Source organism: Chenopodium album, chromosome 3 (genome assembly GCF_948465745.1).
Source record: "Chenopodium album chromosome 3, dcCheAlbu1.1, whole genome shotgun sequence".
NCBI classification, from domain to species: domain Eukaryota; kingdom Viridiplantae; phylum Streptophyta; class Magnoliopsida; order Caryophyllales; family Amaranthaceae; genus Chenopodium; species Chenopodium album.
This window is the reverse complement of record NC_137836.1, coordinates 85,083,973-85,155,240: the sequence shown is the minus strand read 5'-3', so window position 1 is coordinate 85,155,240 and position 71,268 is coordinate 85,083,973. Positions and strand designations below refer to the sequence as shown.

The 71,268-nt window shown below is 38.3% G+C and overlaps 5 protein-coding genes across 5 annotated transcripts; 3 read left to right on the top strand and 2 right to left on the bottom strand.

Annotated features, from left to right (window-relative positions):
• The first annotated feature begins 26,216 nt into the window (after positions 1-26,216).
• Positions 26,217-32,151, top strand: LOC145621210 (J domain-containing protein spf31-like). The gene is made up of 9 exons (XM_081675955.1): positions 26,217-26,375; positions 27,320-27,410; positions 27,516-27,576; positions 27,968-28,045; positions 28,312-28,385; positions 30,932-31,042; positions 31,129-31,236; positions 31,570-31,608; positions 31,727-32,151. Exons 1-9 carry the CDS (start codon positions 26,287-26,289, stop codon positions 31,811-31,813), a joined length of 738 nt encoding a protein of 245 aa, XP_081532081.1. The 5' UTR covers positions 26,217-26,286; the 3' UTR covers positions 31,814-32,151.
• A 595-nt stretch (positions 32,152-32,746) lies between these two features.
• LOC145624708 (serine/threonine-protein phosphatase BSL3-like) lies at positions 32,747-48,640 on the bottom strand. Its single transcript, XM_081677800.1, has 21 exons — positions 47,831-48,640; positions 47,200-47,260; positions 46,971-47,049; positions 46,803-46,882; positions 46,613-46,707; positions 46,383-46,482; positions 40,635-40,704; positions 39,801-39,902; positions 39,599-39,680; positions 39,016-39,195; positions 38,523-38,796; positions 38,180-38,420; positions 37,556-37,726; positions 36,298-36,536; positions 35,452-35,536; positions 35,188-35,286; positions 34,894-35,093; positions 34,729-34,804; positions 33,727-33,862; positions 33,481-33,620; positions 32,747-33,392 (listed from the first exon to the last, which is right to left on the bottom strand). Exons 1-21 carry the CDS (start codon positions 48,273-48,275, stop codon positions 33,309-33,311), a joined length of 3,039 nt encoding a protein of 1,012 aa, XP_081533926.1. The 5' UTR covers positions 48,276-48,640; the 3' UTR covers positions 32,747-33,308.
• A 2,400-nt stretch (positions 48,641-51,040) lies between these two features.
• On the top strand, positions 51,041-57,305 carry LOC145624707 (T-complex protein 1 subunit zeta 1). The gene is made up of 15 exons (XM_081677799.1): positions 51,041-51,350; positions 51,441-51,504; positions 52,459-52,594; positions 53,149-53,300; positions 53,381-53,428; positions 53,530-53,622; positions 53,966-54,072; positions 54,948-55,062; positions 55,273-55,359; positions 55,845-56,049; positions 56,207-56,301; positions 56,442-56,510; positions 56,598-56,705; positions 56,791-56,909; positions 57,012-57,305. Exons 1-15 carry the CDS (start codon positions 51,217-51,219, stop codon positions 57,085-57,087), a joined length of 1,608 nt encoding a protein of 535 aa, XP_081533925.1. The 5' UTR covers positions 51,041-51,216; the 3' UTR covers positions 57,088-57,305.
• Positions 57,306-58,250: 945 nt separating this feature from the next.
• On the bottom strand, positions 58,251-64,244 carry LOC145624706 (GTPase LSG1-2-like). Its single transcript, XM_081677798.1, has 7 exons — positions 63,845-64,244; positions 61,945-62,046; positions 61,774-61,860; positions 60,268-60,361; positions 60,033-60,089; positions 59,841-59,920; positions 58,251-59,761 (listed from the first exon to the last, which is right to left on the bottom strand). Exons 1-7 carry the CDS (start codon positions 64,066-64,068, stop codon positions 58,609-58,611), a joined length of 1,797 nt encoding a protein of 598 aa, XP_081533924.1. The 5' UTR covers positions 64,069-64,244; the 3' UTR covers positions 58,251-58,608.
• Positions 64,245-65,367: 1,123 nt separating this feature from the next.
• On the top strand, positions 65,368-69,594 carry LOC145621202 (protein SUPPRESSOR OF PPI1 LOCUS 2, chloroplastic-like). The gene is made up of 11 exons (XM_081675943.1): positions 65,368-65,557; positions 65,702-65,768; positions 65,875-65,910; positions 66,012-66,156; positions 66,303-66,461; positions 66,578-66,648; positions 66,761-66,839; positions 67,236-67,351; positions 68,042-68,189; positions 68,777-68,846; positions 69,018-69,594. Exons 1-11 carry the CDS (start codon positions 65,524-65,526, stop codon positions 69,173-69,175), a joined length of 1,083 nt encoding a protein of 360 aa, XP_081532069.1. The 5' UTR covers positions 65,368-65,523; the 3' UTR covers positions 69,176-69,594.
• The last annotated feature ends 1,674 nt before the right edge of the window (positions 69,595-71,268 follow it).

Sequence of the window (71,268 nt, the reverse complement as noted above, 5' to 3'; positions counted from 1 at the left end):
AGACATTTATGACATCATTTAATGGTCATATATGGTTCCAAACGGCATTATATGACCCAAAGATGTATCCCCTAGGGTCTAAACACTTTTTGCCACTGGGCCCCGTAACCTCAAAAATTCCTTAAAAAGCATGGGTAATAGCATTCAATTTTGGAATTTTTTTACCTTTTTCGCCCAAAAAAAAATTACGGAGATGTTTACCATGGTCTCTAATATTCTCCTGGATTCTAATTTAGTGGGTGGAACCATCCAATTCTCCTTAATACGATCAATTTACCAATTCGCAACTTGCACTGATTTTGTGAACTCAAGCCTACCATGGACATTTATGACATTATACAATGGTCATATATGGTTCCAAACGACATTATATGATCCTAAGATTTATCGCCTAGGGTCTTAATACTTTTCGCCACCGGGCCCCGTAACCTCAAAAATTACTCAAAAAGCGTGGATAATAGCCTTCAATTTTGGAATTTTTTGACTTTTTTTTGGCCGGAAATAAGAATTGCCGAGTTGTTTACCATGGTACCTAATACCCTCTGGGAGTCCAATTGAGTGGATGGAACCATCCAATTTTCCTTAAAACGATCAATTTATTAATTCGCAACTTGCACCGATTTTGTGAACTCAAGCCTACCACGGACATTTATGACATCATTTAATGGTTATATATGGTTCCAAACGGCATTATATGACCCTAAGATGTATCCCCTAGAGTCTCAACACTTTTTGACACCGGGCCCCTGTAGGCATCGCTCGAAGTGCGCCTACGTTAAAGCATGTTGTGAATATGTTTGGCAGTCATAGGAAGTGGGAATTGACATATACGACTAGGGACAAGGAAAGTAGGGAGCCGCCAACAAGTTTCTAAGGAACCACTAAACCGTTCACGGATCATAAAAGACAACCACGATAAAGGGACAATAAAGGCAACAACGGTTGACCTTTGAAGGTTACACCCCATTCATAATCCATGAGATTACTAGCTCCATATGGTTCGGAACCACGAAAGGAGGATCGGGGATGATGGTATGAAGTGAGTCATGGAGTCAAATTCGCCCGTATTGGCCTCTACTTGATTCTTATAGTGAAAAGTGATTCCTGCGATCTCTAAGGCATGCAAACAAAGATTCAATTTGCTCCAAACTATCATTACGCTAAATTAGTTGAATATTAATGCAACACATAATTCTAAAATATTAGTGATCACTTGATTAAATAACAAGATTAAAAAGGAACCTAAACCGGTTGTTCAAATTATCTTATTAGGCGTTATTTTTTGGGGGTCTGCAGACTGGGGTTTAAATATGCAGATGGGGTTGTTGTTTTCTGCTGCTGGGTGGTGTAGCAGCAGCAGCAGGGGTAGGCATCATGCTAATGGCATCAGTGGTCGAGCTGCAATGGTTGTGTTGGCAGGTGCTACACAGGTTGTGGTCAAATTGGTGGAGATGAGTTAGGCTATAGCAGCTTGGATTTGGCTGTTGATCCAGGTTCAATTAGATGTGGGTTTTTGAAAGGTTCGGCTTTTCAGAGCCTTGTGGCCTTTCTTTTGAATTTCAGGTCTGCTGTTGAGCTCCGATTTACTGTCATGCTTGATGTGATGCTTGTTTTGATGTTGTGCTATGGTGGAAGCAATTATGCAGCCTGTGGCTCTTTTCTAAACATGTGTCCGTGTGATTTTGGTTCCTGAAGTCTCACTTAGTTTTCATAAATCAAACATGACCATAAACATTTTGTAATTTCTAACACATAAAACATCATATATTTCACAAAAAATCAGACATAAGAATCATAAACAAAAGGAAAAATTGTCTGCAATAATCCCACCTTTGGCCCGTCCGCCAAAAATAATCCCACATTTGGATTATTTTTAAATTATTTTTAAATAATCCGACCTTTATATCCACTTCGCTCCTATTGGTCCCTAGTGACCTGTAACCGGTTGAGTAGGTAATTTTTTTTAATTAAGTTTAATTACACACGTGTCATGACGTGATTGGTAAAAAAATAATTTTTAATTTTAATTTTGTTTTAAGAAATGATGAATAATAATTAACATTAATTAATTATTTTTAATTTTTTTACTTCAAAAAAAAACTAAAATCAACCCCATACCCTAGCCCCACTGCAACCTCATCCACCTCGCCGCCCCTACCACCAGACGAGGCCCAGAGCAGCCAGCTTTGCCGCGCCGTTCTCCTACTCGGAGCTGCTCTCCAACCCTCCCCTACCCTTTTACCCACCACAACCATTAATGAAATCAAGGTGTGTGTGAAGAGGAGGAGGGTCAAAATCGCCAAGTTGGAAGGGGATAAGGGTCGAAATCGGTGCGTGGGGAAGGGGAAGTAGCCGGAAAAGGGATTGGGGAAGGGAAGGGGTTGGGATCGGGACAGAGAAAGGATTTCGAGGGTTGGGGACTGGGTTTCGTGGCGGTGGGGAGGGAGGTTTCTGGGAGGGGGAGGGAGGGTGTCGCGCTGCGAGATAGCATCTAGGTGGTCGGGGCTGCGAGAGAGCTTCTTGGGCGGTCGTCGGTGCTATGGGACAACGAAATCCGGCAGCTAGGCGGGCGGGAACGACGGCGGTGAGGGTGGTTGTGGATGGTGGGGGTTTTGACTGGTCGGGGTTTTTGAAAATATTAATTAATTTTTTCTTGTTTTTTATTTAAAAAAAAAACTTTTTTTTATTTTTAATTTTAATTTGTTTGACCAATCGTAGGCCGACACGTGTTAGGGCGACTTGTGATTACAGGTTAGTTGACCGGTTGGGAACATTATGAGCGAAGTGGATATAAAGGTCGGATTATTTAAAAATAATCCAAAGGTGAGATTATTTTTGGTGGACGGGCCAAAGGTGGGATTATTCCGGGCAATTTTTCCGTTTGTTTATGATTCTTATGTCTGATTTTTTGTGAAATATATGATGTTTTATGTGTTAGAAATTACAAAATGTTGATGGTCATGTTTGATTAATGAAAACTAAGTGAGACTTCAGGAACCAAAATCACTCGGACACATGTTTAGAAACGAGCCACATGCTGCATAGTTGCTTCCACCATAGCACAACATCAAACAAGCATCACATCAAGCATGACAGTAAACCAGAGCTCAACTGCGGACCTAAAATTCAAAAGAAAGGCCACAAGGCTCTGAAAAGCCGAACCTTTCAAAAACCCACAGCTAATTGAACCTGGATCAACAGCCAAATCCAAGCTACTATAGTCTAACTCACCTCCACCAATTTGACCACAACCTGTGTAGCACCTGCCAACACAACCACTGCAGCTCAACCACTGACGCCATTAGCATGATGCCTACCCCTGCTGCTACTACACCACCCAGCAGCAGAAAACAACAACCCCATCTCCATATTTAAACCCCAGTCTGCAGACCCCCAAAAAATCACGCCTAATAAGATAATTTGGACAACCGGTTTAGGTTCCTTTTTAATCTTGTTATTTAATCAAGTGATCACTAATATTTTAGAATTATGTGTTGCATTAATATTCAACTAATTTAGCGTAATGATAGTTTGGAGCAAATTGAATCTATGTTTGCATGCCTTAGAGATCGCAGGAATCACTTTTCACTATAAGAATCAAGTAGAGGCCAATACGGGCGAATTTGACTCCATGACTCACTTCATACCATCATCCCCGATCCTCCTTTCGTGGTTCCGGACCATATGGAGTTAGTAATCTCATGGATTATGAAGGGAGTGTAACCTTCAAGGGTCAACCGTTGTTGCCTTTATTGTCCCTTTATCGTGATTGCCTTTTATGATCCGTAAACGGTTTACAAGTTCCTTAAAAACTTGTTGGCGGCTCCCTAATTTCCTAGTCCCTAGTCGTATATGTCAATTCCCAATTCCTATGACTGCCAAACATATTCACAACATGCTTTAACGTAGGCGCACTTCGAGCGACGCCTACAGAGGCCCGGTGTCAAAAAGTGTTGAGACCCTAGGGGATACATCTTAGGGTCATAAAATGCCGTTTGGAACCATATATAACCATTAAATGATGTCATAAATGTCCGTGGTAGGCTTGAGTTCACAAAATCGGTGCAAGTTGCGAATTAATAAATTGAGCGTTTTGAGGAAAATTGGATGGTTCCATCCACTCAATTGGACTCCCAGAGAGTATTAGGGACCATGGTAAACAACTCGGCAATTCTTATTTCCGGGCAAAAAAAAGTCAAAAAATTCCAAAATTGAAGGCTATTATCCACGCTTTTTGAATAATTTTTGAGGTTAGGGGCCCGGTGGCGAAATGTATTAAGACTCTAGGCGATACATCTTAAGATCATAGAATGTCTATTGGAACCATATATGACCATTGTATAATGTCATAAATGTCCATGGTAGGCTTGAGTTCAAAAAATCGGTGAAAATTGCGAATTGGTAAATTGATCGTATTAAGGAAAATTGGATGGTTCCACCCACTCAATTAGACTCCCGAAGAATATTAGAGACCATGGTAAACATCTCGGCAATTTTTATTTCCGGGCAAAAAAATGTCAAAAAATTCCAAAATTGAAGGCTATTATCCACGCTTTTTGAGGAATTTTTGATGTTACGGGGCCCGGTGGCAAAAAGTGTTGAGACTCTAGGGAATACATCTTAGGGTCATATAATGTCGTTTGGAACCAAATATGACCATTAAATGATGTCATAAATGTCCATTGTAGGCTTAAATTCAGCAAATCGATGCAAGTTGCGAATTGGTAAATTGACTGTTTTAAGGCAAATTGGATGGTTCCACCCACCTAATTGGACTACCGGAGGATATTAGTGACCATGTTAAACAACTCGACAATTTTTTTTTCGGGCTGAAAAAAGTCAAAAAATTTCAAAATTGAAGGCTATTATCCACGCTTTTTGAGGAATTTTTGAGGTTAAGGGGCCCGGTGGCGAAAAGTGTTAAGACCCTAGGGGATACATCTTAGGGTCATATAATGTCGTTAAGAACCATATATTACCATTAAATGATGTCATAAATGTCCATGGTAGGCTTGAGTTCACAAAATCGGTGCAAGTTGCGAATTGGTAAATTGACTGTTTTAAGGCAAATTGGATGGTTCCACCCACCTAATTGGACTCCCGGAGTGTATTAGGGACCATGGTAAACATCTCGGCAATTTTTTTTTCGGGCGAAAAAAAGTCATAAAATTCCAAAATTGAAGGCTATTATCCACGCTTTTTGAGGTTAAGGGCCCCGATGGCGAAAAGTGTTAAGACCCTAGGGGATACATCTTAGGGTCATATAATGCCGTTAAGAACCATATATGACCATTATATGATGTCTTAAATGTCCGTGGTAGGCTTGAGTTCACAAAATCGGTGAAAGTTGCGAAATTGTAAATTGATTGTTTTAAGGCAAATTGGATGGTTCCACCCACTCAATTGGACTTCCGGAACATCAAAAATTCAGTAGCAGCGTAGAACATCAAAAATGCAGCAGCAACAACAACACTTCCTCTGTTTTCAGGCTGTAATGGATAAAAAGCAATGACAAAAGGCAACTCCCAATTCTTTCACAAAAAGCCGCTAATAACTTTAAGTTGAAAAGTGATTTGCTTTCACATTTAAGAAAGTATGAAGCAGCCTAATTCTTCATTAAGAAAGTATGAAGAAGCCTGGTTTACACATACTTTCACAAATTTAACCAAGTTCAGCAGCCTAATTCTTTTATATTGAAAACTGAATTTTCTACGAGATGCCTTAGTTAAGGTTGAACTTAAGTTAGGGATTCCTCCCGACTCTCCAATGTTCTTGTATGGTGTTAATTTTACTGCTTCGCTTTGGTGAGAAGAATATCAAGGATAAATTCAAAGTATTTAAGAGTTTTGGATTAGTAAATTCTACATCCTACCTCAGATTCTGATTAAATCAAATTCTACATCCTAGCTTAGATTCTACACTACAACATCCTAGTAAATCAATCGCAAGAAGTACGAGAAAGAGAGAGTTCATACCTGAATTTGGAGAGAAACATTCAGGATGCAGCTCAGGGAGATTCTGGGCAGCAACAACACCGGACAACTTCAAAGTTCGGTATTCTGGCAGCTTCAGATTTCGGTATTTTGGGAAGCAACAACAATGGCAAGATTTGAGATGAGAGAGAGGGAGAACTGAGAATGAATGAGGTAGGGGGAGAGGCGCCGTGAGAGTAGAGAGTGTGAAAGTGGTAAAGTGAGTGAGAGTGAAAGGGTTTCAAAAGGTATTTCATGTAAATCTAACCATTGATTTTTTAATCTGTGGTTGAGATTGGTGATCCGTGTGTGTTTGTGGGAAAAAGAATCTAACCATTGATTTTTTAATCAATGGTTTAGAGTGGTGATTCGTGTGTGTTTGTGTGTTTTATATTCATCTATAAAAATATTATTCCCTCAATTCCTAAGTATTTTTTTGCCCCATTTGATCGGGATCAGTTCTCAAGACACGTATTAAAACATCTACTAGTATATCTTTATTTTCATACACGTAAAAATTATAAAAATTTTACGAGTATATTAATAAGATGTATAAATAACTTTGTACTAATACATATGAATATTTAACTATGAGATGGTTAGATGCTATGTCTTAATGTGTACATATGAATATATGATCGATTGAACTAATCAATATTACCTTGTTAATTAGTCATTACTGTTTTATTTCATTATATAAATCAAACTACTTTGTAATATTTTCATAATTTCATGAAAATATATAATGATAAACGAGTCATAATTATAAGTCTTGTTGACTAATCAAGTATCGAATTACCAAATTGCAAATTTCCTTTTCACAAGAACTCATCAAATCATGACTATGATACTACCCGTAGTATTTAAATGATTAAATAAGAAGCATATAATAACCTAGTTGTAAAACAATAATACATTAATACACTAACTCTTATAATCTACTTCGCAATAAACTAGTAAGATCAGTATGACTAAACTTGAAACAGAACATAATATGTATTTATAAAATCAATGAGAATATTGTTTATAGTATGATGCCTAAATATGAAATGATTCTCGACTTTATATAAAACTTGTTAACGCAAAAGGTTAGCAAGTACTATCAAATTTCAAACCAAAACCATTTAACTGCCCGAATCCAAACAACTCGATAAACAATTGATTTTTTGAAATCGAAAACCGACCTGAACCGTAATTTCGTAAACTTGAAATGGAACCGATCTGAATAACGTAAAACCGTAGAAGAATCGAACCAGTTATAAACTGAACCGAAAAAGAACCGAACCAGTTATAAACTGAACAAAAAAAGAACCGAACTAGTTATAAACTGAACCGAAAAATAACCGAACCAGTTATAAACTGAACCAAAAAAGAACCGGACCAGTTATAAACTGAACCGAAAAGAACCGAACCAGTTATAAAATGAACCAAAAAAGAACCAAACTGTTTCTAACCCAAAACCGTTTCCAACCCGAAACTGTTTGAACCAGGATAAAACCCGTTTACACCGTACCATTAACAAACCACAACCCGTCTGCACCGAACCGTTTACTACCCAAACTGTTTACCACCCGAACCGAATTAAAACCGCTCAAGAATAAACCGAAACCGAATCGAACCGATAACTATTTAAAACGACCCTAAGCCGACCCGCAAGACACTTAAACCGCTTTTTGAGGAATTTTTTAGGTTGTGGGGCCCGGTGGAAAAAAGTGTTGAGACAATAGGGAATACATCTTAGGGTCATATAATGTCGTTTGGAACCATATATGACCATTAAATGATGTCATAAATGTCCATGGTAGGCTTGAGTTCACAAAATCGGTGCAAGTTACGAATTGGTAAATTGACTGTTTCAAGGCAAATTGGATGGTTCCACCCATCTAATTGGACTCCGGGAGTGTATTAGGGACCATGGTAAACATCTCGGCAATTTTATTTTCCGGGCGAGAAAAAGTCAAAAAATTCCAAAATTGAAGGCTAATGTCCACGCTTTTTGAGAAATTTTTAAGGTTAAGGGGCCTAGTGGCGAAAAGTGTTAAGACCCTAGGGGATACATATTAGGGTCATATAATGCCGTTAAGAACCATATATGACCATTATATGATGTCTTAAATGTCCGTGGTAGGCTTGAGTTCACGAAATCGGTGAGAGTTGCGAATTGGTAAATTGACCGTTTCAAGGCAAATTGGATGGTTCCACCCACCTAATTGGAATCTCGGAGGGTATTAGGGACCATGGTAAACATCTCCGCAAATTTTTTTTCCGGGCATAAAAATGTCAAAAAAATTCCAAAATTGAAGGCTATTATCCACGCTTTTTGAGAAATTTTTGGGGTTAAGGGGCGCAGTGGCGAAAAGTGGTAAGACCTTAGGGGATACATCTTAGGGTTATATAATGCCGTTAAGTACCATATATGACCATTATATAATGTCTTAAATGTCCGTGGTAGGCTTGAATTCAACAAATCGGTGCAAGTTGCGAATTGGTAAATTGACTGTTTTAAGGCAAATTGGATGGTTCCACCCACTTAATTGGACTCACGGAGGGTATTAGGGACCTTGGTAAACACCTCAGCAAATTTTTTTTCCGGACGAAAAAAAGTCAAAAAATTCCAAAATTGAAGGCTATTATCTACGTTTTTTGAGAAATTTTTGGGGTTAAGGGGCGCAGTGGCGAAAAGTGGTAAGATCCTAGGGGATACATCTTAGGGTCGTATAATGCCGTTAAGAACCATGTATGACCATTATATGATGTCTTAAATGTCCATGGTAGGCTTGAGTTCACAAAATCGGTGCAAGTTGTGAATTAGTAAATTGATCGTTTTATGGCCAATTGGGTGGTTCCACCCACCTAATTGGACTCCCGGAGTTGTATTAGGAGTACTATGATTTTTGTTTAGATTATAGGTTAGAAATCATTATTAGGGTCCTCGTTAGGGTCAATATTGATTTTTGTTTATGATTCTTATGTCTGATTTTTTGTGAAATATATGATGTTTTATGTGTTAGAAATTACAAAATGTTGATAGTCATGTTTGTTTAATGAAAACTAAGTGAGACTTTAGGAACCAAAATCACTCAAACACATGTTTAGAAATGAACCACAGGCTGCATAATTGCTTCCACCATAGCACAACATCAAAACAAGCATCACATCAAGCATGACAGTAAACTGGAGCTCAATTGCAGACCTGAAATTCAAACGTGCCCACAAGGCTCTGAAAAGCCAAACCTTTCAAAAACCCACAGCTAATTGAACCTGAATCAAAAGCCAAATCCAAGTTGCTATAGTCTAACTCACCTCCACCAAGCTGGCCACAACCTGTGTAGCACCTGCTAACACAACCATTGCAGCTCAACCACTGATGCCATTAGAATGATGCCTACCCCTGCTGCTGCTACACCACCCAGCAGCAGAAAACAACAACCCCATCTGCAAATTTAAACCCCAATCTGCAGACCCCCCCCCCCCCCAAAAAAAAAAAAAACCACCTGCTGCAGGTCATTAGACCACAACCAAAACCACAGGCATCAGTTGAATCCACTGACTTGACCAGCAGCTCCCTGCATAGAGAAACCTACCCCCTTTGATCTTTTTGCCCAGCAGTATACCTCTAAAACAGAAGGAGCAAGCAAGGTCCAAACAAAGTATGGACCCAACTCTCTACATTTCATTATTCTTTTGAGCACCCAACTGTAATTGCCAGGTGCCTTATTGTTCCACCAGTCTTCTCCATGGAACTTTAGGGGATTGAGGTCTCATGTGATTATACAGGCATTTGATACTCCATTTGCAGATCCATTTGTTACATTTCTTTCACATCCCATAATAATTTGTTTTTAAAGTTCTAGTTTGTTTGAAATTGAGGATCAATTAATCTTGATTAACGTTCTTGTAAGCCTGAATTCTTAGGCATCATGGTTATCATAACTAATCACGATCATGGTTATTTTTAGATGATGATGCTTGCTGAGGATGCTGCTGCTGTTGATGATGATGATGATGATAATGATGTATGATGATGGTGATGTATGATGATGGTGATGTATGATGATGATGATTTTTTAAATGTTTTATGAGGATATATTTTTATGTTTTATGCGGAAAATGGATCAAATAATTTTCTGGGAAATTGGATCAAATTATTTTATGGAAATTGGAATAAGTTGCTTCTTACAACTTTACCTCTTTAACTTTGTCTCTCACTAAGTAATGGGCTTCTCACGTTGAAGTATTGAACACATAACTTTTTAATTTTTTTTAGAAATAAAATACGGTATGTTAATTGGAGTGTTTAATAATGTAATGATAAAGTTTCATAACCAATGGCACCAAGTAAGTTTAGAATGAGCACTTAAGTAAAATTGTTTTTGAATGTGTGTTTGTATATGTCATTAACAATTAATAGTTTTCTATTCATAAAGAAGTTTATTAGGCCCAAGTAGCTTGCCATTATAGTGCTTCAAAATGAATCAGGCCCATTTAGTGTTTATTAATGCTATAGCTATGATGTCTAAAATTCCTAAAATATAAGCTAATGTATTATGCACATTATATATTGTGGCATTTACATTTTACTACTTGACTACAATAAGAGGGTTAGACATGTGAGACACCCATAATGGGGGTGAAGACTTTGGCGAGCGGGTGGCGACAGTCATATTATAGTGTGTCGAATAGGCGAGCGGCAGTGCGAGGTCCGCACCGACAAGTTCGGGACCCCGTGAACGGCTGCCAAAGCCAACGACAAGGGACTAAGGGTTAGACATGTAAGACACCCTCTCGGGACTGAGGGACTGAGGCTAGTTGATCACAAGGGATCCTCGAGCACCTATCCTCGACATTTGCCCAATTCGAGTCTCCGTCATTCAACGAGTACCCGCACACCCAAAAGGATTCATCGACCAAAATGACTTAATTAAAGGGTTTGGAAAGTCCCGTTGTCCAACGTTAGCCCTCAAACGCCCTTACGGGGACATCGGTATCGCTCGAACCCCCCTCCCCACTCCCCCGAGAGGCCCAACAAGCAACATCGTACCACGAGTTGTGTCCTCCTTGGACGTGGGGTTTGAGCTTTCGCGTGGGGTTTGAGTTTTGGGCGTAGGGTTGATACATTAGGCGTGGGGTTTCTCCTAGGGCGTGGGGTTTCATGATGGGCGTGGGGTTCTTCCTTGGGCGTGGGGTTTGAGCTTCGGCGTGGGGTTTCTCCTAGGGCGTGGGGTTTCATCTTGGGCGTGGGGTTTAACCTAGGGCGTGGAGTTTCTTCATTGGGCGTGGGGTTTCTTTCTAGAGCATGGGATTATTCATTGGGCGTGGGGTTGATACAATAGGCGTGGGGTTTGAGTTTTGGGCGTAGGGTTGATACAGTACGCGTAGGGTTTCTCCTAGGGCGTGGGGTTATTCCTTGGGCGTGGGGTTTGAGATTCGGCCCACCGCCCGATGCCGTCCTACAGTACGGGTTTCGGCACGTGTCGTAGGCTAAGCTCGCGCGGTGGATACTGAGATTCAGCCCTATGTCACTTCGATTCGTCCCTCCCCCACCCTATTTCCTAAAAAAACCTATATTTTAGAAAACCAGGTTAGCGATGCATCTCGTATGCTAAAAAATGCTAAGTACGGGATTAAAAGGTGTCACGAATTAAAGCCTAAGTGTTGGGATGCTGGATGGTACAAGTGGGCAAGGGGCCGTGTGGCATGTGCATAAGACATGTGCACCCAAGGACAAGGCATACCGGGTTCCGAGCACTATTTACGACTCCCAAGGCCCTTAAGAGATGAAGTTTCAGGATGAATTAGATAGTTCCGGACACTGTTTATTACTCCCAAGGGCCTTTGGGAACCCAAGGAAATACTTAGATGCATAATCTCGCCGGGTGAAAAAATGATATACGGAAGCCAAATATGAAGGCTATAAACCACGAAACCGGAACAATTTAGGATGTGTCAGCACCTGGTATGGGAATTTCACGGAACATTACGGCTACGTACAAGCCCCGTGAAAGCTTATAGCAAATACAGGAGGAGTGTACGAAAACGTGTAAATTATTCGTTTTAAGGCAAATTGGATGGTTCCACCCACCCAATTGGACTCCCGGAGGGTATTAGGGACCATTATAAACATCTCGATAATTTTTATTTGCAGGCGAAAAAATGTTAAAAATTTCCAAAATTGAAAGCTATTATCCACGTTTTTTAAGAAATTTTTGAGGTTACAAGGCCCGGTGTCAAAAAGTGTTGAGACCCTATGGGATACATCGTAGGGTCATATAATGTCGTTTGGAACCATAACCATTAAATGATGTCATAAATGTCCGTGGTAGGCTTGAGTTCACAAAATCGGTGCAAGTTGCGAATTAATAAATTGACCGTTTTAAGGCAAATTGGATGGTTCCACCCACTCAATTGGACTCCCGGAGGGTATTAAAGACCATTGTAAACATCTCGACAATTTTTATTTCCGAACGAAAAAAGGTCAAAAAATTCCAAAATTAAAGGCTATTATCCACGCTTTTTGAGGAATTTTTGAGGTTATTAGGGCCGGTGGCGAAAAGTGTTAAGACCCTAGGGGATACATCTTAGGGTCATATATGATGGTATTAGGGACCATGGTAAACATCTCGGCAATTTTTATTTCCGGGCAAAAAAAGGTCAAAAAATTCCAAAATTGAAGCCTATTATCCACGCTTTTTGAGGAATTTTAGAAGTTAAGGGGCCCGGTGGCGAAAAGTGTTAAGACCCTAGGGGATACATCTTAGGGTCATATAATGTCGTTTGGAACCATATATGACCATTAAATGATGTCATAAATGTCCATGGTAGTCTTGTGTTCACAAAATCGGTGCAAGTTGCGAATTGGTAAATTGACTGTTTTAAGGAAAATTGGATGGTTCCACCCACCTAATTGGACTTCCGGAGAGTATTAGGGACCATGGTAAACATCTCGGCAATTTTTTTTCCAGACGAAAATAAGTCAAAAAATTCCAAAGTTGAAGCCTATTATCCACGCTTTTTGAGGAATTTTAGAGGTTAAGGAGCCCGATGGCGAAAAGTGTAAAGACCCTAGGGGATACATCTTAGGGTCATATAATGCCTTTAAGAACCATATATGACTATTATATGATGTTTTAAATGTCCGTGGTAGGCTTGAGTTCACAAAATCGGTGAGAGTTGCGAATTGTTAATTGACCATTTTAAGGCAAATTGGATGGTTCCATCCACCTAATTGGACTCCCGGAGGGTATTAGCGATCATGGTACGGTAAACATCTCGGCAATTTTTTTTTCGCGCGAAAAAAGTCAAAAAATTCCAAAATTGAAGGTTATTATCCACGCTTTTTGAGGAATTTTTGAGGTTAAGGGGCCAGGTTGTGAAAAGTGTTAAGACCCTAGGGGAAACATCTTAGGGTCATATAATGCCGTTAAGAACCATATATGACCATTATATGATGTCTTAAATGTCCGTGGTAGGCTTGAGTTCACAAAATCGGTGCAAGTTGCGATTGATAGTTTTAAGGCAAATTGGATGGTTCCACCCACTCAATTGGACTCCCAGAGGATATTAGGGACCATAGTAAACATCTCAGCAATTTTTATTTCCGGGCGAAAAAAGGTCAAAAAATTCCAAAATTGAAGGCTATTATCCACTCTTTTTGAGGAATTTTTTGAGGTTATTGGGGCCGGTGGCGAAAAGTGTTGAGACCCTAGGGAATCATCTTAAGGTCATATAATGCCGTTTGGAACCATATATGACCATTAAATGATGTCATAAATGTCCGTGGTAGGCTTGAGTTAACAAAATCGGTAAGAGTTGCGAATTGGTAAATTGATCGTTTTAAGGCAAGTTGGATGGTTCCACCCACTCAATTGGACTCCCGGAGGATATTAGGGACCATAGTAAACATCTCGGCAATTTTTATTTCCGGGCGAAAAAAGGTCAAAAAATTCAAAAATTGAAGGCTATTATCTACGCTTTTTAAGGAATTTTTGAGGTTAGAGGGGCCGTTGGCGAAAAGTGTTGAGACCCTAGGGGATAAATATTAGGGTCATATAATGCCGTTTGGAACCATATATGACCATTAAATGATGACATAAATGTCCGTGGTAGGATTGAGTCCACAAAATTGGTGCAAGTTGCGAATTGGTAAATTGATCGTTTTAAGGCAAATTGGATGGTTCCACCCACCTAATTGGACTCCCGGAGGGTATTAGGGACCATGGTAAACATCTCGGCAATTTTTATTTCCGGGCAAAAAAAGGTCAAAAAATTCCAAAATTGAAGGCTATTATCCACGCTTTTTGAGGAATTTTAAAGGTTACGGGGCCTGGTGGCGAAAAGTATTGAGACTCTAGGGAATACATCTTAGGGTCATATAATGTCATTTGTAACCATATATGACCATTAAATGATGTCATAAATGTCCATGGTAGGTTTGAGTTCACAAAATCGGTGCAAGTTGCGAATTGGTAAATTGATTGTTTTAAGGCAAATTGGAAGGTTCCTCCCACCTAATTGGGCTCCCGGAGGGTATTAGGGTCCATGATAAAATTCTCGGCAATTTTTTTTCCCGGGCGAAAAAAAGTCAAAAAATTCAATCCCTCGGTGTTAAAAACACCTTAAGTGCCCAAGGGCACCAACATAGAAATTATTCCTCGTGTACATAGACACTTATATAGCTCCTCCGTCATGCTTAAAGCATCAATAAAAACTATATGAACCATAATAAAATTCCTTTACAATATTCCAAGCCAAATTAAACATGTAGTTTAATTAAACATGCACTCTAACATGTCATAATTAAAAGTATAGTCCATATTATCATGCCAAAATCTAATTTTCAAATCCATAGACCATCACAAATAATTCATGCTTCACAATTCAATCACCAACACCAATACTTCACAAGTCCATACATAAACCTTAGCAAGATACTACTTGTAATTGATTGAAATCAAGCCTAGCATGATTCTACATCATCAAAATATGCTAAGTACGCGAACGTACCTCAAATAAGCTCTTAAAATAACCGAGTACTCTACAACAATTCTCGAACTAAGTCTCCTACATAAAGGGACAATAATACTATATTAATTACCCTTGTATACACAATTTCCAGCAACTTAAACTCACTTTAAATAACTTATAATAATCTGAAAATTATTTTAAAACCCCTAATTAAACTCCTTTTTAATGGGTAATCACACCCTTTTATTAAAAATCACAATTATACTACTTTAAATAAAATTCTAACATTTTAAACTAATCAAAAATCCTTTAAAACTTCATCAAAATACATCTTTATACTTAAATTATCCATAGAAACATTAAATTATCTCTTACCCTTTAAACTCAAGGATAATATTTAAAGCATAAAAAAAAAAAAAAAAAAAAATTGTTAAAAATAAAAAAATTGCCCGAAAATCATATTTAGAGGCTGAATTTGCCACGAGAGGATGGTGCTCACTACCAAAGGTAGTGATTCTTTCTTAAAACGTTGTTTACACATGAAAAACGTTACTTTTTTTTATCAAAATCGAAGGAGTTCAGAACCTGATCAGGATTAAAACGGGATTAATATTAACGAATGGAAATCTAATAATTAAAACATGAATTTACGTGTTCAAAATAATCAGCAATTAAGTTAAACTAATAAGTAGTTATAATCACCAAAATTTCAAAACATCATTATTATAAAAGCCCTAAATCAATTATTCATAAAAACCCTAAAATCATGATTTTCAATAATTAAAAACCCTATGTTATAAAATTTACAAAATTTGAAAATTATAAAGTTTAATTATCAAAAATACAATTTGATACTAATTAAATTAATTTCAAACAATAAAATCAAAACCCATAAATCAATAGTTATAATTACACAAATTAATAAAACAAAGGAGAAAGAAAATAAGACTAACCTTTTTGTGTGGGAAATTTTGGGGATTCATGGGGTATTTATAGAGTAGAGAGTGTAGGGTTAAATTTGGGCTTATAAAAATGTGGGCTTAAGTTATGGGTTTTGGAATGGGTTATTCCAATTAGAGTATGTAGGAATATATAATTTACATTGCCCAATAATTAATAAACGTTTGACCCAAAATATATTTCACTTTTATAAAACCTAATATTTAAAATATTTTACCCTTTAAAATATTTAATTAAAATACTTGAGCCCTTAACAATACATTTTATTAGTACTTAAATACTTTATAAAAATACATAAAAATACGGGGTATTACAATAATGGGGGTGAAGACATTGACGAGCGGGTGGCGACAGTCATATTATAGCGTGTTGGACAGGCGAGCGGCAGTGCGAGGTCCGCACCGACAAGTTCGGGACCCCGTGAACAGCTGCCAAAGCCAACGACAAGGGACTGAGGGTTAGACATGTACGACACCCTCTCGGGACTGAGGGACTAAGGCTAGTTGATCACAAGGGATCCTCGAGCACCTATCCTCGACATTTGCCCAATCCGAGTCTCCGTCATTCAACGAGTACCTGCACACCCAAAAGGATTCATCGACCAAAATGACTTAATTAAAGGGTTTAGCAAGTTCTGTTGTCCAACGTTAGCCCTCAAACACCCTTACGGGGACATCGGGCTCGCTCGAACCCCCCTCCCCACTCCCCCGAGAGGCCCAACGAGCAATATCGTACCACGAGTTGTGTCCGTTCTCGTCATCCGACGCACGCCGCATAATGGAAGATATTAAAGAGTTGAGGAAGAAAAAAAATTATCACTAGGGTCACAATTGGCTATTCCACTTAGGATTTTCCCATCAGTAAGGAATCACCTTGTTAGAGACAAGGTAATAACCCGGGTTATTACCTTTTATAGTCCGTCAGGAATTTGCAGACAGATTGGAGGAAAATTGAGTTTGATCTTATAGTTGGGATCACCATCTAAACTGAAAAATTCAGGAAGGTTTCGAGGAAGAGTACCTAAGCTGAAGTTCCAAACTCTGCCAGATTGTCTCCCTAGTATCATTTGAAAGAAGAATAAGATTTCCAATATTTAAATGTTGAGCTACTATGCACATCAACGTGCATTGATGGCAACAATGAGTGTGAAGGATGTTCCTAACTCTGCTAGATTGTCTCCCCAATAGCATTTGAAAGCAGAATATCTAAAAGCTGTGTGAAGGATGTTCCAAACTCTGCTAGATTGTCTCCCCAATAGCATTTGAAAGAAGAATATCTAAAAGCTGAGCTAGTGAATTATTTGCCTGATCATTAGACATATTTGATGACCAAAAGATATTGTTCTATTCATCTAGGGCATGAAGATTACTATCCTCGGAAACTTTGAGCACCCCAAAAGAAGTATTGCGTAGGGTCCCTCTATGAGCGTGGGGTTTCCTTTGGCGTGGGGTCCCTCTATAAGCGTGGGGTTTCCTTGGGCGTTGGCCCCGCCCCAATATAAGCGTGGTGTCCCTCGGGCATGGGGTCCTTCCTAAGGCGTGGGGCTTATTAGTTGGGCGTGGGGTTGGTTTGTTGGCGTGGGGGTTGTCCTAGGGTGTGGGGTTGGTTTGTTTAGGGTTTCTCCTTGGGCGTAGGGTTCTTCCTTGGGCGTGGGGTTTCAAGATGGGCGTAGGGTTTCTTCCATGGGAGTGGGGTTCTTCCTTGGTCGTGGGGTCCCTCTTTAAGCGTGGGTTTTAAGCTTAGGCGTGGGGTTTCAGGATGGGCGTAGGGTTGATACATTAGGCGTGGGGTTATTCCTTGGGCGTGGGGTTTAAGTTTAGGCGTTGGGTCCCTCTTAGGCGTGGGGTTCTTCCTTGGGTGTGGGGTCCTCTCTTTAGGATTAGGGTTTGAGTAACGGTGTGGGGTTTCTTCCTAGGGCGTGGGGTATGAGATTAGGCGTGGGGTTGGAGTTTGGGCGTGGGGTTTCATCTTGGACGTGGGGTTTCATCTTGGGCGTGGGGTTTGAGCTTGGGCGTGGAGTTTGAGCTTGGGCGTGGAGTTCATTCATTGGGCGTGGGGTTTCTTTCTAGGGCGTGGGGTTCTTCATTGGGCGTGGAGTTGATACAATAGGCGTGGGGTTTGAGTTTTGGGCGTAGGGTTGATATAGTAGGCGTAGGGTTTCTCCTAGGGCATGGGGTTTCATGATGATGGGCGTGGGGTTCTTCCTTGGGCGTGGGGTTTGAGCTTCGACGTGGGGTTTCTTCCTATGGCGTGGGGTGAGCTTCGGCGTGGGGTTTGAGTTTTGGGCGTAGGGTTGATACATTAGGTGTGGGGTTTCTCCTAGGGCGTGGGGTTCTTCCTTGGGCGTGGGGTTTGATCTTCGGCGTGGGGTTTCTCCTAGGGCGTGGGGTTTCATCTTGGGCGTGGGGTTTCATCTTAGGCGTGGGGTTTGACCTTGGGTGTGGAGTTTCTTCATTGGGTGTGGGGGGTTCTTTCTAGGGCGTGGGGTTCTTCATTGGGCGTGGGGTTGATACAGTAGGCGTTGGGTTTGAGTTTTGGGCGTAGGGTTGATTCGGTAGGCGTGGGGTTTCTCCTAGGGCGTGGGGTTTCATGATGGGCGTGGGGTTCTTCCTAGGGCGTGGGGTTTCTCCTAGGGCGTGGGGTTTCATGATGGGCGTGGGTTTCTTCCTTGGGCGTGGGGTTTGAGCTTCGGCGTAGGGTTTCTCCTAGGGCGTGGGGTTTCTTCCTTGGGAGTGGGCAAGGGGTCGTGTGGCGCATGCGTCGCCTGGTTGAAAAGCCAGTGGCGCGAAACTGTCGTTTGCTGGATTATGACTGAACACCTCTAAGTCAAAATCCGGGCCAGAAGCAACGCATGCGCCCACCGCTCGATGCCGTCCTACAGTAGGGGTTTCGGCACGTGTCGTAGGATAAGCTCGCGCGGTGGATACTGAGATTCAGCCCTATGTCACTTCGATTCGTCCCTCCCCCACCCTATTCCCTAAAAACACCTATATTTTAGAAAACGAGGTTAGCGATGCATCTCGTATGCTAATAAAGGCTAAGTACGGGATTAAGAGGTGTCACAAAGCCTAAGTGTTGGGATGTTGGATGGTACAAGTGGGCAAGGAGTCGTGTGGCATGTGCATAAGACATGTGCACCCAAGGACAAGGCATACCGGGTTCCGAGCACTATTTACGACTCCCAAGGCCCTTAAGACATTTTAGAGGAATTGCATGCACTCTAGTTTATGTGTTCAACACTTCAACGTGAGAAGCCTATTACTTAGTGAGAGACAAAGTTAAAGAGGCAAAGTTGTAAGAAATAACTTGTTCCAATTTGAAACCCCACGCCTAAGCTCAAACCCCACGCCCTAGGAAGAAACCCCACGCCCAAGGAAGAACCCCACGCCCAAGGAGAAACCCCACGCCTATCTTGATATCCCACGCCAAAGATGAAACCCCACGCCCAAGATGAAAGGCCTAAGATCAAACCCCACGCCCTAGGAAGAAACCCCACGCCCCAGACCCAAGATGAAACCCCACGCCCTAAAAGAAACCCCATGCCCAAAGAAGAACCCCACGCCCAAGGAGAAACCCCACGCCTATCCTGATATCCCACGCCGAGATGAAACCCCACGCCCAAGATGAAAGGCCTAAGATCAAACCCCACGCTCCAGGAAGAAACCCCACGCCCTAGGAGAAACCCCACGCCGAAGCTCAAAAACCCCGCCCTTGGATGAAACCCCACGCCGAAGATGAACCTCACGCCCAAGATGAAACCCCACGCCTAAGATCAAACCCCACGCCCCATGCCGAAGATGAAACCCCACGCCAAAGATGAAACCCCACGCCAAATATCAAACCCCACGCCCTAAAAGAAACCCTACGCTGAAGCTCAAAACCCACGCCCAAAGAAGAACCCCACGCCCAAGGAGAAACCCCACGCCTATCCTGATATCCCACGCCGAAGATGAAATCCCACGCCCAAGATGAAAGGCCTAAGATCAAACCCCACGCCCTAGGAAGAAACCCCACACCCTAGGAGAAACCCCACGCCGAAGCTCAAAACCCCCGCCCTTGGATGAAACCCCGCGCCGAAGATGAACCCCACGCCCAAGATGAAACCGCACGCCTAAGATCAAACCCCACGCCCTAGGAAGAAACCCCACGCCCAAGATGAAACCCCACACCTAAGATCAAACCCCACGCCCTAAAAGAAACCCCACGCCGAAGCTCAAACCCCACGCCCAAGGAAGAACCCCACGCCCTAGGAGAAACCCCACGCCTAATGTATCAACCCTACGCCCAAAACTCAAACCCCACGCGAAAGCTCAAACCCCACGTCCAAGGAGGAAACCCCACGCCCTAGGGGAAACCCTACGCCTAATGTATAAACCCTACGCCCAGAACGCAAACCCCACGCCTATGCTTAAACCCTACGCCCTAGGAAGAAACCCCACGCCCAAAGAAGAACCCCACGCCAAAATGGAACCCCACGCCTATCCTGATACCCCACGCTCAAGATGAAACCCCACACCTAGGAAGAAACCCCACGCCCTACGCCAAAGCTCAAACCCCACGCCCAACGAAGAATCCCACGCCCATCATGAAACCCCACGCCCTAGGAGAAATGGGTACGGAATAGGGGGAGCAACAAGCGCGCCCGCGCTAGAGCACCGCGAGGCCGCGCCACCAGCTTGCGCGGATGCACCATTGTCGCGCGCGCCTGCGCCCGGGAGCAAGGCAACTCTCTTTCCCTTCATAATAATGATGCTCTTCGTGCGCTCCACTTAGTGTGCTTGATAAACACGGAGTAAGGCAGATTCCAAGGGACCGCCATGGTGGGTTCAACACCAAGAATGGTGCCCCCGCGGCTTGAAAGCACGCCTTTAGGAACTTGGACATCTTCATTCTTGAGCTTCAAATGGAAGGCACTAGGCATACTTTTTAAAAAAAAAAAAATGACTTTTTTTCGCACGGAAATAAAAATTGACGAAATGTTTACCATGGTCCTTAATACCCTCCGGGAGTCAAATTGGTTGGGTGAAACCATCCAATTTATCTTTAAATGACCAATTTCCCGATTTACAATTTGCACTGATTTAATTAACTCAAGCCTACCACGAACATTTATGACAACATATAATGGTCATTTATGGTTTCAAACGGAATTATATGACCCCAAGATGTATTTCTTAAAATCTCATTTCTTTTTGACACCGGGCTCTTAAACCTCAAAAATTTCACAAAAATCGTGGATATTAGCCTTCAATTTTTGAATTTTTTGACTTTTTTTGCCTGAATATAAAAATTGCCGAAATGTTTATATTGGCCCCCAATACCCTCCGGGAGTCCAATTGGGTGGATGAAACCACCCAATTTTCCTTTAAACGGCCAATTTACCGGTTTACAATTTACATCGATTTCATTAACAAAAGCCTACCACGAACATTTATAACAACAAAAAATGATTAGGTATGGTTCCTAACGACATTATATTACCCCAGGATGTATTCCCTAGAATTTCAAGAATTTTAATTACCGGGCTCCGAAGACTCCAACATTTCTCAAAAAGGTAGATATTAGGCTTCAATTTTGGAATTTTTGACTTTTTTTCACCAGGAAATAAAAATTACAGAAATTTTTACCATGGCCCCTAAATCTTCCGGGAGTCCTATTAGGTGTGTGGAACCATCCAATTTGCTTTTAAACGGCCAATTTACCGGTTTATAACTAGCACCGATTTACCGGTTTACAACGGCCAATTAAATTAACTTGCACCGAACCCGACTTGAACCGAAATTGACCCAAACCCGTTTTAACCCATCAAAAACCAGAATTTAATTTGACCTGTTACTAACCTGACCTGAATGCAACCTGACTCGTTCCTAACCCGTCCCGAATTTAACCCAACTTGTTACAAACCCTACCTGAAATCAACCCGACTTGTTATTGACCTGGCCTAAATTCAACCCAACTTGTTATTAACTCGACCCGAATTTTACCTGACCTATTATTTACCCGACCCAAAAATTCAACCCGATTTGTTACTAACCCGACTCGAAATTAACACGACTTGTTATTGACCCGACCTAAATTTAACCCAAATTGTTCCTGACCCGATTTCAAATCACATTATATGCAATTTTGACTACCTTATTATTGTTGATCAAAGAATTTTGTCTAGGAAGACCAAGTCAGTCTAGGCCAGCAAAAGAAAGGAGCATCATACTCAAATTTAAGAGTTAAATATAGTATATATTTGTTGTATGGTCAAAGGAGTTAATTTACTTCCTAAATTATAGACTATAGTTACCTAGTATATTGTCATATATACTATAGTCAAAGGAAATAATTAGCTTGATAAAAATGATAATTATCCATTTATAGTTAGTTGAATACGAATATGACCTGACTTGGAAATGACCCAACCTGATTGTAACCTGCAAATTATTGACTTCAACATAACCCGACTTGAATCCGAGAATGACTTGACTTGGAAATAACCCAACCTGATTATAACCCGCAAATTATTGACTTGAACCGAACCCGACAGATCTCGAGAATGACCCGACTTGAAAATGACCCGACCTGATTATAATCCGCAAAATTATTGACTTGAACCGGACCCGACTCAAACCCGAGAATGACCCGACCTGATTCTAACCCGCAAATTATTGTCTTGAACCGAACCCGACTTGACCCGATAATTACCCTAACACAAATTAAACCCGACCTATTGTTCACCCGACTTGAATGTAATCCAACCTGTTATTAACCCGACCTAAACCCGATAAGAAGTATGGCCCGACGTGACCCGACTCAAGCATGACCCAACCCAAACCCGACCCGCATAGGTTATGGAATTAATCTGAATTGACCCGACCCGAGTTGACCCGACTCACTCTTACCTGACCCAAACCCGACCTGTTTACCCGAATTGACAACTCTACTTTTTACACCTTTTCTCCACCTATGTTAGGAAAGCTCTAGTATTAACACTGATCTTCTTCAAACTTACTCTTTTCAAAAGGCTGTGGAATTCAACTCAAACTGTAACCTTAGCTATCCCCCTTCTGTTAATGAGGTTAAATTAGTCCTTTTTCAAATGGAGCCAATTAAATCTCCTGGCCCAGATGGAATTCAACCAATTTTTTTCCAAAAAAATTGGAATGCTTTACAGACCTCTATCACTAACATTGTTACTGATTCTTTCAATCAAGGTGTTATTCCTTCATGCATCAATGATTCTTACATTTCTTTGATCCCTTAATGTGACAATCCTACCACTATGAAAGATTTTCGTCCTATAGGATTATGCAATACTATTTATAAGATTATTACTAAATGTATCTCTAATAAATTAAAACCTTATATGAATGCTCTGATAAGTCCTTTCCAGTCTAGTTTTATTCCAACTAGATCTATAGATGAGAATATTATTATTATTAAGGAGGTTGCCCATCATTTTAATAAGGCTTCCAAAAAGGCTAATTTGATGGCTCTTAAGATTGACTTATCTAAGGCTTTTGATAGTCTTGAATGGTCTTTTATCAAAGACACTCTAATTCATTTTAATTTTCCGTCAAAATTAATTAACCTAATTATGAGTTGTATTTCTTCTCCTTTTATTTCTCTTTTGTGGAATGGAGAGATCACCAATCCTTTTACTCCTCAAAAAGGTATTCGTCAAGGTGATCCGCTTTCTCCTTATATTTTTGTTCTTTGCCTTGATCGTCTTTCTTGTATGATCCAAGCTAAAGTTAATGAGGGTATGTGGAAACCTATGAAAATTGCTAAGGATATTAATATTTCCCATTTATTTTATGCCGATGATGTTTTTTTGTTTGGTAAAGCTTCCTCCTCCAATATTCATGTTATGATGGAAGTACTTGATCACTTTAAACAAATTTCTGGTCTTTCGATTAACATTCAAAAATCTTCGGCTATCTTCCCTAGGAAAATGGATTATAATGTTAGACGATCTATTTGTGATATTTGTAACATTTCCAATACTACTAATTTTGGAAAATACTTGGGGGTTATCATTAGTCATAAACGCTTAAATCACCATGATTATTTTCCTTTACTTGATAAAACTTGTTCTAGAATCAAAGGTTGGCAAGCTAAACTTTTAAATATGGCTGGAAGATGTACCCTTATTAAATCGGTCTTAAATTCTTACCCAGTCTATGCCATGCAAACTAATATCCTTCCTTCTTCTGTCCATAATGAGCTTCAAAAGAAATGCAAACAATTTCTTTGGAACCGGCCGGTTAACAGGTCTAGGTACATTCCTAGAACTAATTGGAAGGTGGTTTGTGATCCCATGTCCAAAGGAGGTTTAGGTATTAGGGATTTAAAAAGATGGAATCTCTCCTTTATGGCTAAGCTTGGTTGGAAAATTTTAACTCAACCAGACAAACTTTGGGTTAGAATTCTAACCAAGAAATATCTCAAGTATAGTAATTTCATCGATTATAATGCTAAACCAACTGATTCTATAATATGGAAAGACATTTTAGCAGGAAGGGAAATTCTAAAATCTGGAATTGTTATCAATATTGGAGATGGGGAAGATACTTCTCTATGGTTTCATCACTGGATTGGAGAATGTCCTTTATATCTTATTCCTAACATCAAAATTCCAAACTCAAGAGGGCATTGGAGGGTTTCAAATATTATAAGAAATAATTGTTGGTATCTTGATAACATTAAGCATATTATCCCTGATTCTATTTGCACTCTTATCCTTGCCCATACCCTTCCTACCCTAGTTCAGGTTAAAGATAGACTTCGTTGGACTCTTGACAAGAGTGGCAATTTTACCATAAAATTTGCCTACAATTCCACTCTTCCAACTTGCAATCTCAATAACTCTTTTCTTTCTAATCTTTCCTGGAAGAATTTATGGAAAATAAAAGTGCCATATAAGTATAAAATGCTTTTATGGAATTTAGTGAGAGATATCTTGCCTGGTGGAACTACTCTTAGAAAGAAAATTAACAACTTTAACCCTGTTTGTGTAAGGTGTGAAGCACCTTTAGAAGATTCTTTGCACATCTTTAGGGATTGCCCTAATTCTACAACCTTTTGGTCTCTTGTTTTTGAAACCACATCCCACCTTCTTTCGATTTACTTGCTTTTTATAATACTAACCTTTTTGACTGGTTAACTTTTAATCTCACTAATGATTCTTCTTGGAAAACTGTTTTTGTGGTAGCTATTTGGCATCTGTGGAAATCTAGGAATATGGCTATTTTTGAGCAAAAGATGCTTTTTATAAAATCCACTTTTAATAAGTTCCAGGTTGACTATTTTGGTTGTTTAAAATTAAAGCAGGGCAATGTTGATAATGCTGCATCCTCAAGTTCTTCTCAAAATAGATGCTGGGCTCCTCCTCATAGGGGCTTTTTCAAACTAAACACAGATGGTTCATGGATGAACCTAGAAAATGCAGGTGGGGGAGGAGTTATCAGATGCCAAAAGGGCCTATGGCAGGGAGGCTTTGCTATAAACTTCAATGCTGTAAGTGCTGCTGCTGCAGAGCTTTTGGCAATCAGAGAAGGTTTGCTGTTAGCTTGGAAGAGAAAAATTGAATTGCTGGAGCTAAAGATTGATGCTGATGCCCTCTCTAAAATGCTTAAGAACCCTGATGCTTTCTTGGATAATGATCTGGGCAACATTATAAGAGATGTTGCTTCTCTTCTCAGCAGGAACTGGACTGTCACTATATTTCATGCTAGAAGAGCTTGCAATCTTGTTGCTCACAGACTAGCAAAAATGGGAAGAACTAGAGTGAAAAAGGGTGAGAAAGAAAACTATTTCTTCCCACCTCCTGAAGTCTTTGACATGTATGCTGCTGAAATCCCTGAATATCAAGCTACTGATCAGGGAATTGTTTAGTCTGCTCATTCTGCTTGTTCTTGATGCTGACCCTGGCTGTAGGGAGCTGCCTGGAAGATCCTTTGACTATGTTTGTACTAGTTTCATGAACTATCTGCTTTTTAATGCTTTCCTAGATTCAAGTATGTTAAGTTTTATGTTTCTGCTAAACTCATGGTTGCTGAAAATGCACCAAATTATCCCTCTTTTGATCAAGTGGATGTTCCCACTATGATGTAATATAATGATCCACTTTTAAGTAAAAAAAAACAAGTTCTCAAATAATTCCTCGAAAAAAAAGTTCAAATAATTTATTTTTTTCAATAAGATAAAGTTGTATAAGAGTTAAATCAAATTTAATTTGAATGGGCTTTATAAAAAAGGTCACGGCCTAACAGGTTAGAAACATAGATTGGGCCTAACAGGTTAGTAATTATTCAAGTCGGATCCTCTCTAACCCATAATCGGAATGTTTGTTTGTTGTTCGTTGTATCGATCAACCAAAGTTTAGAGAGAGAAAGTGAATATGGGAGAAACTGTTTTAGATGAAGATGCTCTTCTCAAAGAATTCTTCGCCGAAGTTGGTGAAGTTGAAAGAGATAACGAAGTTGTCAGGTTCTTTTTTTTTTTCTTTACTTTTTAATTTATATATTTTTTGCGCTATTGAAGTTTTTAATTTTCATTTAATTACTTAAATTTAGTTGATTATAATAGTATTAGGTTGTTTATTTGTGATTGATTTGATGTTTGTTTATGTTCAATTTTAAAATGAAGAAAATTCAGTTCTTTACAATGAAAAACGAATTAAAGTAGTTAAATTTGGTCAATTTGGGTGCTCAAAAATTAAATTGATTAGGGTTTAACCCCTTTATGCCTCTTGTGTGTGCAAATGGGAATTAAATTGAAGAAATCTATGATTTTTTGAAGTTTCGAGGATGATAATTTGTATTGTGATAGGTTGTTATGATGAATTAAGGAGTTAGATGTTATCATACATGTGATTGCTTATGAAAACAGGTGAATGGCTTGTCTAATTGGAAGGTACAGATTGTTTCCTTATTTTTGATGCAATCTTTATTGCGGTGATGTAGAGTTGTTCATTTGGGAGGGATCCCAGATTAGTCCGAAACTGGGGATTGCTGGATTTTTATTTAATTTGTTTCGTTTCGTGAAATTATTGATATTAGTTTTATGCAATGAGTAATTTTAGTTGATTGAAAAAGGTGCGGTTAAACACTGTGTGACATGTTTGAATTGAGCTCTTTACCTTTAAATGTTTGTCATATTGTCATTTCCGTAGACATTGAGAGAATTGTAGTGAAAGTCTGAAGGATATGATATCAATTCATGGACAATTGGAATTTTATTTACAGCTTGTAGTTCTTTGACTAAGTTTTTTACTGGAAATATACTGTAAATTGTAGAGTATGTGTTGGCTGGCCTGGGGTGATTTTGGTGTTCGATCTTGTTGCAAATTTATACTCTTTAGCAGGAAGAATTATAAAATAGTGTTTAGCAGTTTCTTTTTTCTCTAATGACTTACACTGTTAAGGCTACAGGATACTCTCGTGCTTCAAGTTGAATCCATTTGAGCATCTAAACCTACCGTTTGATTCATCAGTAGAAGATGTGAAAAGGCAATATAGAAAGGTTTGCTTAGAATACAGACTAGGAATATCTATTTTATACAGTGATTAGTTAATCTTGTATTTTCCATAATTAGATGCTCATTCATTGTGTGACATGCATGTGCAGTTATCATTGATGGTTCACCCTGACAAATGCAAGCATCCACAAGCGAAAGAGGCATTTGGAGGTTTGTCAAAATAACATAGTACTGTTATATATATATATATATATATATATATATATATATATATATATATATATATATATATATATATATATATATATATATATATATGATATATGATAAGTTCCTTGTGGGAATATATGTGAGGATTATTAGTTAATCATCTTATATTGTGGATCAGTGGATGTTTACAATGCTCAAGGCAAGAGGGCGGGGAAAGGGGGGGGGGGGGGGGGGGGGGGGGGGGGGAGTTGTGGAGGGGGGAAGGGTAGAGAAAGCTTTTCACTTTTCTTCCTGGTACAGCTTAAGCTTATAATCTCATATGTGTCTTTCTTTTTTTAGAGCATTGATTTTGCTCTTGACTGTGAAGACTTTTGACTTTTGACTTGTGCAGCATTAGCGAAAGCCCAACAGCAACTTCTTGATTCACAGGAAAGAGAGTATGTACTTAGCCAAGTCAAATCTGCAAAAGGTCAGCAAACAGCTTATTTATGAAATCAACATAGTGGCTTTTACTTCTGTGGTGACTCTTTGCCAAAGTTAATTTTGGAGTTAGTATATGGCTCTTAATTCATCATTTGTTGCGTTTCAATTTTTTTTTTTTCTTTTCTACATGTTTCTTTGCTCTTTTTTCTGTATCACACCTTTTGTATTATATCTCCTTTGAGATATCAATATTCAGACTTCTTTTTGCATTCATCAAGATCAAATGATTGAATTGTTCCATTGGAATTGCAGAGGAACTTCTATCAGTGAGAAAGAAAAAGTTGAAGAAAGAAACTGCTTCAAAAATAAAATTTATTGTTGATGAGGTAAATACACTTGCCATTTTAACTTGACTTTTCCTTCGACGATCTTTTCTAGTTGAAGACATTTTTCTCTAATTCACTTGATGGTTTTTGTTTCGCAATTCCTTTCATTTGCATTTGATAGTACATATGCATGCATGCTATTGTTTTGTTGCTGGTTTTAGATGACAAACAATTATTGCTGCTTCTTCTTAGCCTTGATACATCTTATTGTTGTTTAGATGGTGCTACATTGCTTCTAGTTTGCATGCATCACATTAGCGAGATGTAGTTTCGATTTCATCTTAACACCACCCTCTCTCTCGAACTAGTAATAGTAACCACCAGAATTGAAGAAATCATTGATTTAGAGTAAAAATCGTGAATGCTCTGCGATCATATATTTCAATGACATAATCTTCCTTCTCAACTCTTATAGCCCCTGAAATTCAATCAAAATACAGAAGCACACACACAAAAATATGCTAGCAAATAAACAGAAATGAGAGGGAAAGATTGAAGCTTTCATTAACAAACAAAGGGTTTACACAAGTGATAGGTTCAGCCCATCAACCTCCACTGTGAGTTTAGCCCACAACTCTCCAATTTACACTCAAAACATTGCCTGCCTACTCTATACCCTCTCTTTCATTATATATTATAATTCCCAAAGGTGATTCTTCTTGATTGGCTTTTAGTGCTCAGCTGGCAGTTGCTCTCCCTGCTCCACTATGGTGTCTGCTGTGACTTGTTGTTGTGCCACTGCTGTGGTCTGTTGCTGCTGCACCTTTTCTAGCTTCTCTCTCTTTTGTCCCCTTCTGCAAGCGTACGTAAGGATCACTTGTTGGATGCTTCGAATCATTATTTCCCCATTCAATTCTTATACATAGTTTGCCATATGCTAGCCTCTGTTGTTAAGGGCAACTAGATATTTGTCTTAATCATAATAGACTGATGTGTTTGGCACTTATCACTGTGGGAGTAACATATCTTACTATTGCAATTTGGTATTAAGATTATTTTTGACGATTTTTAATTTATCTATTTTGGTTAAAGTGAAATATGATAAATAGGGTATAAATGGCCATGTAGATAAAAAGCTGCGGTGAGGATTTTTTTTTTTTTTTTTTTTTTTTTTTTTTTTTTTTTTGGGTGGGGGGGAGGGGGGGGGAGGGGGGCTCACTCAAAGAGGCGCACTTCAGTCAATTTCATTATATCATTCTCATTTGACAGACTTTCTAGACTTATTAGTAGGTCTATTGTAGTTTGAAATCAGCTTTTAAGAACCCATGGGACACTCCACCACAACCTCCCTCCTCCTTCAATTATTGATTTTTTTATCCCTGAAACTTTGGTCTAAAAGTGTGGGAAACAACCTTCAGTTTTAGAATTTTTTTTTTTTGTTCTTTTCTGTGCCCAGTAAAGAAAGAAGAAGAGATGATTTCCATGGACCTCACAAGATCCTAGGAATCTAATTGGGTGGTTGAAACCTTCCACTTCTCTTAAGTGCATATAATTGATCAATTTTGAGTGCTTGGAACTATTCATTACAACATATTTCCGTTTATCCATATTTGTACCAAACTCATTTTTAGGTCTTTGTACACTTATTGGTATGCATGTTAAGTTTTTAAACTTTTTTATATACCTTGGGGACACCCTCCACATCCATTTTAACTCTTTAAAAATTTCCCAAAATTTGTCAAAAAGCGTGGATGCCTTCTTTTTGGACAACTTTGACTTTTTTGAAGTTGGAAAAGTAGGGCAAGATGATTCCCATGGAACCATCCACTTTGGGTGTTTGCCTCTAGCTATCTATTTATCTATGTATTCAGTCACTAATTCAATGCCACCATGGGTCTTTATGTGACTAACTAGTTACCGTATATGGTTTTGATCAATATCTTATGACCCTGAAAATATCCCTTACCATTACTAGAATTTTCGACACCATGTCCCAAAATTTCCAAAAATGGTCTAACATTGTGTATTGTAGTCTTCAAATTTAGCAACCAGAGAACATTTTCGTATCTGGAAAGGTTAGGCATTGTGGTGTTTCCTAAGGTTTCCAAAAGACCTTGGGAGGCCTATTTGATTCCTGGAACCATGTAACTCGTCTCTTTTGCCTTACCTCACAATCATTTCTTAAGTTAAGATGCCTTGCCTTGCCTTGCCTTGTCTTGGCCTAGGCCGAAGGTGAGCCAACACGCTACCCGTTATTGCCATAAATAGGGGGTTGATAAAAATATGTGTTATTATGCCAGTCTTTGTGTTCAGGCCTTATTTGTTGAAAACGTCCACTGAATTTTTTGTCAGTTTTTGCTTGATTTAATAATTAATATGGAACTAGGGGTAAGTATGATAATGTACACAAAGAGAAGGGACCTTGAGTGGTAGTATCTTATATTGTTCATAATTGACTTTTCTATGTATACAATACTTATAGGTGTCTGGCCACCTTACCTAAGGTTTATAGGGCCCATATCTACAATTTTCTATATTTGGTTTTTGTATATTTTACATTTACTCTTAATGTTTGAGCTACTTAGAAATATGCTATATATTGACAGAAATTTGATAAAGAATACGAGCAGTCAGAGGAGTTTAAGCAACAGCTGAAATTGAAAGTAAGAGAGATTCTAACTGAGCAAGAATGGAGGAGGAGAAAAATGGCTATGAGGGTAATTTTCAAACAAAAATTATTTTAATTGTCTCAATTTGTTTGTTCTTCACACTATCATGCTTATCCCCTCTCTGCCATTGCTAGATATCTGAGGAGGAGGGCAGGCTGAAGAAGGATGAAGAGGAACAAAAGGACGTTTGGAAAAGGAAGCGTGAGCATGAGGAGCAGTGGGAAGGAACAAGAGAAACAAGGGTTTGGCTATTTTCCTTTCTCCTATCTCTGTGTTTTGTTTAGATATTTGCAATAGTTCTTGTAAACCAAATTACTATGTCATGCCAATTATTTATAGCTAATTAGAGTTCACTATTATTATTCACACCAAATCAACTGCTCTTTGTTTTTCAAATCTAGTTTACTGGATTGGGTTGCTACATGCCATTATGTTCAAATTTTTATCTTCTCACTGAATCAGTTGATGATAAGATTTTATCTTGTTAGTTTTCTATAATATTTGGGATGGCCTGGAAAACGTCAAGTGTGACATACCTGCTGATGATTGATTATCCTCTCTGCTTTCTTCTGCAGGTTTCTAGTTGGAGAGATTTTATGAAAAGTGGAAAGAAGGTAAACAATGTTATTTTAAATAAATAACAATAATCTACGAATTATATTATTTATTATAGCTGTGGTATGAGATGGATGTTTTTACATATGCAATATGTTTACATTACTGGCTATGCAGGGAAAAAAGGGTGAGATTCGGCCACCAAAGCTTAAAACAGAAGATCCAAACAAATCTTATGTTCAGAGGCCAGTAAAACGAGGTTAATGTGTCACCTGGAATGAAAGCTACTTTGCTTGGGATGAAAGTTACTCTCCTGAAAGGCTTTTCTAAGTACAGGATTTATAGGCTATAATTTGTATTCACCCACCATGCCCTTGGTAGAGCTTTGTAGAGTATCCATTCCTTTCTGTTGAGCAGATGATTGATATGGTTTAAGTTAAACTCAGTTCTGTAGATTCGTTTGAGCTCTGACCAGGTATAGCGTAGTAGTGTAGTTGTGATTTGTCGCCTATTCTGTAGGGAACAGAGAATCTACGATGATACAATGTGTTACTGATGTATGGCAGCACAAGTTAGATTATCCATTTATTTGATCTTTGCAACCTTGTACAGAGTAATTACATAATTGCATATATTATTACTTTTTGTTTGCTTGGAAAAAGAATCATTGTAACTTAATAAGATTGCAAAATTCAAACAGAATGATGAGGTCACAAGTCTCAGGTAAAAATCTTAGTTTACATATTCTGATTACCATCTCAGCTGTGGAGAAGTTACAAACTACAGCAAGTTAGCTTCTTACAAACTGAAACCGCATAAGAAGTTTCTGTCTGTATTTCTTCCCCACTCCGAACCTCCAAAACTGGCATGTCATACCTGCTTATCCTATCGGGCTATCGGCTACTGCAAGTCTACCGGTATCAAATTCTTGACATCCCTGTTGGCATCAATCCTACAGCTTAAGGCTGAATTGATTGCCTTAACTGATAGTACTATTTTTTTTTACCCTAATCTGAGCTTCAAAATAATTTACATTGGTCATTCTTAAATTCTTCAACCCTAAAACATGATTGTTATGGACTCAACTCTCGAGGAAGAATTTCTTTTTCTTTTAATAGCGTATAAAAACAATTGGGGCCAACAGGGATGCCTTAAATGTATAAGAGGGCAACATCTATTTTTGCATGGAGCACTTGCTAGGCAAAAAACTTTCATACCTCTTGATAAAAAAAAATTCAAGTTACACAGAAAAATGAACACAAAATTACAAACATTACCTCTATTATACAAGGACATCTCACCATGGATTTGATATAATGTTACCTCACCAATAGCATACACCCAACTTGTGTGACAAATACACCCTAATCGATGACCAAACCAAAAAAAAAAAAATAGAAAACTAATCAGAAGAATACCCAAAACTATCGACCTGACTAAAGAAATAACCCAGACTCTGGACTTTCCACCAGCATATTTTGATCAAAATGTACACGGGCCAACTCCCTAGGATACCCATGCTGGCAATTCTTATAGCACATCCCACTGAGATGAGTGAACTCCCAATCGCACTGAGATCCATACATCCATCATCAATTGAAGACCTCCGAACGTGTGGTTATCCCAAGAGGGTCTTCAAAATTTTCATGGCTTAAATTGAGTTCAGGACATTCTATTATACAGCATCCTGCGATACCAAATGCCAAAACCCCCGGGTGGAAGCAAGATCCAATATGAGTGGCAAACCATTACACTCCAATTAGATCCAAGCAAGAGAACCCCGATCATTTGCAACTTGAGGACGGCCTCTAGTCGGTGTCGGCGGTCGGTTAGCATTAAGCTCCTGCAGCCATCAAAAAATGAGAATGAATTCCAAGAGAAGAAACTAACTGTAGATATCTACAACGGGAAATTGAACAAAATCACCAAACCTGCATCCAAGTATCCTCAATATGTCGATCCGGAGATGTCTCCGGTGATGAAATTGCTGGAGGCAGGGGATGAATAAGTTTTGGAACCACTACTAGATCCCTTCCTAATACCAAGATAGCTCCTGCGTTATTTGCAGTACCTAAGAAGAGAAAAAAAATGAAGCTTTCAGTAGACTAGTTTAATGTCAGAAAATAAACTTAGCAAGGCTCACAATATGACGCGAAAAAGTGGGGACTTGAACTTACCACAATAGTTGGTAGCTGAAAATAAAGTAATTAAATGCCCTTGAGCGAACCGCTCAAAACCATCCATAACACATTCGTGTGCACGTACAATCAACTGAAGATCATTGTTGTTACAAAATTCCATGACACGATCAGGCTGCAAAATGAGAACACCCACACCTCAAACACTGTACAGATCTAAGGTCACAGACAAGCTATAATCAGGCAAAAAATAGCATGATAAAGCCACAATTTTTAGATCATAGAATTTTATGTCATGATCTGATGCTTTATTCTCACACGAGAAAAAAATAAAAAATAAATAAATAAATAAAAAAGCATTGACAAAAATAAATAATAGGGATTAAATTGGGACAGAGGAAGTAATCATCAAAATCAACAAAACAATTGACAAAAATCTTACGTCAAACACAATGCTTCAAATGCACTGGAAACAAATCTAACATATGAGGGAAAAAAAAAACAAATGATAAGACTAACATGAGCACTAATCCTGTTCATTTAACCCAATTATTTTGCAATAAATGCTAAATTCACTACAAAACCTGCACATATGTTTCAACATTTACAACTGCTAATGCAGCAAAAACAGATGAACAACCATGAGTGATCCCACATGTTAAGATGAAATGGTGATTATTAATGTTGAGTACCTATCCATGGTGGAAACCAGCAAAAAATTAACAAGATAAAGGCAGATATCTATCAAAGCATTAACAGATAGGAACAGAATTCAATGTGACCATGACTCTGAATGACAGCATCTAAAAATGGAAAGAAAACTGCATGTTTCCGTGCACCTGACCAGCTATGACACATTTAAAATTTTAAATACAAGCAACCACCCTATGCCTTTCCCACCAATATACATGAAATGAGGAGACTAGGACAGAATAAAGTAGAGGGAGTATTGTTTTCAAGTTAAAAGAATTGAATTAAGCAACAAAATTAGCTAACCAACATTGAAGATATACTCAAAACAGATTACACAAAATTACTCACCCCAAATGTGACTAGACCAGGACCTCTGGCATTCGGACGCAAACCCTCCACGCTGTCATTTTCTGTTGGATCCGACCTGCAAAAATTCATTTTATCATAATCATTCCTGGCTAAACATAGACCCAAGAATCAAACTGATCATCTACTTGGATAGGTGCGCCTAACCATAACAAATCCATCAGAACAATTGAACCAGCTTCCATTGTAATAGGGCGTTGAATGTTCTCAATCTGTTCTACATGATTAATTGATCGTCCAATGCCACCATGCATACATATAATTTTCTTCTCAATAAGAGCTGCCAAAGGAAGCCAATTGAATAATCTGTTGAACCGATGCCATGCCCAGATACCATCTCTTTCACCCTATTCAATGCGTACGTATATATTATAAAACCTGAAATTCTAGTAAATAGACATTATACAAAATTTTAATGTTCCATATGCATTAAGGGCTTACCATGCGCTCAATGCACTCAATTCTGAAGCCAAAAAGAGCATTGATATCAGCTGCTTCATGATTACCTCGAATTAAATGTACATTTTGAGGATACTCAACCTAATAAAAATAATGGCAAAAGATGGCAAATATTACATAAATACATTTTGAGGATACTCAACCTAATAAATATAATGACAAAAGACGGCAAATATTAGATAAACACAATTTTCGTCCCCTGTTCCCCACCAAAAGGGGGAAAAGAGAGAGAGAAAGAGGTTGCACCTTCAATGAAAGTAGGAGTGTAATAGTTTCCAAGCTATGCTGTCCCCGGTCTACGTAGTCACCTAAGAAGAGATAATCTATGTATCTGACATTATATAAAGAAGCATAATCAGCACATGAATAATAAATCCCAGTACATGACACAGAAAAATCACATACAAAACCTATAAACTACACCAACGATTCAAAGCAAACCTCTCGTTTATAAACCAAACAAGTTTCTATAAAAACTATGCATCATTTGCATCAGCATTTTTTAAGACCAATTATAAGGCAAAAAAATGCGAACCCTAAAGCTCTACTGAATCTGAAGTCAGTTATTGCATGGCAAGAAATAAAGGAATGTTGTAGACAAGATCTTTAGCAACCACAACCATAGAATTCTGAAGGACCTTCCATCTCCCTCACCCCACATCCCACTTCAATAAAAAAAATATAAAAATAAATAAATAAATAAATAAAAGGATTGGCCTATTAGGAAGTAAACAGAAGTTTTTTTCAGAAACTCAAGACTAAGGTATATTGCAAACACATTTTCAAACTCCATCTTTTAGACTGCTAAACAGCCGAACATAAATAAAACTAAGATACAGATTATTCAGCTAAATTGAAAATAAACTACTTCCTCCGTTTTTTTTAGATGCATCATTTGTATAAACACGGACTCCTAGGCAAATTTTGGAGATGAGAGAGAGAGAGAAAGAAAAAAGGGGACTCATGTGATATGTGAGAGATAGAGATAATTTATTAACTAAAAAGGAAAGTGATGCATCTAATTTGAAACTTCCTTATTTAAAAAGTTATGCATATAAAAAGAAACGGAGGAAGTACAACATTAACACTTACGCTATATCCCCAGCCGTTGATGGAGAACCATATTCATCAAAAAGTCGCATAAGATCCCCAAACTGTCCATGCAAATCACCAAAGATTTTTATAGGAGCTCTAAGTTGAAGGACACTCGGTTCACTAGCAAATATTCGTTCTGCACTGTCACATAGATCCGCTATGTCGTTGCAGTCCAAGAAAAACTGTCGGCGGACAGGAGGTTTCCACCCTCGAGGTTTAAGTAGATGTGCTACAACCTGGAAGAAAGAGAGATCAGACAGATGACCATAAAATCAAGAAAAATGAACACAACCAGAAAGCTGAAATTCGGCTAACATAATTAACATCAGACAAAATCAGCACACACCTACATGACAATCAATTCCAAAGAGTACTTATGGCAGTAGGGAGTTAGGGAGGTAATAGGAGCTAGGGAGTAATAAAATTGGGCTTACTGAAGCATTTAAACTAAATTCGCATTTTCTATACACATAATCAAAGCCAGACTCACACAAAAAACAATATATACATGCTTAATGTTTATCTTTTGTGTAACAAGACAAACGTCACAAACCTTACAACAGAATACAAGGTTCATGGCTTATCCCTTATAGGCTAAACATCAGATACATTGTTTTTAAGATAAAAGCAATATATTCTCCTGATGGCCTCGTAATACTACCTTTGAAAGTGGCATGTGCTATGAAAATATATTTGTATCATCTAGGGAAGAATAGTATTGACATATGAAGGCAAACACGAAGCAGTGAAAATTTATTAGTAGAAATATAATGTGTTGCATGTGAGGTCAAATGGGAGTCAAAATATAAAAACCAGGGTTGTGATGGAGATTAAAAGGCCAGAATGTGTTAAGGACTCATGTACTAAAAACACATCTTTTCCTTATTTCTAGCAAATGTGTCTTGCACATCTTGCTCTTAATTCTACAAATGTGTCTAGCATTTCACAAAAGCTTACTCAAGAGACTCAGACACAATGAGCACTCCGTTAATCACACTATATGAAAGCAGTTTAAGATGGATCCGGATTTACTAAATGAATGCATGTCATAAGCAGGGCATGCATGAATTTAAAACTTAAACAAGTTCTGGGATTTAAAAAAAAAAAAAAAAAACACCAGTCTCATGGACTCAATAATTGCTCTGATTTCACTGCTTCTTTATTAAAAGCTTGCAGGCTCTGTGGGACTTTCAGAAATCAACTCTTTATTTTATATGCACTTTTATGAAATTAGAACAGAGAATAATTCATATACCTTTTTTGGAACACTGTTGATCGACATTTGCCTATCAAGTAATTTCCTTGCCGCAGTAGCATTCTCTGGCGTCCCATAGCTAACACGCCTGCCTTCATTCTCAAACTGATCAATAGATAGCTGTCTAACCATGCCACCCAAAGCACCGCCAGTCTCTGCAGCTACAACTACCTAAAAAACCAAAAGAGGTTATTCAGCACTGATTCGTGCATATTGCAAGCAGAAAGCTCAGGGTCATTTAAGCACCATTTCTCGGTTCAAAACATACTCCTTCTAACCAGAACCAATAGTCGTATATTAATTCAGGATGTCGAGAAAGATGAAAGATTTAACAACATAGCAATGGTTTATGCTTACATTTTCAGAAATGCCACAAATTAAATTAGATGGAGGGAAAAAAACAGAAATGGCCCTACTTATATAGGCTATTATTTGTAAACTCAGGTTCCATAGGGAATGGGAAATTTGACAACTAACAAAGGAAGGTATCTACAGAAAAGCAAAATCAGTATCTTCATAAAGACAGGAGATATTTTCAAGTAATTAATTTCTCTTTTAAGCATGAAAAAAGAACCATGAATAACCATTGAAACACTTGAGCAAGATTGGGAATGAAAAACTCACAGCTCTATGATGGAGCCTGACCCCTGGGGGAGGGGTACTAATTGGTACAGAAGAGTCTGGCTTGATCATAGTTGGTATAGGTTTTCCACTAGGTGTCGCCTCAGCACCACGATCACCCCTATCTGGGAGTTCTACTTCACCATTAACCTGACGTGCTTTAGCAGCAGCCAATGTAGCACTGATAGCCTCTGCTTCGGCTGCAGAAGCTTCAACCAAATACTCAACTCCTTTGCTGAGCCTCCTGCAAATACTTAGTGTCAGTAATTCTCTTAAATTTACAAATATTAAGTGGCCATCTTACAGCTTAAACTCAAGCCAGTCTATAAATTTGACATTAGCTCACCGGCTTCCCTGCAACATGGCATTTTCATGGTTTATATCTGTATACATGTCACCATTTACTGGGGGGGCAACAGGACTCCCCAGCACAACTGCACCATCTGCCACTGATTCAGGATCATTCTCCCGTAATCTGTCATCGGCAAAACCATACCTTCCAGGTAATCTTCCTGGTGGTGAATTGGAAGCAGCAGCTGCAGCTGCAGCATGTGAAGCAGCACTTGTGGTTTCCGCAGCAGCAAGATCTTCAGCAACAAGTAAGTCATCAAGTAGCACACCTAAAACAAAAATAGGACTACGTCATTCAACCTATAAAGATACAAGATTTAAAAGTTGACCAAAGAAAATAACACATCAAACAATAAAACAGAGAGATGGAAACCAGTAGGAAAACTTCATAATTATAGTAGTCATAACTCATAAGGATACAAATACAATTGATTTGGTGCTAATTTCAGCAGTGTAAAAAAAACATCATAGAAACTAAGCTATCATACCACCACGTAGACCACCATAAATAAAAATTAGGTCACCAACTGCAGCAGCAGCATGCCTGCACCGCCTTGTTAACTCAACAGAAGCATCTCCACCGGCTGCATCAGCACTATACCGACCAGTTCTTGGACTAGTAACTACTGACTTTGTATCACACCAAACGCCTGCTGCTGTATCCAACACTGCAATAGCGGCTAAAAGTTAAGAGAGACAAAGAAGCAACATTTACAAAGAAAAAGAAACGAGACAAATCCAGTACCATGTAGATGGCAGAAAATCTAGAGAGTACTTAAGGAGGAGCAGAACTGTCAAGGATATATATATATATATATATATATATATAAAACAAGATGTATATGTCGATAAATAGATCAATTCACAGTTGTCAGCTTAAAAAATTATTACACAATATATTTATTTACTCCTAGGGTAGAAACAGTATTGCAATATTACCCTTTAAATCAGAATATCAACTTGTAGGACCAACTTAAATATATACAATCAGAGTATGGTCTAGAATAATAACGAAGGCCCACACAGCAGTAACAGAGCAATCTCAAGAATAGTAGATAAAATAACATGTACCTGCCACACTGGATGAATCTTCCACCATACGCCCCCCACCAAGTGCACCTCCAGACACATGCAGTCGTGCATTCACAAAAACCTATATGTACAATAAATTTTAGTGGCTGTTAGATTAAAAAATATACAAAAATAAATAAACGATAAAAAATAAAAATTAAAGATGACAACAAATCTGAAATGAGATGGCAATGAAACACACCGCAGCATGCTGATATCTAGGGGATGGTGAAACACCAGGAGCAATTGCCCATTCCCACCGACCATCTCTATGCTTAGCAAGTCCATATGCACTTGCCAACGGCTTCAAAAAAAAAACAAGCACGACAAAATTATAGCATAAGAATGAAAATGTAGCCATATATATATCAAAAGGTTTTGCAAGTGGCCTAACAAGTAAAAGAAGTCACGACACAAAGCATTCCAAAGAACAGAAAGAGTGACAACAGCAGTAGTGGCATTCTAGTTCTTTCTACCACCAGACAGAACATTCATGCAACTATAAGCAGTTTAGAATGCAGGCTCAAACAATCCCATACTTAACAGCTTCTTGAATGCATCCATGTTGTGAAAGTTTCAAAATTGTTGAAGGTGAGGTCATGGAGGAAGAACAACTTCCCAAAATCCAATTTTGATTTACGTAGGTACAGAGTATACAACAACAACAACAAATCCTTAGTCCCAAAATGATGTGGGTAGTTTTAAGAGAGAGAGAGAGAGAGAAGAAAAATCTGCCATATATACAGCTGAAATTGTTCAAGAGAAACAACAGTAAAGGACATGAAGTAATAAGCAAGAAGTACATTTCCAATATTGCATCATTTGTCAACAAAAAATCCTTTTACTTTTCTTTTTCAGTTTACCCCATTTTATTGTCCTCTTTGGTTAATGAAATATATTTAGCCAACTTAGGAACCATTCTCACTATAATGTTATACCTTATACTAATGGTTGCTTTCTGTTCAATATTTAAACTCTTTTCTATTTATGAAAAGTCAAGACGAAAAAAAAGTTAAAAATCAAATTTTAAACTTACCACACTGTTCGCATCCCTTCCTCCACAGAGTAGAAGAAGACCATCAGAACGTGCACTGGCAGTAGCATACCTAAGCAATAGCACAGAGGAAGTAAGTCAAGCAAGTAAACCCGGAAACACAGACAAAGACGTGATGGAAAGTTGGCAAGACTTAATAGATAAATCACGCAATGGCAAGACAGTACATATTAAGTCTAACATCATTCAAAAACTCTGTATAAAATTCAAAAGGTGGTGATTTCTAATAAATGATGAAGTGAAGACATTGCTTGCTTCAGCTATGCATTGTACACCGCACCTGTAGCACGCCCAAGTTTAAAATAGCTGACTCAATTTGTTAAAAACGCAATGCATGTGGACTCAGGATGCACATTCTTTTAATTTTCTAAGTGTGACACCTAACCCACAAATGACAAAATGGAAGGCACGGTCCTAACTGCTAGACAACAATAGATTAGTACAACTTGATATCATATTAAAAAGCAAGACATCAAATCGGAACCGTAAGAGAAAAGAAAATTGTTTCACATATTCTTTATCAAAGTATCCACCAAGGGCTGGTCATTGTCAACAGGTTGTGAAATTGCACCTCAGGTTATCTAAAGAGCTCAAACCAATGCACCTTAAAGTAAGTATTTTCAGCTAGTTGCATCTTCATATAAGATTTGCCAGTAAACTCACTACCCCCCCCCCCATCTCTCTCTCTCTCTCTCTCTCTTGAAGCCGAATCTAAAATGCATTTGACTTGTACGGCTCTCGTCTTTTGCCTCAAGAACATACCCTTTTGTACCTTCTCAAACAAATTCAATGCGAGCCATACAAATGATACAGGCTCACTATGTGCATCTAAAGATACTAATTCATTCCCAATAAATTTTACTACTAATGATTGTTACGCAAAACTCCGCCAGTGGGTTTCCCGCTGCCAGTCCCAAGCCTGGATAAAGGAGGAGGGTTACGGTAGGCCAGTGACAGCCAGTATAAAACTTCGTCACATCCCATGACATGAGCCAAACAGATATTTTCGTGGGGGCGTTCCCTACTCAGCGACGCGCTGCACTTCCTAGACCCGGGTGTAGTGATAAGTATGCAAGGGTTGCTAGGTCGTCGCCCAGAAGCGACGCGCCACATTGCCCGAGTGTGGTGTCAAATGAGCAAGGGCGTGCCATTGGGGCGTTCCCTACTGAGCGACGCGCTGCACTTCCCAGACCCGGGTGCAGTGATAAGTATGTAAGGGTTGCTAGGTCGTCGCCCAGAAGCGACGCGCCATATTGCCCAATTGTGGTGTCAAATAATCAAGGGCTTGGAGTTGGGATCAGGAGGGAGCGTGGGAGAAAAGAATTTAGTTTGCGGATTGGTTCTTGGAATGTGGGGTCTCTTACGGGAAAATCAGCAGAATTGGTAGAAGTAATGAAAAGACGACGCGTGAACATCATGTGCCTCCAAGAGACAAGATGGACAGGAGAAGGAGCTCGAGGCTTGGTTTTGGGGTATAAGGTATGGTATGTTGGGCAAGAAACGAGCCACAGAACAAGGAATGGTGGAGCTAGGAACGGAGTTGGTGTGGTTCTCGATGAGAGGTTGGCAAAAGAGGTGATCGAGGTCTATCGGAAGAACGATAGGTTGATAAGGCTGAAGTTGCTATGTGGCAAGGAGATTGTGAATGTTATCAGTGCTTATGCTCCCCAAGTGGGTTTAGATGCAGAAGAGAAACGACAATTTTGGGAGGACCTAGACGAGGTGGTGCAGGGTGTCCACCACTCAGAGAAGTTATATATTGGAGGGGATCTAAATGGGCACGTTGGGGCGAGCCGAGATGGCTATGAGAGTGTCCATGGAGGCTTTGGGTATGGGCAGAGGGACGCCGGTGGTGAAGCTATTATGGATTTTGCCCAATCATATGATTTAATTTTGGCTAATACTTGGTTTAAGAAGAGGGATTCACACTTGATAACTTTTCGGAATGGAGCAAATGCAACTCAAATAGACTTCCTGCTCACAAGGAGCATAGATAGACAAAGTTGCATAAACTGTAAGGTTATCCCAGGGGAGAGTGTGGTCACCCAACACCGGCTATTGGTAATGACTATTCGTCTGAAAGAGAAGGCGAAGAAAAAAGTTAGACAAGAAGAACCAAGGATAAGATGGTGGACCCTAAGGGATGCAAAAGCTAAGGTTTTTACAGAAAAGGTAATTGAAGAAGCGGATTGGGATGGAGAGGTGGATCCGGACATGACTTGGTTACGAATGAAGAACTGTTTCCTAAGAGTGGCCAAAGAGGTCTTAGGGGAAGTAAGGGGAAGAACTTCGGTACAGAGAGATACTTCGTGGTGGAATGAAGAGGTGAAAGCAGTAATTAAGCAAAAAAGGGAATGCTATCAAGCCTTAGGAAAATGTAGGAGTGATGAAACCTTTGCAGCGTATAAGGAGGCTAAGAGTAAGGCAAAGGCAGCTGTTCGCCAAGCAAAAGAAAAGGCATATCAGGAGGTTTATGAAAAGCTTGATTCCAAGGAGGGAGAAAGGATCATTTATAAGATGGCAAAGAGAAGACAAGAGGCAAGGAAGGATATTGGCATGGTGAAGTGTGTCAAAGATAAGAACCAAATGGTCCTAGTGCAAGAGGAGGGCATCAAGGACAGGTGGAAGGGGTACTTCGATGAATTATTTAATGGAAGTAATGGAGTTGTGATAGGAGATACCTCTATGAGTGATGAAGAAATCAACATGGAGTATGTGCGAAGGATTAGGAGAGTAGAGGTGGAGATTGCACTGAGGAAGATGAAACCTAAGAAGGCGGTTGGCCCTGATGGGGTACCGATAGAGGTGTGGAGGTGTTTGGGTAAGATTGGTATTGATTGGTTAACAAACCTTTTCAACAAGATATGGACGGCTACAAGGATCCCACAAGATTGGAGGAAGAGCACCTTGGTCCCGGTTTATAAAAACAAAGGAGACGCTCAAGATTGTTCTAACTATCGAGGAATTAAGCTTATGAGCCATACTATGAAGTTGTGGGAAAGGGTGATTGAACAAAGGTTGAGGGCATGCACAAGCATTTCAGATAACCAATTTGGTTTTATGCCTGGGAGATCTACTATGGAGGCAATCCATTTGATAAGACAAATGATGGAGTTTTATAGGGTAAAGAAGAAAGATCTTCATATGGTCTTTATTGATTTAGAGAAGGCATATGACAAGGTGCCAAGAGAGATACTTTGGTGGGCAATGTTGAAGAAAGGTATCCCACGAAGGTATGTAGACCTAGTTAAGGATATGTATCGGGATGTGTCAACAAATGTGAGGACATGCGGAGGGTTGACAAAAGATTTCCCTATTACAATCGGATTGCATCAAGGGTCTGCATTAAGCCCTTTTCTTTTTGCAACGGTTCTAGATGAATTAACTAGACCAATTCAAGATGAGGTTCCATGGTGTATGCTGTTCGCAGATGATATCGTTTTGGTGGATGAGACTAAGGATGGGGTTAATGTCAAGTTGGAGCAATGGAGGCAAAGGTTGGAATCTAGAGGGTTTAAGCTAAGTCGGAGTAAGACTGAATATTTGGTATGTCGTTTTGGCACTCAAAGGGGGACAAGCAATGAAGTGGTGAGTTTGGATGGAAAGGATTTGACCATGAGTGAATGTTTTAAGTACCTAGGGTCGATCATCCAGAAGAATGGTGACATTGATCAAGACGTGACCCACAGGATTAAGTCAGGGTGGCTTAAATGGAGAGCGGCCACGGGAGTGTTATGCGACCGCAGCATTCCCTTAAAGTTGAAGGGAAAATTCTACAGGACTGCCATAAGACCAGTGTTGCTCTATGGTACAGAATGTTGGGCTTCTAAGAAAGAGCATATTAAAAAGATGGAGGTTACGGAAATGCGCATGTTAAGGTGGATGTGTGGAAACACTTTAAGAGATAGAATCAGAAATGAGGTTATTCGCAAGAAAGTAGGTGTGGCGGGCATTGTAGATAAATTAAGGGAAAATCGTCTGCGTTGGTTTGGACATGTAAGACGGAGACCCGAGGGTGCACCGGTGCGAAGAGTGGAAGAGTGGGACCATGGAGGGATTAAACGAGGAAGAGGGAGACCAAAGATGACTTGGTTGGAAGGAGTGAGGAAGGATATGAAGTGCATGGATTTACGTGAGGATGAAGTTTTGGATCGTAAGGGATGGAGGAGAAAGATTTATGTTGATGACTACACGGAATAATCAAATTTGGTTCATGTTAGCCGACCCCACTTTTGGGATTAAGGCTTTGATTGATTGATTGATTGATTGAATGATTGTTACGCAAAAAGACTAACTTTTTTTGGGCAAAATAGCCTGTTAATAGATAGGTCGTAACCTGTGCTCCGGCATCAACCTTTTTAAAATCAGCCCTAAAAAATTCTCTTTGCCTGAACAATTCAACCCATAAATACAGCACAATATAGACAGCATCTTTCTTCTTACCCTCACAATGCAAGATTTCCTAGAAAATCCACCCATAACCCTTTATGGAGATCAATTCACACAATTGCAAGTATTCTGACTCCAACACAACTGCAAATTACTCTACATTCCGGTTTTGCTAAGATAAGGACAAGCTTAAATGGTCTTTGACACAGTGATAGGAAGGTTACTAGCGGGAGACTGATGCACCAACCATACACATACAGGACTCCAGTTTGAACATCCCAGTTCCCAAACCATCTCATTTGCTAACTTCCGTGAAACTGTGAGTATTAAGGGCTAAGTGGCTAACTACCCCCATTTCTCCATATAATAAGATTAAGGGTTAGGGACAAGCATATAAATACCATCATACCCCCTCATCAGAATTGTTAGTACCATCATACCCCCTCATCAAGTTACCAAAAGAAAGAAGAGAAAATCATCTTCAAAGCACCATTATCCATATCAATAACAGAGCCCATTTGTCAGGAATCAACAACTGCCGCAACGGAGGCCAGTTCTTGTTGACAGTCAGTCATCAAGAGGATCTTGCTATCCTTCATTATTGAACCACTGTATCTTTCTTAAACATTTCAGAAAAATCAGGCCCAAAGCATTATCTTTGGCTTAAGCAATCAAGGCCTTAATTACAGGACAATGTGGATAGTATTTTCTTTTCTAGGCAATAGCATACCCCTTACTGCCCACATACCATAACTTTTGTAAAAATCAAATTGCGAAAATGTAAGTGTTTTGGCTTCAGCACAACAGCTGTAGGCAACTTTTGCCATCCCAAAAGCAGCACCTGGTGTCAGATTCATTATAGAATGGGTGTTAAATGTTAATAATCTCTACTATCATGAATGAAAGGTTACACTTCCAGGAGGATTAAGAACGTTATATTACTTTAACAGTGGCATAGAGGATTCTAGTTTGAGCTTCCCAAACTATCTTATTCACACTAACGAAGATTGCCAGTTTACGCTGACTTCTGTAAACCAAAACTCATCCCAAACTCATCTTCTTACCCCAAATAAAAAGGAAATGAATAGGTGATAAACATATTGCCTTCCAGCCCACCCCCCTCAAGTACCCAAACGAGAAGGGAAAAAAGTCAACGTGCAAGCAAAACTATGTATAAATATAACAGAGTACAATTACAAAGAATCAAACCATGCTAATTAGTTCGTGTTGACAGTTATCAAGGGGGTCACACCCTCGTAAAAGAAGCTAAGTAGCTTTGACATAAAAAAAAAAAAAAAAGGGGGGGGGGGGGGGGGGGGGGGGGTAGAAGATTGATCTTACATGCATGGAGGTGGACCTTCACCTTCAGGTTCCAATTTCCTCCACTCGTATGGTTTTGCTGCAGTATCTAATGCCCACACATCAGCCAATGGTCGCTTCCCTACACCAAGTCAATATTTTGTGTTGCATGAATGGCAGGTAAGAGCACAAAAAACACTATAAAAGTGTCATATTGAGAAAAAGGATCGTGGGAGGGGAAAGGGGGGAATTTAAAAAAAAAAAACACTCACCATCATTCCCGCCAATGCACATAAGATATCTTTGTCCCACAAGGGCCATGACATGTCCGTAACGTGGCCCAGGTCCAGGACCTTGAACCACCACCCTAGTCAAAACTTCTAAGTTAGTCACAGATATACCTTAGCTAAACAATCTACAGAAACTAAATAATAAATGAAGTCGTCATTTTAGACACCAAACCTATGCCAACGTGGCCTTTGTTGGGTAAGATCAAGAACATGTAGGTCCTCAGCAGATAAACCAGCAGGACCAATACCACCCTACACAAAATTATAGGTGGCAGCAGTCAATAATGAGAAGGACAAAGTATGTCATGGCCACAGATACAAGGTGTAAATAATAACCTACCTGTATAACCACCATAGTGCCAACAGCTGTAGCAACATGAGCTGCCCTAGGTGTAGGAGGCTCTCCAATGGGAGTAATCCTGGACGTTAAAACACACAAATATGTGAGATTTTGCTCAGGTATGAGCTCTTTCATCACTTCATAATATCCCATAATTTGGTCACAATTAACCCAAACATTAATATAAGACTGCATTCTTGATTAAAAAGCCAAGAAAAACTCCTATTACCTAGACCATTTATTGGTTAACACGTCGTAACAATGAATATCCGCTGTAGCACCCGCCAGCCCTGCAATGCAAAGAGGCATAGTTCAATCACAATAGACTCACAAGAACACGACTTTTGAAAGTAAAATAACAAATGACACAAAAAAATGAAGATGTCCTATTTTCCAATTGAACCTCTTAATCTTTCTATTCCAAGATCAAAAACAGTATGTGCTGGAAAATGACTTTAACTAGTACCCATTCCTAAAAAAAGAAAAAACAATGGTCTAGAAATCATATCTACTTAAAACAACATCATTGTTCTATTATTAGGGTAAACAGTGTAATGGTTGTTACAGGCTCCTCGGCATCAGAAATTGATAGGAATGGTGATCTACAATAAATTCTAAATCATCAACATCCAAATCTTTTAATTTTTTCCATTTCCAGAAAGGCGTAAAGTCGAAATGTTGAATAACTAACAACTCAATAAGTTCACATCTGCTAACTTTAATCTCAAACAAGCAGCAACCCTAACTTTAATCTAACAGTATAACCCAAGCAAACCATATACTACAATTATAATACATTAAAAAAAGAAAAGAAAATAAAAATAAATTTTGCAAAAATAGAAAGAAAGAAAGAAGCATACTGATGCCAGCACTTCCAGCAGAAGAAGGAGTTCCAGCAGCAGCAGAATTTCCTTCAAGAGCAGTAGCACCACCAAAAAGGATCAACCTCGGCCCAATATAACCTGGACTACCTTCTTCCCCAACCGCCGGAACCGCCGTCAAAGTATGTCCGCACCGTGGACCAGCCCCATCCTCTTTCTTTTCAATTATCGCGTTCACCACCGTATAACTCGGCGCACACCGAGGCCCAACTATCTGCCCTTGCCCTTGTCCCTGTACTTGCTGTTGTTGTTGCTGTTGTCCATCTTTCTCCATTGGAGAAGACGAAGACGGCGTCGTTTGAGAAACCGAAGCAGAAGCCGAAGAAGAAGACGAAGGTGGCGGAGATGGAGAGTTACTGTTATTGGTTTGAGTTGAAGAAGGATCTTGATCGTTCTCCATTGATGAAGACGAATCTACCTCCATCTTCTCCCCGATTTCAAACCCAAAAAAAATTAAACACAAATTATTAAAATTCAAAAAATGAAAACCTAATTGTTGAGATCGCTGAGATAATTAAACATGACTAAAATCCCTAATTTGAAACCTGAATTTAAAATTAAGAAAAGGAAATGAAACCCTAGATCGTTCCCTCTTTCGATTCAAAATTAAGAAGTTCCTAAATTGAGGAGAGAGAAAATTGGTAATATTATCACACTCTCTTCTCTCTCTCTCTAATCTCTAACAAAGCCACGAAAGTCGAAAGTGAATACAAATCTTTTCTCTCTCTTCTTCGCTGGATTTTTTCTTTTTTTTACCGGTGTTTCTGTGTTTTTCTCTCTCTGTAAATACAAAGTTTATTAGATTTTTAAAAATGAAAAAGAATTTTTGTCCAATCACAAGAAGAGAGAGAAGGGCTAAATTGACGGCCGACGAGAGAGACGGCGTCAGGTGAGTGGAGCGTGAGAGAGAGTGAATGTCACCGCCTTGTCAAATGAGCGTGGGAGTTTGGATATTGAACAACGTGAGTTGTTTTGTTTAGCTATTCTTCCTTCTTATACGGGTTATTTTTTGGAAGTTTCACCACTCGCGTTTTTATACACGCGCTCATTTCTACTTTGGGTTGGTTGTGTCATACTGTCAAGTGTGATTATGCTTAGTGACTTCATCACTATATATTTTAAATTTAAGTGGTCTTCTGTGTTTAATCATGTGGGTATCATCAATGTTAGGGTGTGTAATGCTACTCAAAAGTGTCTTCAGGTAACATTATCTATTTCACAATTAATTTTGATATGGATACCTCTAACCGATGTATGATTGTGATCTCTATAAATCTATGTATATTTGGTAAATTGAGTATATGTTATTTTTAAATATTGTTAATTAACATCATCATTAGCAAAACTGATTAACAAAATCACAAGAGGCGTTCCAACATATTCTATGTTGTGAACCCTAACATTCATTTGATAGTTCTTACCAAGATATTGCACATCACTTTGACACCCAACATTTTGCAAAAATAAAATCCTATAAATAGCCAGTTTTAGCCATAGTATGACATGATTGGTGTATGAAATCCAACGATTATCCTAAAAAAAAATTTAAAAAAAAAAAAAATTGCACATCCAATAACTCACGCAATCCAACATCCTCATCATCATATTTATAATACATTATGATAAACATCGTCAAATACACTCAATCAAGTTCAACACTCTCAACATTTCAAACATCACATATATGCATTAGGTCTAATCTCTCGTGATATCTAAAGGGGTGAACATAAACGTTTACCCGTTCAAATTCTTGAAACCGGAACCTGTTTAATAATGAAAACCAGAACCAAAACAAATCTGGCTTTCTATATACTTCATACTTTTTGCAAATTTATTATTATTATTTTTTTTAAGTTGAATGGTCTTATAAGTGGATATTACTGCAAATAAAAAATAGTTGTTTAGCAAATTTGATACATACATTTATAACTATTATTTTTATTTTATTAAAAATTAGCCTTGAATTGATATATGATAAAGTAGTGGTACTTTTATTAGGTTACATGGTATCCTACAGGTTTCAGTTCCAAAAATTTGAAATCCTTAAATGTAACCTATTGCAACGGGTTCTCCATTTCATTACCGGAAACCAAAACCTCTAGTACAACTTTTGATTCCAAAATCAACAATTCCGAACGTGTTTCTGTTCCTAATCAGGGTACCCTAATTTTTTGCTCACCCCTAATATCAAAGACGTTTGCCATCATGTTTTTTTATTTTTTTAACATGGCCATCATATATATGTCCTTAAATTAAACTCAAACATGACTATAATTACACAACATTATAAACATTGTTAAGCATAATAATATCTATAGAATATACAAGGAGCGGAAGGGGTTTTTAGGGGTTTTCGTGGCGGGGTGAATGTTTTTAGGGGAGGGGGAGCGCATTATGGGGAAAGAGGATGGGCGACGAAGGGTGGGGGATGTGCAGCGAGGGTGGGCGAGTGAGGCTGGGTGGTGGTTGGGCAGAAAAGGTTTCAAAGTGAAGAAAATAGGTGGTTCTATGGTGATGGTGTGGTGGTTTGATTGCGGGTTGTTTCCTTTTGTTTTTTGTAAAACAAACAACATTGTACTTTGAATGGGTTTTCATTTCATTCTCTTTGTTTATTCCATTCCGTTTACATGTGCAAACCAAACAATCCATTTGAGAAAAGGGTTGCGTCCTCTTGCCCAACTCTCACTTGAATGGTGACTGCCCACTTTCAACGGAGTCTGAGTGCTCTGATTTAGGAGATAATATATAAGGAGAGAGAAAATGTTTAGAATTATAGGAACAGAGAGAAAATGTTCTGTTTCTCATATTGATGAGATGATGCACTTATTTAGCCCTTAACTTTTCAGATTAAAGTACATCCAAATCCCTTAATAAACATCACATCGCATGTTTCTCATATTGATATACTTGCATTTGCTCTTGGTATATAGTGTATGAAGGGGCCAAATTTTTACAATTTGTTAATTGTTATTTTCTTTCCCCTCACCCACAAAATAAAAAGGGGTGTACAATGATAGAAGAATAGAGGATTTTCCATACGATATTATAAGTTACGCTACCTGATTATACAACCTATAAAGAAAAATCGCAACTCTTTTTAAAAAAAAAATCCGGTTGGACAAAGAAGGCCCGTATGTTAAACCGGCTTAAGAAAAGCCCTAAAACAGCCTAAGTCCAAAATACCCAATTCTGAACCTCCATCTTCCCCCCCCATTTCAGTGAAAACCAGAGTGTTCTACAAAACTCAAACTCACTCTTTCTCTCTCTTCTTCGTCTTTTTCACTGAATCTCCATTTTCCTGCTCCTGCAACTTTCTCTCTCCTCCTCGTTGAATTAGGGTTTTGTAAGGAAACAAACAATCGAAGATGTCGTTGAGAGTGCTAAACCCTAATGCAGAAGTGCTCAACAAATCAGAAGCACTTCGTATGAATATCAATGCTTCCAAGGGTTTACAGGATGTTCTCAAGAGTAATCTTGGCCCTAAAGGCACCATCAAAATGTATTCACATCTTCCTATTTCTTTCTTTCTTCATTTGATTTTGATTTTTTGTTTGTTCTGATGAATTTTTTTATGGTGTTTCGTTTTCAGGCTTGTTGGTGGTTCTGGTGATATTAAGCTCACTAAAGATGGCAACACTCTATTGAGAGAAATGGTACTTTTATTTCTGTGATTTATGGATCAATATGAATTTGATTTTTTAATGTTATGGGGTTTTCTGGGTTTTAGATTTAATATAGCGTTATGTAATTGGATTTGAAAGTTACTTGGGATTCATATTTTGTGGGTACGACCGTGTGAGTTTATGATGCAATTATATTGTAGCCATTGCAATGCGATTAGTCTATTGGGATTAGGGATTTAGATCCAAAGCTTCAGTCTTTGTAAATTCTTCCTTGGTAGGAGTGTTCATTGGCGTTGTCTATGGTACGAGTATAACACTAGTAATTGATAATTCAATGCGAAAATTGCGGGGAAGGTATTGGTTGCTTGATGTGAGCTCTTATGGTGCTTCTACATGGGTAATTTTGAGCTCATTGAGTGGTTGTGTGATAATTGTTAGTGATTTTATGAGCTTAATGGCGAAGATTCAGGCAATTAGAGATTGACAGTAGTATAGGAGCTTGTAGAAAGCGCGTTGTTATATCAGAATTCACTGTTGACTCTTTATGTCAATCTTCTTGTCGCCTATGTTCTTATCAAGGAATATTGCTAGAGCATTGTCACTCCCCGCAACTTGTGTTAATATTACTCAGTATTCTTAGATTTATAATAGTTAATCCAATGAGTACTAATTGTAAATAGTGACATATTAATTACGATTCTAATCTACTCTACCAGTCTACCTTCAACTTTTTATTTGTTACTGTTCTAAACCTTTCTCTTGTTATTTCTTATCAACTCTCTGTTACTCATCTTTTAAACTGCCTTACAGCCTATAAGAGTGGAGCTTGTAGTATTTGCCTCTCTGTATTTGATATTATTCATGTTAAGAGTATTAGGTTTGGTTTTAAATTTTTTCTTCCATTGTGTGTCTACTTGGAGAGTTACGTCTCTGAAGTTGTGAATTCTTATAGTTTTATGCTGACTAACATGCTTTCAAATGCAGCAAATCCAAAACCCAACAGCTATTATGATTGCAAGGACAGCTGTTGCGCAGGATGATATCAGTGGAGATGGGACAACTTCCACAGTGATCTTTATTGGAGAGCTCATGAAGCAAGCTGATCGCTACATTGACGAAGGTTGTCTAATGTCTAATTGTCTATAATACGAAGTATAGTTTTGTGTGTGACATATGAATACTGAATTTGAAGTACCTATTTGTGGTTTTATTCCAGTTTTTTGTTTGTTCCTACATATATTCTAGAACACAATGCTCTAAAGTCTATTATAAAGCTTTGTGTGTGACGTATGCATATTGAATTTGAAGTACATATTTGTGTTTTTGTTCCAGTTTTTTTGTTCTTACATAGAAATAGAACACAATGGTCTAAATCAATGATAAGATTTGATTGTGTACTACCACTTGAGTGTGTGTATGTGCTTTTTTTTTTTTTTTGTTGCTATGTGGTTTCCAATGCCTTTCTGCCTTCATTTCCTCTCTTATCTTCTCCATTACCTTTGACTACTTTTCCTGTATTTAAACTACTAATACTTCTTGAAATTGTTGTGGTGTAAAGACTTGCCCTTTTTTTTTCTACGTCCTACATTTTTATTGGTGGTTTTTATTCTGCTTACTTTTCAATTTGGACTACCAATGACTACACGCTAAATAATTTGCTTCTTGTTTCCTTAGGAATGCATCCACGTGTCATGGTTGATGGCTTTGAGATTGCAAAACGAGCTACTCTCCAATTTCTCGAGAAGTTTAAAACTCCTGTTGTAATGGGAGATGAACCTGACAAAGAAATTCTTAAAATGGTTGCAAGAACAACACTTAGAACCAAGGTTCTTTTCATGGCTTTTTATCTATATGTTTATGATTGGATATTTTAATCTATTGGTAATTAACATATCTAGCTTAACAGCTATATGAAGCCCTAGCAGATCAGTTGACAGAAATCGTTGTAAATGCGGTTAGTCTCTATGGCATGCATTCTTTAAATAGATTGAATTCTCTTGAGTTATGTGACTGGAAAACTAGTATTTGGGTTTCTAAATGCATGGATTCTTGTAGGTGCTTTGCATTCGCAAGCCAGAGGAACCAATTGACCTCTTCATGGTTGAGATAATGCACATGCGCCATAAATTTGATGTTGACACTAGATTGGTATGCTTTTTGTACTCTCTATCTCTTTCTCTTCTATTCAACTTGCCATATCTATTTGAATCTATAGAATGCCTTCCAAATTTCAATGTGCTACTGTTTCTTTGTAGCTGATTAAATTTCAGTAAGCTATTCTTCTACTGACATAATTAGTTGCTAGGGACTACCTTTGGGTGTTTTCAATTTGGGGTGGTAGCCTGGTAGGTGTTTGCTATATATTTACTGGAATAGATAGCTTTTTTTCTTTTTGAGTTGAACATGTGGTGTAATCCATTTGATTGTGTAAATATTTTTGTTTGGCACATGTTTTATTGGAATATTATGAGGCTTATGTTCATCCTTTTAGGTTGAGGGCCTTGTCCTTGATCATGGTTCGAGGCATCCTGATATGAAGCGAAGAGCAGAGAATTGTTTCATATTGACCTGTAATGTATCACTGGAGTATGAGAAAAGGTATACCTCCATTCTAAGAGAGCATAGTAATAGTGTTTTGTCTTAATTTCTATAGCACCTATGGTGTGGCAGTGGAGCACATTTCATACTTGAAGCTGGAAGGATTTCTGATTATGAGTTGTAGTTGTACTATTTTTTTTTTTAAATGTAAGCTATGTACTTTTGCATTTTTGACATCCGTTTTTTGGCAATTTTTTTTTGTTCTAGTTGATATAGATGAAACCTATAGGCTGGTTTTATCTTAAAGGTTGAAGATCTATGTTTTCTTAGGGGTATATCTACCTGAAGTTATTATTTATTGTTAGAAAGCCAATATAATTTGACTCTAAAACTGTCACTTGGGAACAGTGTGCCTTGCTCATTGCTGCTCTGAAATTTGGCTATATCAGAGGATTTTGATTACTTAATTGATGCCTACCCAACCCTTTTTCCTGTAAATTGTGTGTGAGAGAAAAGAAGGGCCTGGGGGACTGCTAGGTTCAAGTAGTCTTATTCCAAAAGCAAGGAGCAAATGGTGGGCAATCTTGCTCGACATTGTGTTCTAATTATTATAATCCAAATACCAAAAGTTGCCAACAGCATTCTGCACAGTGCATTTAAAAGTACTACTGTCTAAAAGTCTTTTTTTTGGTCGTTTTCTTAAGGCTCTAAGGTGATTAATACTGTACTAAGCATTTTTTTGGTCGTTTTCTTAAGGCTCTAGGTTGAATGGTTGACTAATACTACGTATTGTACTACGAATTAACGTGATTGCAATAGTTGCCTTTATCTATGTATTCAAGCAGAAGATGTTATAAATTTTTGTTTTTGTTTATGTTGAAAAGGCAATTTATTGTATGTTTTAGATTGTAACATGAATATTGTGTTGTATGCAGTGAAGTAAATGCAGGCTTCTTCTACTCAAATGCAGAGCAGAGGGAGGCTATGGTTGCTGCTGAAAGGCGCTCTGTCGATGAAAGAGTGAGGAAAATCATTGAACTGAAGAATAAGGTAATACTCTTGATGTCTAATCTGCTTTTCTTTCTTTTTTTTTCTTTTCTTTTTTTTTTTTTTAATTACACTTTTTAATGGCAAGTTGCCTTTGGTGGCACACTGGCATCCTTTTTAGCAGAAAAGAAGTATCCTGGCTCCTGGATGCTTTTTCTTGCTGTCATTTATGAAGGATTTGGTTATGTAATTTACATTTATTGTTGATTGTAGGTTTGTGCAGGAACTGAGAATAACTTCGTAGTCATTAATCAAAAAGGAATTGACCCCCCTTCTCTGGATATGCTGGCAAGGGAAGGAGTAAGTTTCCTCACCATTTGAATTTGCTTATTTGTTTCTTTTCTTGTAATCTAAACTTGCTGTAGCTGTAAAATCAGATAGAATCTTGTGAGGATTGTGGCTAATGTTCTAACTCAAGGTTTTCTCTCTACACGGATCAGATTCATTATAAAATGCTGCCTTTATTCAAGTTGTTCCCTGGCAATCAAACTGTTTATTGGTGATGAAGAAGACAAATCTATGCATAGACTTCTCTTTTGTAGGATTATGCATGTCATAGGACCTCTACTGGCCACTTTCACTGATTAGGATTCGTATTTAAGAACTTATTACCTTCGTTAGGCAGAATATTATGATCCCCCCCTCCCCCCCCTTGGGGTTTCTTTTCATTCCTGGTTTTCTTTCATTGCTGGCTTTCGAGGCCAGTGTTCAGTTCTTTTCCACCGCACTGTTTTCTAGGTGGCCTGGTTGTGTAGAATGTTTCTTACATACTTTTATTTTGGTAGATAATCGCCCTTCGTAGAGCAAAGAGGAGGAACATGGAAAGGCTGATCTTGGCTTGTGGAGGGGATGCTGTTAATTCAGTTGATGATATGACACCAGATGTCCTTGGATGGGCTGGATTGGTGTATGAACATGTGCTAGGAGAAGAGAAGTACACATTTGTTGAAAATGTCAGGAACCCTCATTCTTGTACAATTCTTATCAAAGGTTTGTGCTATCCCTTCATCTCATCCATCCAATCGATTTTGTTCTATCCTATGGACAAACTACTGCTTTTATGTTGTTGGTTTTTGCATGATTCTTGAACTAGTTATTAAGTTGTTTTAACTTTCAACTTTTTCTTCCTGTTGTTTCACACCAACAGGTCCCAATGACCATACCATTGCCCAGATAAAGGATGCTGTTCGTGATGGTCTCAGGGGGGTTAAAAACACCATTGAAGATGAGTCTGTCATATTGGTATGTTTTTAGTAGCAATGCCCATTTTACCTGGAAACTTTGTATTGAGCATTGGCGATATGATTCTGTGCAGTCATGGTTCTTATCCTCGTTACACCCCACACTTCTTACTTGGAATAATATGGTTCCTTGTCTTTCAGGGAGCTGGAGCTTTTGAGGTTGCAGCAAGGCAACATCTTGTTAATGAAGTTATGAAAACTGTACAAGGGGTAATATAATTAGGCTGACAATATCTTATGTAGATTAAATTTCCCTAAGTCTTCCAAATCTGATCTTATTATTTTTATTGTGTACAGCGTGCCCAACTCGGAGTGGAAGCATTTGCTGACGCTCTTCTGGTGATCCCCAAGACCCTCGCTGAAAATGCTGGTCTTGATACGCAAGATGTGATTATTTCCCTTAAGGTATCATAGCCTCATGTTTGTTTGCTTGCAGCTAATTTAGTCAGTTTATGACAAGTTGATGACTCAAAAATCCCATTCATTACAGGGAGAGCATGATCGAGGAAATGTCGTGGGACTGAATCAGCATACTGGGGAGCCCATTGACCCACAGATGGAGGGTATATTTGATAACTATTCTGTGAAGCGCCAAATTTTAAACTCAGGGTATATCCATCTCTCTTTCCTTTTTTTCTTTTTTTTTTAATCGAAAAGCATGTCTTTGTTTGCTTTTATTTTTTTAGCTGATAGCTTATCTGGTTATTGCAGGCCTGTAATTGCATCTCAGTTGCTGCTTGTTGATGAAGTAATTCGTGCTGGGCGTAACATGAGGAAACCTACCTAGTTTCACCTAAGCCATAGGATTTTGTACTGAATTTGTTTTTTTTTTTTTTGAATTAGATTACCTTGAGGGCTTGGTTTATTCTTGGCATTTGTATGATGGCAAGAGGAATTTTGTGTGAAGTTTTTGTATTTAGTCAGACACTTAAGTAGGGAATGTTAATGTAAGATTGATCTTGGGAAATGAACTAAACGAACAGGAATTACCTGGTTTCACAATCATTCCACTCTTATCAAATTGTGAAAGACGAGCTACTTAATTGAGCAGAAGATTAAAGAAAATTTTGAAGAAAAGAACTTTGAAAGAGATCAAGATAATGAAACTGAACTGTTACAACATATTGCCTATTCTGTTTAGCTGCATTTATCTACAGAAACATTATGTTAACTAAGTTGATTCAGTCTTTCCTTAACTTAAATCAAGGGTGTCTTTGTATTTAAGTAGTGTTAGATTACCTAACATTTACTTTAACTACGAACTTACAAAGTATATTACCAGCTAAATTTGGAAGTATATTTGCAAAGTGGAGTTATGCATGGCTGTTTGACCACATGGAAGTTTCACATGAAATGCCCACATTTTTCATGTTGAGCAAATGCATACGGAGTGCTATTGTCTTTCCAAAAAATTTTAGATTTCATCTTAAACATTGTAAGATGGTAAGAGAGTAAGCCTATTGGAGGATCGATTGTGTTGGTAAGTTTTGCGGTGATTTGTGCCGGAGGTTTCTATTAAATTGGATCACTTGAAGTCCGGCCTGAAAATTGCTCGAGTTTGGGCAGATTTTTAGGGCTAAATGTCGCAAGATACATATGATAAAAAATAATTTGCAACATTCATATAAGTGTTTGTGACTTGTGTGAGGGTTGTATAATCACGTGGTGTTTGTAGTAACAAAGAGAGTAAAGGGGCCTGGTGATGGGTAGATCGGAACATAAAGTTAATAGTTACTAGAAAAGAGGAGTCTTAAAAATGGGATATCTTATGAAACTTAGATGTTCTCTAGACTGTAAGTTGTTTTACTGTGATAAGAGTTTTGGCTAGGAGAAAAAAGTCAAGATAACTATCATTTTTAGATTTCTGTTTGGTTACGTTCTATCACCGGCAAATCCGGCAACGCAGCATGCAAAAATGCAAGAAATGGACCATGACATGAGATTTCTACCTTTGGCTTTCAAGATTGCAGCTAATCATAAATAAATCATGAATAATAAAATTTTAAAGACCAATAAGCAACAAGGAAATACTATATCATTTCTAAGGTGTGAAAGAGCGTCAAAACTACAAAATATAACCACTGTTATCCGAGGCTGACACTACGTACAGACCATACACTTCCACAGCACACTGTATCACCATTTTAGACTGTCGCAGTAAACTATTACCCAGAGCAATCCCACCACGACAACTCAACAAGTCCATATTTGTCACGTTAAGTGACTGATGTAGGTAGCAAACACGTACAAGCAGTTCAAAACCGAAGTGATCTTGTACTATATTCGAGGCATTCAAAGTTACACTGCATTAAGGATTATGCGGGCCAGTATTCACTGGCTTCTGGAAGGCCCTTGCCAATGGCATCCCATCACCACCATCATTTGTAACCCTCCAAGATCGATCCTTTTTTCTCTGCGGCTTTTTGTGGAGCTTGTGTGGTGCCTTTGGAGCTTTTTTCTTTCCATTAGCTTTATCTGTGGCTAGGCCGTTTGCAAGATCAAAGGATTGAAGATCATCCATTACATCTTGAAGATTCGGTCCATTTTCAAATTCAACAGATGAATCTTCAGCATCAGAGGATTCAGATTCTTCGATGTCTGACAGGCTCGAAGCAGCAGCAGCAGCAGCAGCTATATGTTTCTCTCTGTTCTCGTCTGACACCCCAGGAGGTAGCTCATAGTGCATAAGCTTCCCATCAATATAGTCCTTCAACATTTGACGAGAAGCCCGAGTTTCATCGGGCAGCCCACTTGAAGATGTATACCCCCGAGAAGCACAGTAAGCTCTTAGAAGCTCTGCTGCTAATGGAGGGCGAGACTGAGGCTCATAAGGCTTGGGTTTCGGCAAAGTGATCTTATAAACTTCTTCAATTACATGTCTTGGGACTTTATCTGCAACCACCTGTACCGCATCTCGATGTGCAGTCATTCGATCTATAGGCAAAACCCCACAAGCAATCATCTCATATCTTGAGCTTGTAAAGGACGGGAAAACAAGTCCAGGGCAATCACATAAAGTAAGCTTGTCAGATATTATCAAAGTCTGAAAATGTTTTGTCTTCCCTGGAGTATTGGTGACACCTGCACGCTTTGCTCCAACCAAAGCATTGATGGTCGAACTCTTTCCTACATTAGGGTAGCCAACAAACCCCACAGTCACACCATTTGATGCTAAATGTACTCCGGCATTTCCAACTGAGGAGTGAAAATGAGAGGAACTTGCAGCTTCAGGGCCTGATTTCCTCAATCTCATAATCTCCTCTGCCTCAAACTGTAAGCGGTCCAACAGTTCATCCCTGCCATAGATCTTTGTATCAACATCTTCAGATTCTTGCAATGTATCTTCTTGCATATGCTTTGGAACGCTAAGCATCTTCCCTTCAAGAGCTGCAGAAGCAGCTTTAGCTGACCAAAATACAAAGAGTATTCCATGATCATGGAAGTATTTTGCCCATTTTAGCCTGTACATGATAACGAGATTATTTATAATCAGAAATACATCAAGGGCACAAAACCCACCAAAGTTTATGAGGTAAGAACCTGATAGAATATGGTAAAAGGTCAGCCTTGTTAATAAGCAGCATTGTTCTTTTGTGCTCATCAACCTCCTGCACATATGCCTAAACCCAAAAAAAAAAAAAAACACATTAAGCAAAATATAAAAATACAGAAAGTGGGCACAATAGCTCATGATAAGTTCACACCAACAGTTCAGTATAGAAGGGATGATACCTCAAGATCGGGACAACGGTAAAACAGAGGGTTTCTTGCATCGACGACCACAACAATCTGAGAGCAATTAAAAAATCTGTAGGTCAAATAACTTTGAAAAATAAACCATGAAACATTACAAAGAAACCCACATTATATGACCACAAAAAGATTATAATCCTATAAGGAAGATTGAAATACCGTATCTTTTTCCTTTTTTTTTCAAGCAAGCTTTGACACTTAATAACACACTTACCAGATCACTACGTTCAACCACTCGCCAAAGCTGCCTCCATATATCCAAATTCTTCTCAAATGGAGTAAGGACAAGCTTCTCATTCTCCTCAAGTCTACAACAACATTATTTCCACAAATATTAGTTACATATTCCACCAATTTAATCAAAGTACAACCACAGTGCAGCAAGAAATGTTCCAGCGACAAGAAGTTAGCTTTAACTATAAAAATAAACGACCATAATTTATACTGTTGATAGAATACTCCCTGAAGATCCTTTATATAGCAGAATCTAAGGAACAAACACATGGTCCACTGAAAATAAACTTAAGAAATTCTTCTATATTTAAATAGCTTGCTCAGCATAGTTTGACTCATAATGTCATTCATATCCCCAACAACAAAAAGCCAAGGATTGAGTGCTTTGTACTCAAAAGGAGTCAAAACCACCCATAACTACTAGTGGCTTTATCTAATCCTTATTTTAACCCCTACCTTTATAATATATGTCCTTATCCAACCTTGCCCTTAATTGACCTTTGCCTCACCCCTAACCTCTTAACTGCATGCTGAAAGTCACCCTTACGGCCTTACATGCCTTATTCACTAATAACCCTCATAACTCCTTAACCCAAACCAAACCTTCACCATTAATGTTCCGATCTAACCTTTTCTTCCAACCCACACAAACCCCAACCTCGCTTCCCTTATACAACATACTGCTCACAACCCCCAACTTCTTCCTATTCTTCCCTTTGAAACCTCCACTTCTAAGTCCCCAGCCCCCACTCAACTTCTCTTCCCTTCTGCATTCAGCTCCTCAGCCTCAACTTATGCCTCTTACCCTAACACCCTCCCCACCTAACTCCCCATCCCGAAACTTGCTCCTCTTTCGACCCCTATAGAGCGAAAGAGCTGCCTGGTGATCAGTCCAGCTTCCTTCATTCCAGCACCAAACTCAACCTCTTCTCTGGCCTCTCTCTTTCACTCTCCAGGACACCAGCAATGATGCAATCTAGAAGGGATTGGATTGAAGGGCTTAAAAATTTAAGGAAAAGATATATGATAAAATTCAGGGGCATAGGGTGAACAAGGCAAAGGGAAACTGGTTCAAAATGTAGAGCATTTTGTAAGACAACCTTAAAGCTTATATCAACGAGGTCTTCACCCGCCTAGTGTGAACAAAGAGAATGATTTTCTGAACATAATATGAATCCGAGGCATATTGGATACACTCAATTCGTCATCAATTATGCAATTTGATAAATGAAAGTTCCTATGCATTTTAGACTGTAAAGCACATTTGATATGAGGCAGATTAGTTTGAATAAAGTACATCATGCAAGAGATGGTTCAGTGGAAGAATATATATTACACGTACTGAGCAAATTTTTCAAAGATATGGAAAATACATTATTCCCCTCTTTTTCTAGGTGAAGTTTAAACTATCAATAGGAATATGACATCTACTGATCAAATAACAGACTTCAAAAAGAAGCACAATAAATACTAAAATGGAACTTACTTGGCAAGGCCTCTACGCCATGTTAAAAAGGCTTGCTTTTCATTGATATCAAGCTCATCTACTGTCATCTCGGCAGTCCATGGCGGTCTACAGAAGAAAAAACACAGCTCACTTAAACTCAATCAAGAATAAGAACAAAAAATTTAATCTGAGGTAGGCGACAGTAGTTACCTTCGAGGGACACGAAGGCTGCCAGCATGCAATTCCTCCTCTTTCTTCTGTTGCTTCCTCCTTTGATCAGGTGTCAAGGCAGCGATGCTTGAACTAGAGTCCCTACATACAGAATTAATAATATGATCCATCATTGGAACCAAAAGATATAAGTGCGACATGATTGCAATTCAAAGATAGATCAGCAAAGCAGCTTTTCACAAGGCTGACCTTAACATGCTAGACAATAGCAGTAGTAGTGAGCATACTAGAAATGACAGTAGAAAAAATCAATAAAATTAAGGAAAAATTGACATTTACTACCGGCAAAAGTACCTTGCGTTACATTTGCTACCCGTTTAATTTTTTTTTTTATTTTGCTACCACCTAAAATCAAATAGTTAAAATTTCACTACCACTTAACGGAAACCGTTAAGGTTCCGTTAAGTTTATCCAAAAAAAAAAATTAAAAAAAATAAAAATAAAAAAAAAAAATTAACCCAGCCATCCCTGCCACCCCCTCCCCTCCCTGCCACCCCTTCCCCCTCCCCCCTGCCGGCGGCCGGTGCTCAGATCTTCGGCCGGCGCCGGCGGAATCCACCCCCTCCCTTTCCCCCACCTTACGCAGCCCCCCTTCACTTTGCCCCACCCTTACGCAGCCCCGACCCCCACCCCGAACCAACCACCCCCCCTTTCCCCTTCCCCCCCACCGGAATCCGCCCCCCAGCCCGTTCCCCCACCGAAATCGACCCCCCTCCCCTTCCTCCCTACCCTTTTCGACCTTCCCCGAACCCTAAATCACCACCCCAGAACCACCATAATCGAAACCCTAAATTCGTTTGGGTAGTTTTGGGGTGGTGGTTTAGTGTTAGGGGAGTCCGAAAAGGGTAGGGGGAAGGGGAGGGGGGTCGATTTCGGTGGGGGAATGGGCTGGGGGGCGGATTCTGGTGGGGGAGGGGTGGTTTTGGTTCCGGCAGGGGTCGGGGCTGCGTAAGAGGTGGTGGGCTGCGTAGGGTGGAAAGGGAGAGGGGTGGGTTCGCCGCGCCGGCATGCAGGGGGGAGGGGGTGGCAGTGAGGGTGGAAGAGGGGTGGCAGTGAGGGGGAGGGGTGGTTGAAACGGTGGCTAAACCCAACTAACGGAAATGGTAACGGTGTAAGCAATTGGTAGTGAAATAAATAATTTAGAGATTTGGGTGGTAGCAAAATAAAAAAAAATATTAAACGGGTATCAAATGTAACGCAAGGTACTTTCGCCGGTAGCAAATGTCAATTTTTCCTAAAATTAATAGCAAATTTTCAAGAGTTGAAAACTCAAGTGTTCCTGTTTCTGAATACTATAACTTCCATAAGGCCTCATATCCGCGAGGCAGTGACATTCATTGATCAGATTGTGTGTATATTTTGACACGGATTGTCCCAAGTCACCACTAACAACAATCAATTCATTTCATTACCAGTAAACAACACCTATGCATGACAGATATCAATCATGTAACATAGAGGAGAACAGCACCAAATCAATTGATAAGGAGCTTATCTTCTACCTGACCTAATATGCATTTAAAAGACAAAGAAATTGTTCTTTCTGCACTTCAAACCTACCTCATGAAACTTACAACATTTCCATCTAAAACCAGAAATGGCATAAACTTTATTTACCAATACAAATGAGTTCAAGAAAAACATAACGTTCAGCAGTTAACATCCCAAAAATCCCCAATAAACAAAATTTCTATCTTTCTTAAAACCCTTAAACCCATATCAGAAAATCCCCAATAAACATAAAAATTTCTATCTTTCCCAAGAACCCTTAAACCCAAATCAAACCACTAATCACACAATTAACAAGAGAAAAGCACAAAATTAAAACAATAATGATAAAAACAGGAAAATTAAATTAATAAAGAGAGGAAGGACATACGAATCAACAAGTAATTGAGGAACAGGGTTGTCGGCAGTGAAGACACGGTCAGCTTCATCAGCTTGTTCAAGAACAGCATCAATGTCGGAAACATCAGTAACAGAAATTAGGGCTTTCTTGTTGTGGGTTTTGTAAAAGCGACCTTTTTCTTTGGTTTGCTCAACAACATGATTATGGTGCTTAACTAGGGCTCTTCCAAGCCCTGTTTTTTCTCCTTTACCCATAAAAAAAGTCTGAATTTTTCTTCCCAAATCTTTTCTTGTATTGAAGAAGGATGCAAAAAGGAGGCGCCTTTCTTTGGGCTTTGGCAAATGGCAATGGCTGCCTGTTTCAGCGGTAGTGGATGAATAGAATAGAAGTTGGGAGAAAAATGAGAGTGAGTTTATGCCTTCCGAGTTAGCTCGGTTGAGTCCCACGTATGTGCTGAGTTCATGCTTTTGTGGGGTTTGCTAAATGCGAATTGTGATTTGTGGGTGTATAGCGCAAATTCTAGAGCACCCTACGCGTAGAATTTGTTATATACGTCCGGATAATTGCTTATTTGTTGATTAAATGAGTAAATGACTCTTCACTTCTCGTATATATAATAGACTCTTCCTTACACCATGCTAACAATTGTAAATTTTAAATATTTGGTAAAGAATCTAAACATCAACAAAATTGAATATTTAGTAAAAAAAATTGAACAATCGCAAATTCGCAATACACCACGCTTATACTTTTGAACATTTAGTAAAAAAATCTAAACAATCGCAAAATTTGAACTTTTAGTAAAAACAATTTAAACAATCCCAAATTTTGAACATATAGAATATTAAATACAACACTATATAATAAACGTACTTAAATTTCAAAAATTGAAAAATTATGAACCTAATGGATTTGAATTAAATTGAATTAAACTAAATTAAAAGACTAAAAATAAGTCCAATAGAACATAGTCTAATTCTTTCAAATATTTTCAATGTGACCCCTTTCAAACTTTAATGAGAGTAATAACAAATTAGAAAATTAGATACAAAATGAGATAAGCATAATCTTTGCATAGTATCATTAATTAATCGGTAGAATCTTCATATCAATCATTTACTTTAGCTCTATTCAAAAAAAAAAAAAAAAAAAATTCATTTACTTTAGCTTTTTCACTCTTGCTTGATTATACGTAGTATAATATTAGTAATGGTAAAAACCAAATTATATAGAACTGCTAATCTCTAATAGTCTAATACTACCATAAAGGTTCTAAATTAGTTAAAACCGTCAATATTGTTAACAATTTTACACTTATTAATATCAAACCTTAAAATCGAGTCAATAAATGGTATTGTGAGAAGAACTTTTTAAATCAATGTATATAAGCCTATAAGGAATTAGTTTATGTTACGAAATATTATACTTGTATTGTTTTGGCAAATCACCCCATTATGAATTATGCAAAAGCAATTGAAATTTTAGAAAAAAAAAAAAAAAAAAAAAAAAAGCACAATTCAAGAAGTTAGAAAGCCCAAGGAGAAAGAAAGAGACAACTTCTAAGTTCTAACCCATATGCTACTCCAACTCTCCAACACAACCTTTCTTCTCTCTTTATCATCTCCTTTATAATTTTACACTGCAATTGCTTGCCTTCATTTCAATTTTTTCGGGTCCAATTTTTTCATGATTGTTGTCAGACATTATTCATGGGAGCTCAGAAGAGCATCCATGCTGGTAAAGGTCAGTTCTTTTTTCTCTTTCAATTCTCAATTTTTTTTTTAAAAAATAAAATTAATTTTACTAAATTAATATGGATAATTAATGAACTGGGTATTCAGCATTTGCAATTTGGTAATTGTATTCTATAATTTTGTTGTTCGTCAGCCAAAATTGATGTCAATGTAGATTTGAGTCACAAGCTATGCGCTGCTTTAATGCTGCCCCCTTTCAGGTTTCCATCTTTATCTCTTAATTCAGATTAATACCAGAAAATTTGTAGTCTTGTTAATTAATTGATCATGTTATTAATATGCATTTTTATTTAATTTCTGCAATAGGAATTCTGGAGGTCCTCTTTCATTAGTTATTGGGAGGTAATAAATTATAAAACTTGGAATATTGGAGGTTAAAAGCTTTGATAATTATATGCTTAAATTTGTGGAAAATTATGAAATTAATATGTGTTTTATGGCAGTTTATGCATTAAGCACCCTAATTTATTTGGTGGAAGTGAGAAGCTTGATGTGTTTTGGGACAAAGGATTGTATGACACAAATGTTGTGGTGGCTTATAGGAGGCCCAGGCCTGAATGGCTTCCTCAGCAGTCTGTTGTGGTTCAGGTTTGATCACTGCTTGTCATAGTTTTCGAGTTAAATGATGATTATTAAAATTTTCGAGTAGCGAATTACTTTTGTTCAGCATTTTTAGACCATTTGGGCATTTGTTGGGTGGATTTTCTTATGCAAATATTTCTCTGGAAAATCAGCATTCTATTTCACCTGAGATTGGAGTTCATGGTTTGCCCGTCGATAACTTCTCACAATCTGGGAGTGGGGGTGTAAATCTCTGTCGCTCCTCCGTGGGTTTAGAATTGAGTGAGCCTGCTAGCTCCAATTGGAGCAGTACAACCAGTGTAAAATTTGAGGTGAGGTAACATGCCACAAATTGAAAATTTTGCTTTGGGTATTATAAATTGAGTCATCTGTGAACTCAAGTACGAGTTTTCATATGAAAATTTTGTCAAATGTGTACCTTGTGCAGCATGTTCGCCCTATGAGCGATGAAGGACGCCCTATAAACCGAGATCTTGATGGTTTTCCGGTGACTTGCAGGTTATTGAGATTATCAACTTCAGTTTGTATTTAAACTTGTCTAGTGGTATGCTTTCCAAGGCACTATTTTGACAATTGTTTTTCCTATCTCTTCGAAATGTCCTGTGTGCAGCGGAGGCACCCATGATAGTATGGTGGTGTTGAAACAAGAAACTCGTTATGCCAGGGCAAATGATAATTTCTTTAGTCGTGTATTATTCTCAACTTATGATCTAAGATGTGAACTTTTTACCACAAATTACTTACAGTGTGTTTGGATAGATTAGGGGGAAGGAAAAGAAGGGGAGGGAGGAGAAGGGGTGGGAAGGGGAGGGGAGGGGAGGGAAGAATGAAGAGTTTTCCTTCCAAATCTCTCCATTGTTGGAGAGATCAATTTCTTGCAATTCTATCCCTCCATTTCTTTCCCCTCCAATTCTCTTCTTTCCTCATTTGCTATCCAAATGAGAAATTATCTATCCCTCAATTTCTCTTCCCTTCCTTTCCCTCTATTCCTTCAATCCAAACAAAGTGTTAAGGAAATGAGATATGAGTTTCTGCTGCATATTACTTAATTGTTCTTGTTTTTTTTTTTATTTTTTTTATTTCAGTTCAGCTTGCAGATAGAACAAGGAGTCCCAGTTTTGTCCAAATGGCTTGTTTTTAACCGATTCAAGTTTGTTGGCACTAAGGGTATCAAACTTGGGCCTTCTATTTTATTGACAAGGTGAGCACCGAGAGATAGGAACTAATGGAGTTGTAATTTATGTTTGCAGAGGTTGAAGAAAGAATTTTAATGACATAGTTCAATGATGCAATTTAATCATTTAGATTTTAGAGATTGATCAACTTATCTGAGTGTAAAGAATTGAAGTCAGCTTTGAATTCATATATTTGCAATTTTGGATAAATTTAATTCCTTTTGACAATTGTACTGTAAAAATGATAGTTAGATCCTGTTCCTGTTTTTTTGTTGCAGTTATCCCCTGTTCATTTTTCTTGTCCTACACTGGCGCTATCAATTAGTGCCCGAGCTCTAACAATCCCTCTATTACTGATTAGTGTCTTCTCCCTCTAAATCTATAACATTTCATTCGAGCTGGTGTTAAGCTTCTTCGCATAATACACATCTTTAACATCGTTGTGATTCCGATATTTGCTCTGACAGTCTGACATAGGATTATTTCCTGAATTCTGATAAAGTTTGAGCTAGACTAGTCTGTACTCAATTGCAGTTACATAATACTCCTTTCCACAATTTGAATCATCAGAATCATTATCACATTGGACAATATAATTTCTGCACCCATGTTTGTTAGAGTTTTAGTTCGCGTTCATTTCTGAAACACGAATGCATTTATAGATGCTTGTTGTAGGTATTATTTTCTCATCTTTAATTACACGAAATTCTCAACAGTATCACTGGAGGTTCCATTGTGGGGGATATGGCTCCTTACCAAGCATTTGCTATTGGTGGTCTTGGTAGTGTTAGAGGGTATGGCGAAGGTGCTGTTGGAACTGGAAGATCATGTTTGGTTGCCAACAGTGATTTAACATTCCCGTTGGTAAGTATTTGCTTTCACACTTAGCAAATTTACATATGAGGTGTTTCTGTAGCTATTTTATAAACCATGTTGCTGACTCCCTGGCAGTTTTCAATTAACTGTGTCACCTGGATAATTTCTTCTTGTCATTTGACCCTTTTTCCCCTCTTCTGCTTAGGCTTAATGTTTCATTCTCGTACTTTGGTTGGACCTTATGTGTGCCACACACAGCCACAGTTCCGGAATATTGTAATTGTTGTCTGTTTTCATGTAGGTTAATGACGTTTAGGATCATCCTAGATCAGCTAGTACTCTTAAGTAACATCCAATTGTGAGTTAAAAAAAAAAGGTGACATCCAATTAGCTTGATTATATGAGCCGTCATTGAATGAGCCTCCCTAATACAATGTTACATGGACTTTTAATTGGTGGCAACAAGATGTATGATAGATTATTGACTTGTTACTATTTTTGCTTCAAAGTTCAAACTGTCCCCCAGGTCCCCTCTCTATCTTGGAGTGATTGCATGTTCTGACAATTTGATTTATGTTTGAGTTGCTGGCATGTTCTATGTAGCCCTTAGAATTTTCCCTTTCTCTTATCTCCAGAGCAAAATGTTAGAAGGTGCAATTTTCTTAGATTACGGATCTGATCTGGGTTCTGGTCGGCTTGTTCCTGGTATGTTCCATCTATTTTGAAGCATTTTACCTATACTTTTTCAGAGCTTGCTTTCTGATCTCTCTGATATAGATATATTCGAAGATTTTGTTTGAAGCTGCATTACTTTTCTCTGCAAACTTAGACTTTGCTGGGAATTAAGTTACACCTTTCTTGGTTGGGATATGACAGGAAATCCAGCCTTGCGACAAGGCAAACCAGGAAGTGGAGTTGGGATAGGATATGGCTTACGCTTCAAATCACCATTTGGCCACTTCCAAGTTGATTATGCTATGAATAGTTACCAACAGAAAACTGTCTACTTCAACATCACCAATGTATCTTCATAAATGACTCTTGCAATTCCTTTGAAGACCTCGATGAGGACTTTCCTGATTAGTTTTTAGTTGATATTTACTCGACGATTCATTATTCTTTACAATCCCTGGTATCTTCACCTACAATGTACAAATGTTGATGATGAAGAACATTATTGACCGCGGCTTGAATTGCAAGACTTGCTTTCACCATCAATTGAAGACACTTGATATTTACTAAGTGTTCAATCCATTGATACGAGTCTTTGGTTTTCGTTTTCTCTTTCGCAAGGACTCCTTCACAGAGTCCAATTTCTCAATGGCATATTCTTGTATGTGTTGACTATGTTAAAAGAAAAGAACTTGGAAAATTTTTAATTGAAGGGATTGAATATCTTGCTTGATGTCAATCAATGAATATTCCAAACTTGCAAACATAGTTTGACCATAAATACTGTATAATTAAGTATTAAAACTTACGAGTATGAAATTTTATATTAACGTCTATTTGACAACATTTTACGATGGATATATTAGCATTTGTTTCTGACACGTAGTAAAAAAACCTGTAGTCAAAGTGAGTACTTGAAAAAAAGAAAAAGATAAAATTATGTCAAATTATTCTGAAACGGATGAAGTACCGTGTAATATCGTTGTTGACCAATTGTCAAAGTAAGGCAAAGGGGCAATGTTTTTAAGCAGTTTAGTGATGACATAGACCAAAGGCTGAAATCTCAATAGGCCAGTAGGCCCATGCTCTTTGTATATTTCCAAATGGGCTTCAATTTGATTCTTGTGAAAAGAAAAATTATTGATGTCATATCCCAAAATGCTTTGCTGCTTAACTTTGGTGAATGAATTGAATATATGCTGCTAATGTGAAAGTCCAAGCACCCACTAGAATTTAGATTATCATAGTTTCAAAGCTAGACCTTTGAAAATTATACATTCGTAGTATTATGGTTACTGCATAAGTAGTGATAATATACAGAGTGTACACATCATATGTTACAAGATTTCACATTAAACTCTTCTATGTAATAGTAATAAAATGAATCATGGAGAATTTTAACGAGTGAAGACTAATCAATAAGAAGTGGGTGTGAATCTAATTCCTACTAATTAGCCTTGACATTTTCTTTTAAGAAACTACGGTGTAGAAGAATAAACCGTAAGGAAAAGTAGGTGATCAAGAATTATCATTTTATATCAATTTCGCGAGTTCCCAATTCAAAAAATAAATTGATGATGGAGTACTACTTAGTACTTAGTATAGATCAAGAGTCAAATATATAGATGACGCAGCATATTTGAACCAAGTTATAATTAATAGCAAATAAAAGAGATAATGAAATACTTCATGCATGAACTAATCAAAGATGAAAGATGATAAAACAAATACCTGAGGGGCAGGTGGCCCTATATTCTCTCACAGTATGAAAATGATTTAAAAGGAGGTTGTTTGCATTGGTGTTCTCTATAAAAGCGTAATATTTGATTGATTAGTGATAATAATTCAATCAAATATAAGCTAATTATATGATTAATTAATAGATTGGGTAGTTGGCTTATTGTTATCATCAGTTGTCATCAACTCACCAAACTATAGTACCAAAAAATATGTCAACCTCATTATAGTCGTTAGCCCCACTTTCCGTCCTTGTGTAACATCTTTTAATTTAGGTTCACATGTAGTACTATAGATCTACTAGTTAGAAATGTTATGGACCAATTTTTCAACATTTTACTTGAAAGATATACTACCTCCGGTCCAAATTACTCGCAACTTTGGGGTATTATTTGTAAGATATAAAATATTCCAAAGTTGCGACTAATTTGGACCGAAGGTAGTATATAGATCTACAAGTACTTCGTATATGTCTAGTATGGGAAATTCAAAACTTATTATTTTGAGTTTTTATTTATATTATTAAGCATACTACAAGTACCTTTGCCCTATATGCTACTCCATAAAAGATGTTTTTGCTTTTCAACATCAAATACATATAGAGAAATGTTAAGAAAATAACTTTTACTAAGAATCAATCTACTACAAGTAATAATTTGTCATATGAGATAAGACTTTCGAAAGCGATAAACATAACTAGTTCGAAAGCGAGAGTAAT

Bases quoted from the DNA above. Each gene is read 5' to 3' on its own strand.
- LOC145621210 (XM_081675955.1), top strand. From the start codon at position 26,287: ATGGGAGAAACTGTTTTAGATGAAGATGCTCTTCTCAAAGAATTCTTC. The intron at 27,577-27,967 runs GTTTGTCAAAAT...TGACTTGTGCAG, and splicing joins AGCGAAAGAGGCATTTGGAG to CATTAGCGAAAGCCCAACAG. The intron at 28,046-28,311 runs GTCAGCAAACAG...TTGGAATTGCAG, and splicing joins CCAAGTCAAATCTGCAAAAG to AGGAACTTCTATCAGTGAGA.
- LOC145624708 (XM_081677800.1), bottom strand. From the start codon at position 48,275: ATGGAGGTAGATTCGTCTTCATCAATGGAGAACGATCAAGATCCTTCT. The intron at 47,261-47,830 runs GTATGCTTCTTT...TTTGCATTGCAG, and splicing joins TGCTGGAAGTGCTGGCATCA to GGCTGGCGGGTGCTACAGCG. The intron at 39,196-39,598 runs GTACATGTTATT...CCGCTATTGCAG, and splicing joins AGATTCATCCAGTGTGGCAG to TGTTGGATACAGCAGCAGGC.
- LOC145624707 (XM_081677799.1), top strand. From the start codon at position 51,217: ATGTCGTTGAGAGTGCTAAACCCTAATGCAGAAGTGCTCAACAAATCA. The intron at 52,595-53,148 runs GTTGTCTAATGT...TTGTTTCCTTAG, and splicing joins TGATCGCTACATTGACGAAG to GAATGCATCCACGTGTCATG. The intron at 54,073-54,947 runs GTATACCTCCAT...TGTTGTATGCAG, and splicing joins TCACTGGAGTATGAGAAAAG to TGAAGTAAATGCAGGCTTCT.
- LOC145624706 (XM_081677798.1), bottom strand. From the start codon at position 64,068: ATGGGTAAAGGAGAAAAAACAGGGCTTGGAAGAGCCCTAGTTAAGCAC. The intron at 61,861-61,944 runs GTAACTACTGTC...TTTCTTCTGTAG, and splicing joins AGCCTTCGTGTCCCTCGAAG to ACCGCCATGGACTGCCGAGA. The intron at 60,362-61,773 runs GTAAGTTCCATT...ATGTTGTTGTAG, and splicing joins TGGCGTAGAGGCCTTGCCAA to ACTTGAGGAGAATGAGAAGC.
- LOC145621202 (XM_081675943.1), top strand. From the start codon at position 65,524: ATGGGAGCTCAGAAGAGCATCCATGCTGGTAAAG. The intron at 65,558-65,701 runs GTCAGTTCTTTT...GTTGTTCGTCAG, and splicing joins GAGCATCCATGCTGGTAAAG to CCAAAATTGATGTCAATGTA. The intron at 66,840-67,235 runs GTATTATTCTCA...TTTTTATTTCAG, and splicing joins ATGATAATTTCTTTAGTCGT to TTCAGCTTGCAGATAGAACA.